This window comes from Myxocyprinus asiaticus, chromosome 39, assembly GCF_019703515.2.
Source record: "Myxocyprinus asiaticus isolate MX2 ecotype Aquarium Trade chromosome 39, UBuf_Myxa_2, whole genome shotgun sequence".
NCBI classification, from domain to species: domain Eukaryota; kingdom Metazoa; phylum Chordata; class Actinopteri; order Cypriniformes; family Catostomidae; genus Myxocyprinus; species Myxocyprinus asiaticus.
The window spans coordinates 4,607,756-4,679,844 of record NC_059382.1 but is presented as its reverse complement, the minus strand read 5'-3'; the positions used below and the strand labels follow the sequence as shown (position 1 = coordinate 4,679,844).

Here is a 72,089-nt window from a genome sequence, read left to right as displayed (position 1 = left end):
TTTAACAATAGTGGCTGGAGTCTCTATTTCCACATTCCTTACAACAGAATCACCAATTATTAGGGCTCTTACAACATGATTCTCAGTGGGTGCATCACTGACTGGGGAGAATCGATTGGAAACCCTAACAGGAATGGGAGCTGAGAGAGTATGCCGCTGAGACATCACACAAACACCCTGCTGCGGGGCTCTTCAGCTGGAACCAAAGTGTGTGTGTTGCTCGCTGTTCTATCCTAAACAGTATCTAGCAGCTTCTCTTTCTCACTGACCTCCACTAGTGTTCAGATGCATGTCTCTAATTCATTAACTTTCTCTGTCAGCCTGACTAATTCATAACGGCATACAATGCAGGAAGAAATAACATGAGCGGATGCCATGACTTACCACAATTGTTTGTTGTTGTTATGGTTGTTCTTGAGCAGCGAGGGTTTGAGATCGATGTGGTTCCTGATCAGTAGATGTTTGAAATTGATGAAATAATCTGTGTAAAACACAGGAGATGAAAGGAATGCACGCAGTCGAGACACGAGATGTAGACAAGCGAAAAAAAAAAAGAGAAAATGGGTGCACCCGGTAAAATAGTTGAAAGAGTAGAAAAGCGGAAAAAACCAAAGCACATGGTAAAATGGCAAAGGGTAAAACGATGAGCATATAAGAATAAGCAATGCTAAGCAGGCTAGCAAGCTACAAACACACGTGCAGTGTTCCAGCAGCAACTGGAATGGGAAGTCAACCTAAGTAAGCCGTATTACGCAGTAAGCATAAAAGGTGAAGCATTGTTGGTGCAATACCTTTGAAAATGATAACAATGCTTGTGATCCGTATGAACCCTGAATAGATTGAACATTGTTTGTGCAATACTGTGAATCCCTGAAAGATAAACAACTTCTCAAGACCAACATAAAAGTTAATTGCATGAAACTTTCTATGACGTTTCAGGCAAAGTAGCATAATCTTGAAATGTCATAGTAGGTTATAACAAGAAGAGGAGAAAAATTATTTAAAATGGTCGGTTTTAAAATTGTGGCATCCTACAAGATATTTTACAGAAAATTTTTGCAAAACATTGGTTTGTTCACAAATGAAGACAAAAATCAAGGTGCAGTGCTGTGGAAAAAGATTTGCCCCCATCCTGATTTCTTCTGTTTTTGTGTATTTTTCATACTAAATTGATTTAGATCTTCAAATGAGATAACATAAAACAAAGGCAACCAGAGTAAACACAAAATTCAGTTTTCAAATATATTTATATTTTTTATTGAACCAAAAAAGTTATCCAGCACCTGTATCACCCATGTGAAAAACTAACTACCCCCTTAAACTTAATAGCTGGTTGTGCCACCTTTAGCAGCAACAACTGCAACCAAACGCTTCCGATATCTGTAGATCAGTCTTTCACAATGCTGTGGTGGAATTTTGGCCCTCTCTTCTTTGCGGAACTGAATTAGTTCAGCCACATTGGAGGGTTTTCAAGCATGAACTGCCCGTTTAAGGTCCTGCCACAGCATCTCAATTGGGTTCAAGTCAGGACTTTGTCTAGGCCACTCCAAAACTTTAATTTGACTTCTTTTGAGCCATTCAGAGGTGGACTTACTCCTATGATTTGGATAATTGTCTCTTTGCTGCATAATCCAGTTACGCTTGAGCTTCAACTCATGGAATGATGACTGGACGTTCTCCTATAGGATTTTCTGGTAGAGAGCAGAATTCATGTTTCCCTCAATTACTGCAAGTCACCCTGGCCCTGAAGCAGAAAAGCATACCCACACCATCACACTACCACCCCCATGCTTGACCGTAGGTATGATGTTCTTTTTGTGGAATTCTGTGTTTGATTTACACCAGATGTAACATGACCCCTGTCTTCCAAACTGTTCCACTTTCAACTCATCAGTCCACAGAACATTCTCCCAAAAGGTTAGAGGATCATCAAGGTGTGTTTTCGAAAAATTCAGACAAGCTTTAATCTTCTTCTGGGTTAGCAGTGGTTTTCGCCTCGCCTCTGATAGTGGCGTCATGAACAGTGACCTTTATTGATGCGAGAGAGGCCTGCAGTTCCTTGGATGTTGTCTTTGGCTTTTTTGTGACTTCCTGGATGAATTGTTGCTGTTCTCCTGGAAAAAGTTTGGAAGGACGGTCACTTCTGGGAAGGTTCACTACTCTGCCAAGTGTTCTCTATTTGGAGATAATGGCTTTCACTGATGTATTTCAATCACTTAATCCTCATCATTTCTGGAATTTCTTTTGACCTTGGAATAATGTGCTACTGGGTGAGACATTTTAGCCAACTTCATGCTGCTGAAAAAGTTCTATTTAGGTGTTGATTTGATTGAACAGGTCTGGCAGTAATCAGGCCTGTGTGTGTCTAGTCCAGCTGAACCCCGTTATGAATGCAGTTTTATAGATTTGGGGATTTAGTAACATAGGGCAAATACTTTTTCACACAGGCACAGTTGGTATTGGATAACTTTTTTGCTTCAATAAATAACATTATCATTTAAAAACTGTATTTTGCAGTTACTCAGATTGCCTTTGCTTTTGCCTTGAATTTTTGAAACAATTTAGTATGAGATATACACAAAAACAGAAGAAATCAGGATGGGGGCAAATACTTTTCCACAGCACTGTAGTTGAGACCAGGGCAAGTTGTCTCAGGGGGAAGTTGTTACCAGGGCTCATTTAGGGCTGTGATTGATGTTCAATAATCTATATTGCCAAATAATGTTGCACACTTTTGTATTGTAGCCTATCTATCATAGTACCGTTTAAAAATAATCATAATTTAGATCACTGCAAATCACTGCTTGTTGATCAAACATCTTCATCATTAAATGTCTAAAACATATTTTGTTTCAGCCAGAAATGTGCCCCTTCAATATCTCCCTTAAACCCATCAAGATTCAACTGCTGTACTTGCTAGACAAAAGTTTTGTTTTCACTGGCCCAAAATGTCTGCAAATTAAATAAATGAATCACAGATATCATCATAGGATATTACCTTTGATCCAGTGGTGGTGATTCATTTTTTAGACGAACTGGCATCTGGATTGATCGGTCACTCTTCATAGACAAAATACTGGGGACAGACGAGTCTGACCTCTCTTGCTGTAAACTATCAACAAAATAAGGGCCATATTCTGACCCTTTAAATACTGAATATAATCCAACATTTTTTATATTAAAATAAGCTTTAAAATTGGGCTCTATTTTCGTGAGCGCGCAAAGCGCAGCGCTACGCGCTACGACAGTGTGCAACATCTTGTCCAATTTTCGTGAGAGCGCTAATTGTAAGTGCAATTTTTGCACCAGCGCAAAGCGCAAATGGGTGTGGGTGGGATTGTTTGCGCTATTGTGGGTGTAGGTGTGCAAACTTTGGGTGTGTTGTATGTAAATGAAGTGGCACAAAGCGCAACTGGCTATTTTCCTGAGAAATAGGCGCTAAGACATTTCAATACCACCTCTTAACTCAGCGCAAAGTTCAAATTCAGTTCCTGCATTTGCGGTTTGGAAATTCCACCAGCAGGTGGTAATAAAGTTCATGTCCAAATTCTGCAAGTACAGAACATCAAATAGTGTAATGTCCCTGACAATTGCATTTTTTCAGGGGTAATCACTTGAGATTTGTATTAAACTTCCAAGAGATCATGGTTTCTTTTTTCCAATTATTTTTTATATTTATTCTTATGTTTATATGGATTATTATTATTGTATATTTACAATTGTATTTATGATATAATTTGTAGCCTACTAGTAATTTTCCACCTGTTGTTGAGATTGATTTTTAAGTCACTGCAAAAGGGGCCGTTGGAAGAAGGAGAGACTAAAATGTTTGGATTGGGTATGATTTTTGTAGGGTACAATGGGGCTAAAGGCTCTGAAGTGTAAAAGTCTCCACTGATTTTCTCTCAAAAATAAATAAAAACGTGTGTACAGATGAGGCGAGAGAGCAGAATATAAGTGCAGCAATCCTTTACTTCACAGTGACAAGAAGGCAAGGATACATAGAAGATGATGACTAAAGGTTACAAATCTAGATAGTCGTTTGGTTAACATAAACTATGTAACAACAAACAACGAAAAAGAACTGACAATGATGGAACTATACTAAAGGGTAGTTATACACAAGAACAGGTGAGAATGATGGGGAACAGATGGCAGTGATGAGGGCAGTGCATTCTGGGAAACGTAGTCTGGGGGAAACAGAAGACAGAGGACGAAAACCACTTCAAAATAAGAGTTCTTGGAAACACGGTGACTGTGACTGTGAGCATGTGGTGTCTAAAGGTAGATTTTGAGGCAATTTGATCTATTTTTTATATATTTTTTTTAAAATGTTGCAAATATATGTAGCTAATGAAAATCCCTGAAATTAACACATTTCTTATTAGAAAAAATACTTATTTATCATTTTCAGTTTTGTTTAAGGTTTAAGCTCACATTTTTCAATAACTGTCTAATAAGTGAAAGGATAACATTTGGGGTAATAAGCCCCTCTGTTGCAGGGGCTAAAGGCCCCTATGAAACACATTGTTTTTTTTTTTAAAGTGGGGAGAATAGATTTGCTATGAAAAATGTTCAAAGTGGGCTCACATTGACTCATCCAATCATAGCAGAGATTAGTTTGTTTATAGAATAGAGATGTTATGTAATGCCAAATGTGTTTGAAATTAACAGGAAATGGTTTACTTTTTCTGAAGTTTGAGTAAGCATCATCTTAATTTGTTACTCAAAAAAGTATCTTGGTGTCTCAAAATTATTTGCATAAGTTGACAAATTGTGCCCTATATCTATTGCCCCAGTATCTACACGATATCACTTTAAAGCCCCTAGGGGACTTTTACTCAAAGTGAGGGAGCTTTTTAAAAGGCTCCCTCACCACCTTTATTAAAAACTGAATTTTAATCTAAACAACCTTCCGTTATTATTTATTTTCTCTCAAATTATGTTGCTCTATCAATATTCAATAAAAATAAAAAACATTTTTTGATCTTGATACATTTTGTGACCAGGAAAAAGCAAAATTTCCTTAAGGGGTGCCTTTAGCCCCATTGTACACTACCACTTTGTTATTTTGATTATATGTTAGTTTTGTTTCAAGTGTAATTTGAATTTAGAAATTTATTTGGCTTACTTTTTCTGTGTTTGAATACATTAATAAAAAAATTTTTTTTTTTAATCAAAATCGACTGGTAGAAGTGACGTGCATGCCGATACAATCACTGTTAATACTAGCCATGATTTGTGTGTCAGTAGATGAAAATGATTAATAATATTTACATTCCCTATCATTTAACTGAGCATACATCCAAATTCAGAAGAGAATCACATTTTCTTTGCATATAAAAGGAGCATACTCGCTCAGCTCCTATACCTGTTAGGGTTTCCAATCGATTCTCCCCACTCAGTGATGCACCCACTGAGAATCATGTTGAAAGAGCCCTATTAATCGGTGATTCTTTTGTAAGGAACGTGGTAATAGAGACTCCAGCCACTATTGTTAAATCCATTTCGGGTGCCAGAGAGTCTGACATCAGATTAGTGCTGGCTAATGCTAAACCTAGATTTTCTAATATTATTATTCATGTCGGCACTAATGATGTCCGGCGTCACCAGTCGGAGATCACTAGAGATAATGTTAAAGACATGTGTGAATTGCAAAAAGGATGTCAGACACTGTAATATGCTCTGGCCCCCTCCCTGCTCATCATGGTTACGAGATTTATAGTAGATTAGTGTAACTGAATGGCTAGATGTCTGAGTGGTGTCTGGAGAATAGCATAGGATTTATAGACAATTGGATGAGTTTTTGGGGTAGACCTGACCTGCTAAAGAGAGAATGACTCCATCCATCCAGGCAAGGTGCCGCTCTCCTCTCTAGTAATTTGGCTCATTTAACTAACTGGGGCCCAGGTCAGGAAGCAGACAAAATGGTAAATCCGAACATCTGCTAGCTTCCTTGAGACATCACACAGATCACTTAAACTACAACACATAGATCTACTCACCTAGATATCACCTAGGTGTCTGTTCCCCGAACTACGAAACACAAAACTTTCACTAAATCATTTAGAATTTTTTTTATTAAGTTCAAATTTGAACTAAGCAAAAAATAAATAAATAAATAAAAATAATAATTTTAAAGATAAACATCATGTGAAGGTAGGGCTACTAAACATTAGATCTCTTTCTACCAAAGCACTAATTGTAAATGAAATTATTACAGTTCATAGTTTGGATGTGCTCTGTTTGACTGAAACCTGGCTTAAACCGGATGAATATATAAGTTTAAATGAATCTACTCCCTCAGGTTATTGTTATAAACATGAGCCTTATCTGAAGGGTCGAGGAGGAGGTGTTGCTACAATTTACAGTGAAGTTTTTGGTGTTACTCAGAGGACAGGATATAAGTTTAAGTCTTTTGAACTAATAATGCTTTATATGACAACTTCAGATATAAATAAAAAACTCTATTGTCTTTTTCCCTTGCTACAGTATATAGATCACCCAGGCCTTATTCTGATTTCCTTGGTGAATTTGCTAATTTTTTATCAGCTCTTGTAGTTACTGTAGGTAGAGCTTTAATTATTGTTGATTTCAACATTCACATAGATTATGAAAATGACACATTGGGATTAGCATTTATCGATATTCTCAACTCTCTTGGAGTCAGACAAAATGTGACAGGACCAACTCATCACCATAATCATACGCTAGATTTAATTCTGTCATATGGAGTTGATGTTGATACTATAGAAATTCTACCGCAGAGCGATGACCTCTCAGATTATTACCTCGTCTTTTGTATGCTACGATCAGTTAATGTTACTCAATCTACACCACACTATCATTCAGGTAGAACTATTCTTTTGACCACCAAAGATAGCTTCACTAATAATCTTCTAGATCTATCTCATACACTCATTAAGCCCCAAAGCCTAGAAGAACTTGATGAAATAACATAAAATATCAATACACTCTCTAGCACTCTTGATAGTGTCGCCCCCCCTTCGATTAAAGAAAATTAAAGAAAAAAGCCCTGCACCATGGCACAATGATCACACTCATGCTCTCAAGAGAGCAGCTTGGAAAATGGAGTGCAAGTGGAAGAATACAAAATTAGAGGTATTTCGCGGTGCATGGAAGGATAGTGTCTGTAGCAACAGACAGGCAATAAAAGCTGCCAGGTCAGCATATTTTAGCAAACTCATAGAAAATAACCACAACAATCCTAGGTGTTTATTCAGTACTGTGGCTAAATTGGTTAGGAATAAAGCCTCAACTGAACCAGATATTCCTTCGCCACACAAGAGTAATGACTTAATGAATTTCTTTACTGATAAAATTTAAATAATCAGAAATAAAATTATGCAATCATCTGTCACAGTACCTCAGAAAACAGTGTCTCATAATTTTCCTCATGTGCAACTTCAATCCTTTACTGTCATAAGTCATGAAGAGCTAACAAAACTTATCAAAAGATCAAAAGCCACAACATGTATGTTAGATCCAATACCATCTAAGCTCTTAAAAGAGGTACTCCCTGTAATCTCAGAAACTTTTCTTAATATTATTAACTCCTTGCTATCCTTAGGACATGTCCCAAGAAACCTTAAAATGGCAGTTATCAAACCGCTTATTAAGAAGCCACAACTTGATCCTGGAGAACTTGCTAATTATAGACCGATTTCAAATCTCCCGTTTATGTCGAAAATACTAGAAAATGTAGTATCCTCCCAATTATGTTCATTTCTACAGAAAAATAGTATTCCTGACGAAATATCACAATTCTCCAAATTAGCAGAGTGTATCAATGAAATAAAAGATTGGATGGCAAGAAATTTCCTTCTACTCAATTCTGACAAAACAGAGGTACTAATTATTGGACCAAAAACCTCTAAAATCAAGCCACTAAAATATAATTTGACTCTCAATGAATGTACTCTTACTTCGTCTTCAGCAGCGAAGAGCTTAGGTGTTATATTTGATACCAATCTGTCCTTTGAAAATCAAATTCCTAATGTTTGTAGAACAGCATTCTTCCACCTTAGAAATATTGCTAAATTACGAGACATGATCTCAGTTGCTGATGCCAATAAACTAATTCATGCACTCATATCCTCAAGACTAGATTATTGTAATGCATTACTTGGAGGATGTCCAGCAAGTTCAATAAATAAACTTCAATTGGTTCAAAATGCAGCAGCCAGAGTGCTGACTAGAACCAAGAAATATGATCATATTAGCCCCATTTTATCGTCGTTACATTGGCTATCTGTTAAATTTCATATTCATTTTAAAATTCTGTTAACTACGTACAAAGCTTTGAAAGGTCTAGCTCCACAGTACTTAAGTGACCTTCTACCATGCTATATTCCATCACGTTAATTACAATCGCAAAATTCTGGCCCGTTAATAGTTCCTAGAATATCAAAATCTACAAAAGGAGGTAGATCCTTGTCATATTTGGCTCCTAAACTATGGAATAGTCTCCCTAACTCTCTTCAAGATGCAGACACACTCACTCAGTTTAAGCCTAGACTAAAGACTCATCTATTTAGCCAGGCAAACACCTAATTTAACCTTCAACTCACATTTAGGTTGCTTTAGTTACATCTGCCGGAACCAGAAATCAGAAAATCTGCAATAAATTGAATGTTATCTATGCTAATATTATTCTATTTGTTTCCCTGTCTCAACCTCGGGACTCCGATCCTGAAGTCACCAGAACCGGCTGGATCCAGCTCCATTCCTGCTTTGTGTTGGACTCCACTGCTGCATGTCTCTGAGTGATGATGACTAATAGCAGCTGGTGCCAGCCAAACATCACTTCAGTCTATTACGTTGGACTTCAGAGGATGAACTGATGACAACTTCAACCATAAGACATGGACATATGCCATTGCCTGAACCTTGGATTTAGGATAGACCTCACCGAAATTACCGGCCGGATGAACTGCGATGCACCTCACAGATCACTGCCAGCATCACCTCAGTCTAATGATGGACTACACTCTTATAATGGAATACATAGACGATCAATTAATTGCCAACAAAAGCCTTCATCAGCCAGCTAACAAGGACAATTGCCTCTATGTGAACTTCTGCAGTTAATCCAGGATGGACTTCAAAGACATTAGTCATTAATCAGTTCATACAAAATCTTTGTTTAAACACTGTCTCTTAACACTTACTTAGTTTGATAATTTTAAACCATGACTTGCAATATACATAAGTAATATTGGCATTATATTCATGATGTTAGCCAGAGGGGAACTGGCCCCCACAGTGAGTCTGGTTTCTCCCAAGTTTATTTTTCTCCATTAACCAACATCTTATGGAGTTTTGTGTTCCTTGCCACAGTCGCCTTCGGCTTTCTCACTGGGTTTCTAAATACAATTATTATTTAATTATTTTTAAATACAATTCACAATCATATTTTATCAAACTACACAGTGATGACTCTAAGACATTATAGATATTACAGTTTCATTTTCTGTTAATGCATAATTTTCTGTAAAGCTGTTTTGAAACGATGTGTGTTGTGAAAGGTGCTATACAAATAAAAATGACTTGACTTTAAGCTCATTTAAAAACAAAACTTCTTTACTAGACATTACTAGAACTCTTAAATCTACTTTAATTGATTGGACATTTTGGCTTTGTACATTTGACATCTGATGCTACTGTATAATCTTACACAAGAATTTCTCATGTTCAGAACATTTGGACTTTCTTTCAATAGGGTGTCATGTTGCAAAATCAAAACAGAGGGCTTTGAATCTCTGGCTTCAGCTCTGAAGTCAAACTTCTCTCACCGGAGAGAGCTGGATCTGAGCAACAACAGGAGGAAGCTGCTCTCTGCTGCTCTTCTTCATCCAAAATGCACACTGAAATCACTGTGGTTAATATATAGAAATCAGCAAATTCTTTTTATTTTTGAAAACACACTGTATGTTATAATGATTTTTCTCTCAGGTTGGACAAATGTGGAATGTCAGAAAAAAGTTGTACTGTTCTAGCCTCAGCTCTTATCTCAAAGACCTCCAGTCTGATTGATCTGGATCTGAGCATTAATTATCTGCAAGTCTCAGGAGTGAAGCTGCTCTGAACTGGACTGAAGAATCTTCTCTGTAAACTAGAGAAGCTTAGGTAAACGTCTTACCTCAGTATTTCTCAGTGCATCAGATCTGAAACCATTCAAATAAGATTTAGACACAATCAGTGACCACAATAGTGCTGCTACTGGAACTAAGATAAACCATTATGTCTACAAATTCCACGGTCCAATGCCTGCTAATGCACTCTTGAAACACACTTTCCTCTCTTCAGGTTGTGAAACTGTAGTGTCACAAAGGAAGGTTTAGCAGCACTAGTTGAAGCTCTGAAATCAAGTCCCTCTCTCCTGATAGAACTCAATCTGCTGGAGAATCATCTGGAAGAGGCAGATATGAAAGTAAAACTCTCTGTAATACTGGACGTGTAATTGAATACAGGAAACAACACTTAAAGAAATGTTTAAGACACAGGCTTGGAGGGCCTGGGTAGCTCAGCGAGTACTGATGCTGACTACCACCCCTGGAGTTGCGAGTTTGAATCCAGGGTGTGCTGAGTGACTCCAGCCAGGTCTCCTAAACAACCAATGTACGTGGATCGCAGAGAGTAGCATGAGCCTCCACATGCGGAGTCTCCCTGGTGTCATGCACAACGAGCCATGTGATAAGATGCGTGGATTGATGGTCTCAGAAGAGGAGGCAACTGAAACTTGTCCTCCATCACCCGGACTGAGGTGAGTAAGTAGTGGGAATTGGGCATTCCAAATTGTGAGAAAAGGGGATAATTTTTTTTTTTAAAAAGACAGGCTTAAACGTTCTCAGCCTAGGGCCCAAATAAGGAATTTTGTGTTTACCTGGGACACTTACAAAACAAGGCAATATGCTGTATTTGCTACTGTATAACCGTTAGCCTAATGTATATGCTTTTTATGACTAATGCAATTTTGATATAAACAGATTCTTTTTGAAATCATTATTATTGTTTCAAAGACTGAATTTAAACATTTGAACATGCAGTAGCTAAAGTATTTTGGCAGACATAATGGTTACTATGGCATATTGTCCCAATACATACTTTTTCAACAGAATGGATCAGATCCATCAGTGTCAATCTGACCATTCATATTCACACTGTTGTACACTATCTACAGTTTGTGGAATATGAAAAAATTAACTGCATCACACACGTAACATACAAAGTGATTCTTTGTAAGCAACTCACTTATTCCACCTTGATTGACAGCACTCACTTTTTATTCACCATTATAATAATTCTTAACTATCTTACTAACTTACTTTTCAACTGTTGAAGGCATGTTCTCTACTTTTTCTCGAGCTGTGGGTTCCGCGCGAGGAAATGTCTTATTTTGTAATTAATAGTCACTCAATACTTTGAACTTGTACACGTAATGCATTCTGGGGACTCCTCTCTCTTTCTGGTATTTTATATAAACCCCAGAAAAACAAATATATCGAACGAGAATGACAAACTGAGTACAGTTCGCCACATGACCAGCACCTGAAAGCGCATCCCTCTGCCGAGCGCGTAATGATATTGTGGTGGATTGATACCGTTTTGCAAACTGCATGAAAGAGTAGACTATTTGCGTATTTGCAATTTCAGTTATTTAAAGAGCATAACTGCACATTTATTAAAACATGGCACAACCCAACATTTATGGACCCATAGTTTAAGAAATGCTGGTTTAAGATAACTCTAGAAAGAAACACTAACAGAAATGTATGGTTAGGACAATACATGGTACAGCACGTGAATGTTGGATAATGGATATGCATTTTTATTCTGGATAAATCTATGGTTTCTTAAGTAATGCACAGAATGTCAAATACAAAAATTTTAAATTTTATTTTATGAACTAGATACAAAAGATCATAAATAAAGGTCATAAGTTAGGTGCACCTAAAAGAATAAATGCTGAAATTATGAAATTAAAAGACTCCTTAAGCTGTTCTGAAATGTGCTGCTGTCTTACAATGTGCTATTATCAAAATGAATACTATGCTCAATTAAATACATTGTCAACATTTTTTTTTTTTTTTTTTTTTTTTTTTCAGATGTAAAGGAATAAAGTATCAAAACTCAAAAGCTGTACAAAGCAATGACTGCTGGTATTATGTACATCATAAAGAAAAACAATTAAAATATGCGTACACAGAATTCAAGATTATGTACAGGGTACTGAAAAAAGATGTAAAAAAAAAATAGATTTGTAACTATGAAAATCTTGCTATGATTAACTTATTTCAGCAGTTGTCTTATGTTTTATGAAATGGCTGACCCATAGTGAACAAATAAACACAAAAGTGACAGCCATTTATATTGATGGAAGACAAATGGAAATCAATTAAATGGAAAGGAGGGAAACAAACAGGATAGGAACAAGGAAGGAAGGAAGGAAGGAAAAGAAAGAAAGAAAGAAAGAAGGAAAGAAAGAAAGAGAAAAAACCACCAGATTAAGTCATTTATTTTGCTACTTTAATCATTAAAAAATTGGATACACCGAACAGGAGTAACTTAAGACTTAAATCTTATCTGGTTTCATCTCCTCTTTCCTAAGATTTTCTGACAAATAATCAAAACAATATTTCCACTCAGCAATGCCTCTGCTCCATCTGGCCTTCATAAAACAAACATGCATAGTCCAAAAGGTCTGCTAGCTTTGTTTGAAAAGGCTCAAACTCTCCTGAGGCTAAAGATTCATTTGAATGTAATGTTCAGATCGGATCCAGAGGGAACAATTCCTTCCTGTCGATGACGAGTGCCCCATCCTGAAAAGAACCTGAGGAGATAAACGCCGATGTCTGTTTGCACTGAAAAACAGTTTACGCATACACAAGGCAGACAATTCCCAAAGTCTTTCTGCTGTCAAAAATATACAGTCCAAAGAGTCCAGAGAGATCGAAGTCATTTTAATTAATGGCAAAAGGCCAGTTAAAAAAATCCCAATGACAAAGAGTTTGAGAAAAAGTGCAGTTTTACTCATTCATTCTCTGATCTTCATACCATCCTTCATTAAAGTGCAAGAGTGATGTGAAATCTTCTGTCCCACTTGTAACTCATGGTAAACAACATGATGCATTGTTTTTTCCTAGATCAGACAGGAACCTTTTTGTCTTGTCTTTGCACTCCAGACAATAAATCGTGGACACTGTTCAGGATCTTTCTCTGATGTACACTGCATGAGATTCCCATTTTAGCCAAATCTCTGAAAAAAAGTAGCATGTAGATTAAGGATCAGATAAAGATAAAGGTTCATTGTGATGTGTTACTGAGTGATAATGTCTGTGAATACTTACTCTTGCCCCATGTGTAAAACGTTATCTAAATTACAGTGTCCTGCTGTGACGAATTTGTCTGTGTATTGCTCTAGTCCAATAATTTTCAGCCATTCATCTACAGAACCCAACGATGGGGCAGAGCCTTCAGAGGGGGCGTGGTGAAGTATGGAGGGGTGGGGCCTGTGGGTGACAACATCAAATAATATACTTTACACCAGCTTAAGAGAAAATTAATTTGCATCGGAATTTTCTTGACTGTAAATGTGGAGCTTTCTGTGTGCTCGTACATACAGTGGACCCAAAAAGTCACACTTAACAATATACGAATGTCATTGCATTAGACAACAAAATATCAAGCAAATTATGTTAGAGCTTTTCTCAGAACTTTTCTTAGCCATTTTTGACTCAAGACTTATAATCAACTGGTGTCGCAGTGATTTTTAGTGGATGTATGAAGTCAGTTCCCATCAAGTTCACACATCTGAGCAAAGTTACCACAGGTGGAGTTAATAGCATTAAAGGAATAGTTCAAATAAAAATTTACATTTACTCATGTCATTCCAAGCTTGTATGACTTTCTTTTGTTGAACACAAAAGGAGATGTTTTTATCAGTTTTTTTTTTTTATTGCAGTTCATCTTCTTAATAAAATGGTAGTGGATAGTGCCTCATTTTAAAGCATAAAAAAGGACCCAAAGGTATCATAATAGTAGTAGTAGTCTTTTAAAGGCATACTATATGGTTTGTTGAAAATAAACTGGAATTTAAGTAATTTTCCAGCAAAAAATCTTGACACAAAATCCACTCATGAACGTGCATTCATGAGCTCTATGAGAGAAGCTTGTTCAAAGAGGAAAAACATTTTTTTTTAGCACTGAACTCTACTAGGTCCACTGTCATTTGACAACAAAGTGTCCAAACACTTTTTGTCTTCATTCTGAAGAATATAAAACCTACTGTAACAAACCTCTTTTGTAAAATGTGTTGTTTGAAATGTGTGCTTGTGCTGTTTTTCTTGCCACTTGGTTTAATACTGTATTTATTATCTAATGAATTGACATTAATATATCTTTAAGTGCGACTTGATTGTCTATATGTAACCGGTCCTGCTCAACCCACTCCGAGTGGGATTTGAACCGGCATCAGCCGGCACGGGAGGCAAGTGTGCTAACGAGGAGGCTAAAGGCTACACCCTCTAACGTCAGTCGCTAGTGCACCTCTTAAGGCCAGGGGAGTGAGGTTTACACATACCGCACAGCTATCATGTACAATACCAGCTGGCTACCGTTACATCTATGTGCAGATATTGCTATCCTTATAGAGACCGCATTTTTAAAAAAATAGTAAAATTTGGTAATAAATATTCATAAAAGAACAAAAAAATGCCTTAATGTGCATATTTCAGGGTTAGTCAACAGCAATTATTGTAAAAGTAGCTTTTATCAAGAACAAAACAAGAGAAAGCTGTATGATCTCTGTAGTGTGCACTATAAGTGTGCATGTGCAACCTGCAAGTGTCTCCCGCTGTCCTCTTGAGTGATGCAGGATTGCGTATGAGTTTGTCCAGCATGTTGACTATCTGGCTAAATTTAGGTCTGTCTGCACGCTCCCTCATCCAGCACTCCAGCATGAGCTGATGTAAAGCCAGTGGGCACTCCATGGGCGGCGGCAATCGGTACCCTTCCTCTATTGCCTTTATTACCTAGGAAACAGAGAGGAAACAAGTGGCTGATCTTGCTAAACTATTGCATTCAATTAGTTTGTTTAAGTTGGCACTGTACACAATAATAGGCTAAAATAAAGTATTATTATTTTGCTTGCATTGTTCAAAACCATACTATGGGAAAAACAGAGCTGAATCTAATTAATTATAGGAATCAGATTTATAGCATGGTGCCACTTACATCCTGGTTGCTCATGTCCCAATATGGTCTTTCACCATATGACATCACTTCCCACATGGCGATGCCATAACTCCACACATCACTTGCTGAGGTGAACTTTCTGTATGCGATGGCTTCTGGAGCCGTCCAGCGAATGGGAATCTTCCCTCCCTGTGATTGACAGGTTCATGTTAGTGCCAATACTTACACTTAACAACAGGAATGATGTACAGTCGTATTAATTATTTCCATTTCGTGTCAGGTTCCTTATTACCATTTCAATATTTTTGAGTTTTATAAAAATAAATATTGTAAGTAGGCACTGAGTCACACAGCTGCATAAATAAAAAATAATATTCGTATATGAATAAATGTAAAATCACTCTTACCCTGGTAGTGTACGCTCCATCTGGTTCATCTTCAAGCACTCTGGACATCCCAAAGTCTGAGACTTTGCACACCAGGTTGCTGTTTACTAGAATGTTCCGAGCTGCCAGGTCCCGATGAACATAACTCATGTCCGATAGGTATTTCATACCAGACGCAATACCTCTCAGGATGCCCACCAGCTGAATTACAGTAAAACGTCCATCATTCTTCTGAAAGAAGAAGGACACATCAACTCTGAATAGTGACATCTTGCCAAAAATCAAACACCAAGTTATGTAATAAATCGGAATTGTTTTTGTAAGTCATTTAAAAAGCACAAGGAAAAAACTTAGTTTCAGTTTCACTTAAGCCTTGTTTATACTTTCAGCTCTCGACTGCATGAGGCATTTATACTTGATGCGTACCGCACTTTTCTCCAAACGATAGACAGCAGTGGAGAGAACATATAATCTAATCCAGCAGGAAACAGCAGCAAAGAAGTATTTTGCTGAACTTAACATTTACCTAGCCACGTATTATAATAATAGTTTTATTTCACACAGTATGAATAAACAAGAGGTGTTCAGTTATATATTAATGAAACCAAACTTTAGTATATTGTTTAGACCAGAGGTTTTCAACTCTGTTCCTGGGGACCCACAACACTGCACATTTTGTAAGTCTCCCTTAGCTGACAAACCCAGTTTAGGTCATGGAGCCTCTGCTAATGAGCTGATGATTTGAATCAGGTGTGTTAAATAAGGGCGACATCCAAAATATGCAGTGCAGTGTGTCCCCAGTAACAGAGCCGAAGACCTCTGGTTTAGACCTTTGTATTCAGTGTACAAAAGGTTGTGGATAAATAGGCTTACTTGTCTTTCTGAACAAGAACAACTGAAGAGCTGCACTAGGTAATTTCACAGTGAAAAAATTGTTTTGATAACATTATTTGCAGTAGTTTTACTCTGCTTCAAAACCACAGGCACATCTGCCCTGCCCCTTTCCTAGAATTCGTCCAATGGGATTGAAGCACTGCACGCCAACCTAGCGAAAAGTTGCAAAAATTGTCATGTGCACGACGTCAAAATAACGTAACGTTGCGCATGAACCCTCATGAACAAGCGACTTCGTCGAGTATAAACCAGGCTTAAATGTGTTCTACTCAGGCACCATGCAAAAATTGTCAGCATTTTAGTAATTAAAAGCATTTTTTTGTCACAGTGAAAGTAAAATGCTGCAAGATGCTCCAATATCACAGCCAATCAGAACAGATTTGGTGTCTAATAGAGCGCAGCATTGCCTGTTCACTTTTCAGCCGTCTTGGTTCTGCAAGTGTTGTTACCATTCATTTTTCCCATAGAGATTTCATAAAATCCTTCATAGAAGAGTTGTAAGCAATTAACCAAACCAACCAGCTCTGAGGTCAGTAACAACATGACAAACTTTAATTTGAAGCAAAAAAGTATTTTTTGAATAGTCTTTCATGACCCTGAAATAGGGCTGTACAACAATGATTAAACTAATAATCATGGTTATTTTGTTTAAAACTGTAATCGCAATTTGTCTGTCATTTGAGAATTTTTTCTATAATACAGAGCTTCACAATTTGGACAGAAAAACTCACTGTTGCCACTGCTTAGATATCTATTCTAAAAAAAATAATAAAAAAAAAAATACATTAAACATCAGCTCTCATGTTGCACAAGGTGTTAAAACTACAAACTAGTAAATAATTGCCCATGCTTTCCTGCCAATAAAGAGTTACTCTTCAGAGTTACTCTGTAGGGTGTTCACACTTGAGTCCTCTTTAAAATATCAATTTTTATATTATTATTATTATTGCAATATACAATAGTAATATATTTCTGTAATAATTTAGCACACAGCATTGCTATATGATCTCAAGCCTTTATTTTGGCAGAAAACTGAAGAAAGTGTGTGTGTGGATGTTTCTGTGTTTAGTTTGGTTGGAGGAGCACAAAGCTGTTGTCAACTTAAACACGGTGAAATACTCTCATCTCCTCCTCGCTTCACACAACTCCGGTGCCATGGGGTTACTTTAGATATGTTTTGACACTTGTAATGGCCAAACATATTTGGAATTACGTAAACGTGCAACTGAAGTAAATCTGGACCAATATGAAGTATTTAAAATAAATGTAACGTTGTTAGCGCACGTTAGCGTTGTGCACGAACCGAACCCAACTCAGAGCACAGCTGTTCTGTATATAAAACACAACCAAAGAACGAGATGGAATTCATGTGTATCGAGCACAGAACTGCTCTGAGACCGCCGGAGCACCGTATCATCAGCAGATGTGTGTTCAGAGATGCAAATATACTCATAAACATTTGTGGCTACGTATTTCAGAGCATGCTCGAAAGTGATTCGAAAGTGGAGAACTTCTGAAGAAAGTGTGATAGGTCAGGTGAGGTGAAAATACTGTAGACTTCAAAAGAGCTTGTAAGTTGGTCTGTCATCCGTAGACACAGTAAAATAGAGGTTACAACTACTATTACTACTACAGTCTATAATGAAAATGAACAACAATTTGCAACTTTACCTGGCTGTAATTTCTGCTTGTTTGCTCACTAATACCATAGACAGTTAAGCTTAATTAACCATAAGAGGCAGAAACCGTAATCACAGTTAAAATACGATTAATTGTGCAGATTAAATGAAGCATTGTGAATGTTGTAATTAAATGAAAAACGATGGAATAAAATATAAAACTGTTGATTCAAAGTTGTTGATCTTAAGTAAAGAAACAATATATTTTAAGTGTATTGCAAAATATTGGGATATATTTAATATATCAGTAGTGTGAGAGTAGAATATAAAATACAATAAAAAATCATTTCCAAATAATAATAATAAAAACAATGTAAACAATGACGCGCTTCCTGACTTCTCCACGTGATGCGTGACCTTACCAATGAGCTTATGTCATCCCTCTCATGAGCGCACGTCACAGAGATGTACAGAAGCGAACATTTGTAGTTAAAAAGTATATAAGTATTGTTTTGTTTCTAAAAATAATCAATCGTTTGGGTTCAGAAGAACTATATTTGTCGACTGGAGTCGTGTGGATTATTTTGATGCACCCTAAATATGCATTTTGGACTGTCAAAAAATGGTACATTCACTTGCATTGTTTAAAGGAGGAGGCCTGAAATGAAATCCTAAAAGTCTTAAATTCTGTTTTGATGAAGAAAGAAACTCAGATACATCTTGGATGGCCTAAGGGTGAGTAAATATTTGGGTGAACTATTCCTTTAAGTCCTTTTTTACTCTAAAGCTCCACTTTAACTTTCACTTTCAAATGTGAAAGTAAAACTAAACAGGCACCACATATGACTTTCAGATTTAAAAATGAAATTGGAGATTTAGAGCAAAAAAAGGACTTACATTTTGATCTGGTTCTCACCACATCTATTATATCACTTCTGAAGATATGGATGTTACCACTGGAGTCTTATGGATTACTTCTATGTTTCCTTTATGGGATTTTTGGAGCTACAAAGGTCTGATCACCATTTGCTTGCATTTTATGGACCTACAGATCTGAGATATTCTTCTACAAATCTTCATTTGTGTTCTGCTGCAGAAAAAAAGTCATACACATCTGGGATGGCATGAGAGTGAGTAAATGATGAGAGAATTTTCATTTTTGGGTGAACTATTCCTTTAAAATTCCATTCACCTATTGACCAAACGAATGGGATTTTTACTTCCAAAACCAAACTGTTGCACTCTACTTATAGCTATGTGGAGCAAGGACACATTTTTAGACCAATTGGATTTCACTGTAAAATATACAATAAAATAGGCTTGTTTGAGCAATTTGCATGAGGAGGATGCTTGATATCATGCCACACCTGGTCAAGTTTGAAATGTATTACACAGAGACTAATACACATATTTAAACATTTAGACAGACACACACAAACAAACACAAACTTACTCTAAGAAACATGTCCAGTGAGCCATTCTCCATGTACTCTGTGATAATCATAACAGGTTTACCTGCAATCAGAGAGAAAAAAACAATTGAACATAATAAGTTATGGTAAATTCCACTGCTCTATAAGAAAAATACAAAAATGCATTAACAAGCACTAAAACTTTGCTACTTGATCAAGTATCGGAATGCTAAAGATGCGCTGAGCGTATGAAACACTGTTATTTGAAACTCAAAGTTACCCAACCAGATGAAAACAACAGACACAGACCATGAATATCTGTTATTCAAAATGAATCAACACACTCACAGTCACAGGCTGACTGATTGACAGTCAGCCAATGGTCCTGTCATATAGAGGAAGTGTAGTAACTAGAGCTCTATGAGACACATTGTCGGCCATCTTTGTTGGTCTGGCCTTTCGGATGACCTTGGGCGAGTTTGACTGACAGCTCCTCCAGAGGGCCTGAGGAGCAGGTGACCTCTGACCCCTCCCCCTCACTATCAGTGGTTCCCAGCCCTGCCCCTTTCCGCCCAACCTATTAGAATGCAAATTAAATGTTCACTGACTGAGTCTAGTTTTGTGCATATGTGCACATAGTCATGTATGTATAAATTTGACAAAGAACTTTGGACAACAAGGGTTATCATCTGTAATCTTTACCAAAACTTACAAAAAAATTCTATTAAATATTACAAAATACACCAATGAAAAATAAAGAGGAAAATTTGTGTAAAATGCATAAATTGGGTATAGTTAGTTGTGAAATATCATGAAGAATGCTGTTGAATTGTTGATGAGAAACACTTAAGAGGCCCAGGTATCCCACACCACCTTATTTACATATTTAGATTCAATTCATACTCATTTACATTATGTAAATGAAGCATTCAACTCCATTAGCTCTGCTGTAACACAATGCAAGAGAATTAAGAAGGCTTTATAGTTTCATGGACACATTTATGAGCTAAAATTAAATTAAACAAAGACAGTGTTGTTCATTTTCTGAGTGCTGGCTGACAGCCACCTGTTAGAAACATCCAGTTCTCTCACCATTTTAATTTATTGAGGAATTATAAATCAACAATGTTTATGATGCTTCACAAAACACGGTGACGTTTCTATCAGCTGAGTGTAATACAAAATACATAACATACTGTATGTAAAATATATTGGGGTTTCATTCGTTAACATTAATTAATGCATTAACTATCATGAACAAACAATGAACAATATAATTTTTACAGCATTTATTAATATTTGTTAACATTAGTTTACAAAAATACAATTGCTCATTGTTAGTTCATGTTAGTTCATAGTGCTTTAACTAATGATAACTAATACAACTTTTGATTTTAAATATGTATTAGTAAATGTTGAAATTAACATTCACTAAGATATAATAAATGCTGTAAAAGTACTGTTCATTGTTAGTCCATGTTAACTAATATACAGTAGTTAACTAATGTTAACAAATGGAACCTTATTGTAAAGTATTACCCATATTTTATATCTTACTTTATACTGTATATTAAGATAAAAAAAAAAAGAAAAAAAAAAGAAGTGATTTTAAATAAATGTGAAATGCTGTTCACAACCCCTTTTTCATCCTGTAATGTGACACATTTCTGAGTGAAACAGAATCTTCAATGAGACAAACTGTAGGATGGGACTTGATTTTATCCATTGGAAATTGATTGGTTCAATTATCCAATAATCTGTGTGGCCTTAGTGACATCAGGAAAAAAATAAAGAAGCGCAAGTTATTATACTTTGATTAAAAATTAAAGAAACAAACAATTTTTTTTCCTTGGAATAATTCAGCAATAAATAATACACAATAAGGAATGTGCAATAAGAATGTAAATACAGTAGAGTTCATTTTGAATTCATGTTGAGTGACTTAAAAAAATATATTATTTATTTTAGACTTGATAAAATACAAGAAATGCTTTTATCACGTTTAAAAAGAATGAGGTATTAGTGATTTTAAATATCGTAAAAATATTTATTTATTCATGAATGCACTCTCTTAGGGATAAACTAGCACCAGTATACTGCTAAAAAATGAAAAATAAGTAAACAGAAAAACAAAAAGGAAAGCAAAATACGCATAGCGCTCAGTTACACATTGAGTCTCACTTTCTTTCTCTCTCTCTCTCTCTCTCTCTCTCTCTCACACACACACACAAGCACACACACACACACAAGTGGTGTTATGTGGCTGTAGGTTAGAGATATAAGGTGACACTCTAACCCCCAAAACACATTTAGGACTGACTATGTGATTAATGACTCTGCGCCTGCTGTGCTTTTTAGCTCACATTAGCCCACCACAGCAGCCCACTCCATCTGGAGACCACAAGAGAGAGAGAGTGTGTGTGTGTGTATCAGAGAGCAACTTTGGAGTCTTTGTCAAGGCACATTTAGCAAGCAAACACACAAATATGCACTGAACATCCACACATAAACACACACTGCTATTTGCATATCAAAAGGAAAAATAAATGCTGTATCACCAGCCTGTTTCTTTAAGCTTCGTTCCATTTAAAGTTGGATGTTGGATATTCCTATTTGTCCTACTACAGTATGTTGCATTCTGTTGTCTGAAGCTCCTAAGACAACATACAAAGAAACAAATTGGCAATGCTATCATTTGTTTAGCAGATGTTCAATTATAAACAGAGAGGATCATTACGATATTTTAAGTCGTCAAGTTTATTTGTATAGCGCTTTTCACAACAGGCATTGTTTCAAAGCAGCTTTACATGAAATTATGCTATAACAGAAAATGAATGAATATAATGTCAATATTAGTTATTATGTTTAGAAATATTAGTGGTTAAAATTAGTAAACTAAGTACGTTTTGTGGGTCAATGATTAAACAATATGATTTTATATGAACTGTAAGTTTTAGTGTTAAAGTCCTTAATGTCATCCCGAATTAACTGAGGAAATACACATAGATGCATTGTCCTTTGATTTTGGCTGATGAAGGCTTTTTTTATTGGTTAATTCATTTTCTATGTAGTTTAAGAGAGTGTTGTCCCTCCTTTGACCAAGTTGATATAGGTATCATTCAGTGAGGAGCATCGCAGTCCGACTGGAAACTTATTGCAGGTAATTTTGGTGAACTCCACCCTGAGCCCATGCTTCAGACAGTGCCTCATGAAGAATCCCATGTCTTTGAGTTTGCATCAGTTCATCCTCTGTGAAGTCTGTCTTAGCAGACTGAACTCAGCGACACATTGGGAATTGGATTTCAGGCAGAACCGGAGCAGGCTCTGGTAACCTCAGGATATAATCCCAGGGTTTAGAAATAGAATAAAATTAACGTAGATGCCATTATATTTAAAGAAGGATTAAAGAATAAGAGAAGTGTTTTCGGTTGAATTGAGGGATAAATTAGGTGTATACCTGGCTGAATAGATAAGACTTTAGTTTTACTGATAGAGTATGTCTGAGTTCCAAACACTGCTAGAAAGAATATTCCATTGTTTAGGAGCCAATTATGAAAATGATCTCCCTCCTTTTGTGGATTTTGATATTCTATTTTGTGATCATAATGAACACGATGTATTATAGCGTGACAGAAGGTCACTTAAGTACTTTGGAGCTTGACCATTCAAAGCTTTGTAAGTAATTAACAGAATTTTAAAATTAATACTAATAGCCAATGTAATGCTGATAAAATGGGGTTGATATGATCATATTTTTTGATCATAAGTTTATTTATTAAACCTGCAGGACATCCATCTGGTAATGCATTACAATAATCTAGTCTTGAGGTCATGAACGCATGAATTAATTTTTTTCGACATCAGAAACAGATAGCATGAGTCTTTACTTGGCAATATTTCTGAGGTGGAAGAATGCAGTTCTACAAATATTGGAAATGTGTATTTCAAAGGTTATAGTGCTATCAAATATAACACCTACATTTTTTGCTGTAGAAGTTGACATTACAGTACATCCATCAAGAGTCAGATTATATTTTAGCGTCTTATTTTTTGAGGTTTTTGTTCCAATAATTCGTACTTCTGTTTTATCAGAATAAAGTAGAAGGACATTTCTAGCCATCCACTCTTTGATATCATTTATAAACTGTTAATTTGGAAAATTGTGAAATTTCGTCAGGTTTTGAAGAAATATAAAGTTGTGTATCGTCGGCATAACACTGAAAACTAATTCCATAGTTCCTGATAATGTCTCCCAGGGGGAGCATACTTAGGGAGAAAAGCAGAGGACATAAAACTGATCCCTGTCGCACTCCATACTTGAATTTGATCTGACAGTTCCTCGTTTACACAGACAAAGTGTTAGCGGTCAGAGAGATAGGATCTAAACCAAGCTAATGCCTGTCCACAAATGCCAACATAATTCTCAAGCTTATCCAAAAGAATGCCTTGATCTACGAAGGCAGCACTAAGATCTTAAAGCACTAGAAGAGAAATGTAGCCACGATCAGATGATAAGAGCAAGTAATTTGTAACTCTGATAAGTGCAGTCTCTATACTATGACAGGGCCTAAATTCTGACTGAAATTCTTCATATATACCATTTATCTGTAAAAGCTGGGAGGACATTACCTTTTCTAGTATTTTCTACATAAATGGGAGATTCAAGATTGGTCTATAATTAGCCAATTCTCCTGGATCAAGCTGTGGTTTCTTGATAAGCGGTTTGATAATTGCCAGTTTAAAGTTTCTTAGGACATGCCCTAAGGATAATGAGGAGTTAATAATATTAAGAAGAGGTTCTAAGATTACAGGAAACACCTCTTTTAGGAGTTTTGCCGGTATTTGGTCTAACATGTATGTTGTTGTTTTTGATGTTTTGATCATTTTTGTTAGCTCTTCCTGACCTATAACAGTGAAGGATTGAAGTTGCTCGTAGGAAATTATTTTAGTCTTCTGGGGTGCTGTGGCAGGCTGATGCGTAATTCCAATTTTCTTTCTGATTATTTCGATTTTATCAGTAAAGAATTTCATGAAGTCATTATTTCTATGCTGCGATGGAATATCTGGTTCAATAAAAGTTTCATTCCCAACCAATTCAGCCACAGTACTGAATAAACACCTAGGATTGTTGTGGTTATTTTCAATGAGTTTGCTCAAATATGCAGACCTGGCAGTTTTTAGAGCCTGTCTGTAGTTAGAGACACTATCCTTACATGCACCGTGAAATACCTCTAATTTTGTATTCTTCCACTTAGACTCCGTTTTCCGAGCTGCTCTCTTGAGAGCATGAGTGTGATCATTGTACCACAGTGCGGTATTTTTCTTTTTAAACTTTCTTTAATCGAAGGGGGGTGACACTATCTAGAGTGCTAGAGAAGACTGTATCCATATTTTCTGTGACAACACCAAGTTCTTCTGAACTTTTTGGCATAATGAGTATTTGAGACAAGTCTGAAAGATTATTAGTGAAGCTATCTTTAGTAGTTGCAAGAATAGTTCTACCTGAATGATAACGTTGCGTAGATTGAGTTACCTTTGCTAAGCGCAGCATACAAGAGAAAAGGTAATGATATGAGATATCATCGCTTTGCTGCAGAAATTCTATATTATCAACATCAATTCCATATGACAAAATTAGATCTAGCATATGATTTTGGAGATGGGTTGGACCTGTCACATTTTGTCTAACCCCAACATAGTTGAGAATATCAATAAATACTAATCCCAGTGTATCATTTTCGTTATCTATATGGATGTTGAAATCACTGATGATTAAAGCTCTATCCACGGCAACCACTAGTTCTAATAGAAAATCAGCAAATTCTCGAAGGAATTCCGAATATGGCCCTGGTGGTCTATATACTGTTGCAAGAACAAAAGACAACAAAGATTTTTTATTTATATCTGACAATGTCACATTAAGCATTATCAGTTCAAAAGATTTAACTTTCAGCCAGACCTTTGAGTAACACTGAAAATATCACTGTAATTTGTAGCAACACCTCCTCCTCAACCTTTCAGATGAGGCTCATGTTTATAACAGTAATCTGAGGGAGTAGACTCATTTAAACTAATATATTCATCTGTTTTAATCCAGGTTTCAGTCAAACAGAGCGAATCCAAATTATGATCTGTAATAATTTCATTTACAATTAGTGATTTGGATGAAAGTGATCTAATGTTTAGTAGTCCTTGCTTTATATGATGTTTATCTTCAGTTTTTTGTTATTTTCAAGTTTGACATCAATCAGATTTTTTCTAAATTAAAGGGTTTTGTGTTTGGTAGTTCGGGGAACAGACGCAGTCTTTATATGATATACAGGTGATTCATTCTCTATGTTTTGTAGTTTATGTGACCTGTGTGATGTCTCAAGGCAGCTAGCAGATGTTCGGATTACCCAGTTTGTCTGCTTCCTGACCTGGGCCCCAGTTAGTCAAATACTATCATTATTAAGTCTATGAGCCATATTACTAGAGAGGAGAGCGGCACCTTCCCTGGAGGAATGGGGTCCATCTCTCTTTAGCAGGTCAGGTCTTCCCCAAAAACTCCTCCAACTGTCTATGAATCCTATGCTATTCTCCAGACAACACTCAGACATCCAGTCATTCACCCACATCCGAAACAGTATCTACCGGCTTCTCTTTCTCACTGACCTCCACCTGCATTCGGATGCGTGTGTCTAACTCATTAACCTTCTCCGTCAGCCTGACTAATTCCTTACATTTATCACATGTATATCCCTCACTGCTGCTGGAAGAAGCTATAGTAAACATGTGGCATGCAATGCATGAATATGAGCAGATGCCATGACTTACCACAATTGTTTGTTGTTGTGGTGGTGGTGTTTTTTTGATCAGCGGGGGTTTAAGATCAATGTTAATCCCTCACGTAATTGTTGTTGTTGAGGTGGTTCCTGATCACCAGTGGTTTGAGATTGATGCAATGATCCATGCAAAAAATGCGTGCGGTAAAGCATGCATTTTAATAGCGATAAAAGTGGAAAGGCGGCTGTGCCCGGTAAAATGCACATAGTTGTATCGTGTTAAAAAGTTTTAAAGCAGAAAAAACAATGCAAATGAAAAAATTGGAAGAGATTAAAGATTAAACACTGAAAACAGAAAGACAAGCAATGCTAAGCAGGCTAGCAGCAGGGTAAAAACACGAGCTCTCGCAGCAACAGGAACAGGAAACAGGAAACAGGAAACAGCGTCACCACAGCGTCACCAACTAGGAGATATGTAAAGCTATCCGTTAAAATTCCCATTCATTTCAATGACAATTACTCAGTCCTAGACTGATTTCTTTTAGTCAATCACCTAAACTGTGTCATGTGACAAAAAAAAAAAGGAAAGGAAATTACGTCACGACAATGCTGAATGGCTGATGGCACCACAAATCAGGGAAAAATATTAAGTGTTTTTCATGCTTTTCAATTTTTACTGAAAAAAATCATGCACAACCAAGTGTTTGCATAAAAGCCTTTTATTTTCATGTAATGCAAGAACTTTGTTTATGCATTTTACTTGCTTAAAAGTTAAATTTTCTATCGTTTACACTGCATAGTATATCCTGTGACGTCATACACCTGTATCTTGGAGTAGTTAGGGTTAAAAATTACCACCCACGTTTCCAAGTTAGAAGTCCAAATTCAAGTGGCATTCTATTACACTCTTCTGAATAGGAAGATTCAGATGTGAATGGATTGCAGCTGGTGCTGGGTATTGCCAACTACCTCATGGTACAATACGTATCGTGAAACATATGTCACGATTTAATATATATTGCAATACATCATGATTGCATAATTGGTCACGATATCATTATTGAAACTGCACCAAATGCATGAGACAGGCTGTGTCCGCGAGAGAAAGACTGAACCATGCAGGTTCAGTTTGAATAGCTGTCAATTCTCATTAGCAGCTCTGATCACACTTATTTAGATGACCTGCTTCTTAATTTTTGAAATACTGGACATGATATAAATACACAAATATATTAACCTGTTGATGTGCATGCTACTACAATATTACTATAGTAAAACCATGGTTACTATATGGCTACTACAGTATTACTGCATAAAACCATGGTTAATTCTATAAAAACCATGATTTCTGCTAAAGAAATCCATGGTGACAACAGTCCTTGTTATTACAGTCATGGTTACTACAATATTACTATAGTAAAACCATGGTTAATTTTCATTAGGGTCCTTAACTAAAAAAACTAACTTTCTCTAATTACTAACTCAATATTTTAACTAAATACCTGCATTATTATGCTACATGCATCGACATAAAGTGCATTTCAAACTCAATTCAACGTATTCAGAATCTGTACATCACTATAGAAGAAATAAACTTGATATTAAAATGAATACGAGAATGGATGTCGGAACACGACTCGAGTATTTTAATCATACACAGAAATCCCACATCATCATCAACGGAGTAAGGGCAACATAACTTTGGATATGAACACTCCAAGCACTTTAGCTGTTGTTTCATGTCTGTCCGAACTAGCACCGAGAGCCTGCTTAAAGACGGAAGGGAGTGTGTCTGTGTGTGTGTCGTTTTGGGCTCACCTGCGGCTCTGTGCGTACCGCACGCTATATATTCCCAGGTGATGTCAGTGTAAATAAATAATCAAACATCGATGTATACGGCACTCACATCGAGCAATGTCTGCAAACAATGCCTGTTTTGTAAACTTTTTTTTACAAAGTGAAACACAGGTGGAGTGTGTCCATCTACAGAGCCATACAGTTGCATTGCATCCTAGGAGATCAGCAATTACAGAAACACTCAAACCAGCCCATCTGGCACCAACAATCATGCCACGGTCCAAATCACTGAGATCACATTTTTTCCCCATTCTGATGGTTGATGTGAACATTAACTGAAGCTCTTGACCTGTATCTGATGATTTTATGCACTGCACTGCTGCCACACGATTGGCTGATTAGATAATCACTTGGATGATTGTTGGTGCCAGATGGGCTGGTTTGAGTATTTCTGTGACTGCTGATCTCCTAGGATATTCACACAACAGTTCGAACTGACAAAGTCTAAGGTAACTCAGATAACCGCTCTGTACAGCTGTGGTGAGAAGAATAGCATCTCAGAATGCTATTCTGACACGCAGGTTGGTGCTGTTTTGGTGGCACGAGGGGAGCCTACACAATATTAGGCAGGTGGTTTTAATGTTGTGGCTGATCTGTGTGTGTGTGTGTGTGTGTGTGTGTGTGTGTGTATATATATATATACAAGGATTTAAAGTATCAATACAATATTGTTGGAAAAAGTTTCACAATATATCGATATATGATTGTATCGGCAAAGCCCTCGCAGCATTCGTACATTTGATATTTAAGACGAGTCAAACCACTTACAGTACATCCAGAATTACATATTTTGCAGAAGACAAATAATAAAAAAAATGTATTAACAGACTTTGTCGTCAACTCTGACTTACATTTGGTAGCCACACCTTCTAGATGAATTATATTGGGATGGTCAAACTGGCCAATGACACTGGCCTCGCTCAGGAAGTCCAGCCTCTGCTGTTCAGTAAACCCCGCCTTCAATGTCTTGATGGCCACACAGATCTCTCGCTTTCCAGGAAGCTTCAGACGACCACTGCACACCTCTCCAAACTCACCTATACACACAGATAGTGACTTTTACACATATATTTTTACACACTAAATGACAAGTAATGTGTAATCGCATTTACAAGGGGTGTTAACGCACCAATGCCGATGACTTTCTCGATCTTGATACAGGAGGTATTTATCTCTTTAGCGAACTCCCTGATGGCCTGGTTTGGGTCTTCGTAGGTGTAGGGGTCCACATATATCCTCACACCTAACAGCACATTAACAGAAGTTTTCACAAGAGAAATCGTTCACCTGTTTGTTGCAGCAGAGGAACAGAGAGGTCATTGAGGTGTTTGCTTACTTTGCTGCAGATGTTTCTCCTCTGCCTGTTTAGTTTTGCTGTATTTGCTCCTCCTGAGATTAAAATAATTTAAGATTTTTCAGTATTTTTTCTTTCATTTGTCTATAAACTGCAGAGCAAAAAAAAAATTTCATGAACAACAATTTTGTCTTGATTTCTAGTAAAAATATATAAACATAAAAACACATTCATGTACTTGATGTAACGCTGCTAGTAGTGACAGGCAGACAAAGATGATGAAGTGTGAAGAACCCAAGTGCAGTTTTATTTACAAATCCTAAACATGAATCCAAACAAATGTGAAAGTACAAAACAAAGAAACATAAACATGGACTTGATCTGACTTGACTTGAACAACATTACACCAAAACAATACTTGACCAAAGACAATGGCAAACATGAGGGCTTAAATAATGAACATGCATGCCAATGACAACCAATCAACAGACAGAACTGTAAACAAGATAAGACTAATAAACTTTAACCAATGAAAAGACAAGACTGCTAACAAGAACTCAAACAATGAACCAATGAAAACAAGACACATGAACAGGGGAAACACATGACATGAACACATGACTATAAAACAGGACTATCAAAATAAACTATCAAAATAAAAGACATGAACTCATAAACTTAAATGTGAAAGAAAAACAGATTTATACGTGACATATCCCCCCCACTAGGGGCGGCTCCTGACGCCCCAGAACAAAATAAGTTCCATCAGGGAGCTGGGTGGGGAGGGGAATCTTGGAAAACACAGGGGACCAGATGGGGCTGGAGACCATGGTGGGACTGGTGGAGGACCTGGAGACCGGCGTGGCTCAGGAAACCAGGGAGGAGCCGGTGGCGGGTCTGGCAAGGCAGGACATGGAACCTGGCCTGGTGAGGCAGGACGTGGAGGCAGAGGCCCAGGGGGTGCAGAGGTGGCGGCAGTGGTGACTTGGCGTGGCAGGGCGGCTGTGGCGACTTGACATGGCAGGGTGGCTGTGGCGACATGGCAAGGCGGGGCTGCTTGACTAGCCATGGCAGGCATATCGGCTTGGCATGGCAGGTGGAGCCATGGAAAGTGGAGCAGTGAGAGGCTCGAGGGGCGGAGCCACGGAAGGTGGAGCCATGAGAGGCTCGAGGGGCGAAACTGGAGAACTTGGAGCCCGGAGAGTAGCCGAAAGCTTGAAGGGTCAGGGTCGAGCCGGAGCCTCGGAGGACCAAGGCAGCGCCGGAGGCTCGGAGAACCAAGGCAGAGCTGGGGGATCGGAAGACTGAGGTGGAGCCGGTGGGGCTGAGGACCAAGGTGGAGCCATAGGGATGGAGGTCCCCGGTGGAGCCAATGGATCGGAGAGCCAAGGCATAGCTGGAGGATCGGAGAGCCAAGGCGGAGCCAGGTGACCGACAGGCCAAGGAGGAGCTGGAGGGATGAGGAACCCCGGTGAAGTAGATAGGCTGGAGGACCACGGTGGAGCCGAGGGAATGTAAAGCTGAGGTGATGTCAAGGGATCAGAGGACCAAGGTGGAGTCCAGGGCTCGGAGGGTCTGGGTGGAGTCGGAGGGTCAGAAGTTCCCCTTGTCGGAGATGTCACAGGGGGTGATGGTCGAGCCGGTGACTTGGGGGGCACTGGCTGGTCAGGAGGAGGAGGAGGAAGAGTACTCAGGGTGGGCACAAGGGCAGGAACCAACTCCAGGTCTAATAGCTCAGTGAGAGCTGGCTCTGGGACGGACGTGGCTTGCAATGCTGTCTCGTTGGCCGTGGCAGGCGTGGGCATTGGCTCGTGGAGCAGAGGCGAGCCTGTGACATAGAATGGAGCAGACTGAAGCTTGGCTGTGACATGGCATGGAATAGACTCAGACGTGGCTGTGACAGCATGGAGCAGACTGAGGCTTGGCTGTGACATGGCATGGAGCAGACTCAGGCATGGCTGTGACATGGTATGGAGCAGACGCAGGTGTGGCTGTAACATGGCATGGACCAGACTGAGGTGTGGCTGTGACATGGCATGGAGCAGACTGAGGTGTGGCTGTGACATGGCATGAAGCAGACTCGGGATCTGGGGCAGAAGGTGGCGCAAGGTCTGCGTGACGTGGCACTCTGGCTCGGTGACCATGACGTGGGACCCTGGCTCAGCGACCATGATGTGGGACCCTGGCTCGGCGACAATTACATGGGACCCTGGCTCGGCGACCATTACGTGGGACCCTGGCTCGGCGACCATGATGTGGGACCCTGGCTCGGTGACCATGATGTGGGACCCTGGCTCGGCGACAATGACCTGGGACCCTCGCTCGGCGACCATGACGTGGGACCCTGGCTCGGCGGCCATGACGTGGGACCCTGGCTCGGCGGCCATGACGTGGGACCCTCCACATATTCCTCCATGGAACAGCTTCCCTGGCGTAACCGCATGAGGCAAACTGCTGGGTTCATGTCGAAGTCTGCTTCAATTCAGAACTCTCCCTTTGATATCTTATGCAATTTTGCTTCTCAAGTAAATGTATCATGTTTTAAGGGTGTTTATAATTTTTTACTGGAAAATAAGACAAAAATACTGGCTTACATTGTTTGTTAGATTGTGTGCAATGTGGACATTTTGTCTTACTTTTTGGTGATGATGAAGGCACTGACGAGGATGAGGAGGAGAACAACAACACAACCAGCCACCAACAGCAACAACACAGCAGAGCTCATCACACCTCCAATAATCGGAGCTGCAACTAAGAGATAGAGTGCAAAACACTGCATTACAGTATGACAAAATCAAACCTTTAATACATCAATTTCACTTTGCAAAAAATAATAATTTTTCTTATGAGTTTTAAAAAGGTTTTAGTGATTTGTTTGCAACGGAAAATATCCAAAATGTCCCGCTCTACATTTCTTTCTAATTGAATATCTTTTTTAAGTAACAAATATGTCTAATATATTTTAGTTCTAGTTCGATCCCAATTTAAAGAAATATTCCAGGTTCAAAACAAGTTAAGCTCAATCAACAGTATTTGAAGCATAACGTTGATCACCAGAGAAAATATATTCAACTCATCCCTTGTTTATTTAAAAATGGTGGTTACACTGAGGAACTTGCAATGGAAGTAAATGGGGCTAGCCCATAAACTCTAAAATATTCACTGTTTCAAAAGTACAGCAACAAGAAATTAACTATAAATGTTAACATGATTTTAGTAGGAAAAAAATTCTGTTCTACAAGATTTTAGTATGATGAAATCACTTATAGGCTATACCTGTGTTGCGTCATCATGGCAACGTAGTTGTAATATTGGATATAACTTTACACTGATAAGGTTAGGAAGCAATTTTTCTCATTACAAACATGTTTAAAGACATAAAAAGTTTACATCTTGTGGCTATATCTTTGAAACAGTGTATAATTGAATGTTTATGCACCGGCCCCATTCACTTCCATTGTAAGTGCCTTACTGCAACCACGATTTCTGCTTTTTTTTTTTTTTTTTTTTTTTAAAGCAAGAGACAAGTTAAAGTTACTTTTTGTAGTAATCAACATTATGCCACAAATGCTGTCGATTGACTTAACTTGTATTGAATCCGGAATAATATTCCTTTAACACATATTCCTGAAGATGAACTACCGTATACACCCACCTGTATTGGTGCTGAACTCAAAGGGGTCGCTGAACTCTCCGTAGCCTGCAGCGGTGCGAGCACGCACGTGAAACACATATGAGGTCAGCGGGATCAGATCTTTAATATCAGCATTACGAGATGTCGTCTTTATGATGCGATAACTCCTCTCATTCTGATCCTGAGATTTATAAATAAAGACAAAGAGACAGAATGGAAGAGGAAGGTAAGAGTTCAAAAGGGGATGCCAAAGGATGTCAGGGGGCTATTTTAACTCTAATAAAAACCTCACTTCCTGTTTATCCAGGGAAAGCGGCTGTCCACAGGGGATTGTTGTACTGTATACACTTATGTACGCATGTGGTTAATAGTTTTTAACAATAGCATCTTAATGAGAAACTGTACTTAAAGGGATAGTTATCTAACATTCATCATTTACTTGGACAAAAAAGGTACATTTTTTAAGAATATATATATATATATATATATACAGGTGCATCTCAATAAATTAGAATGTCGTGGAAAAGTTCATTTATTTCAGTAATTCAACTCAAATTGTGAAACTCGTGTATTAAATAAATTTAGTGCACACAGACTGAAGTAGTTTAAGTCTTTGGTTCTTTTAATTGTGATGATTTTGGCTCACATTTAACAAAAACCCACCAATAGATAGTGAATTGGTGGGTTTTTGTTAAATGTGAGCCAAAATCATCACAATTAAAAGAACCAAAGACTTAAACTACTTCAGTCTGTGTGCACTGAATTTATTTAATACACGAGTTTCACAATTTGAGTTGAATTACTGAAATAAATGAACTTTTCCACGACATTCTAATTTATTGAGATGCACCTGTATATATATATATATATATATATATATTTTTTTTTCAATATAACACACAGAATAGAGACTGGATCTATTAGCTCCAAAAAAAGGCTATATAAAAGTATTGCAAAGTATAATTTTGTGTTCCACAGATGAAAGAAATTCATAAGAGTAACGAAGGTAAGGTAAATAAGAGGGTGAGTAAATGATATAAGTTTATAATAAGAAAAACTAATGCCTTCCATCATTTACCTTCTCGTAATATTTGACCTCATACTCCAGGATGACACCGTTGGGTTTCTCTGGTTCCTGCCAGAACAGAGAGAGAGTGTGACGGGTGATATCCTTACTCTCAACTAACATGACTGTGGAGGGAGCTGAGGAGAAAGAGAAAGCAAGAGTTAGTTAATATTTATAAAAGGTTTATGCTTACTAAATGTTTCTTTTGTCAAGTTCGTCGTTAGGTTACAAAATGGTAATTACAAGGGTATTATGCTATAAATGTGGTTTATGAGGACATTTCTAGTGTCCCCATAATTCAGATCACTTAAAAAACATATTAAACAATGTTTTATTGAAAATGTAAAAATGCAGAAAGTTTTTTGTGAGGGTTAGGTTTAGGAGTAGGGTTAGAGTTAGGGGATATAATCTATAGTTCATACAGTATAAAAATCATTATGTCTATGGAGAGTCCTCATAATGATAGCTGCACTAACATGTGTGTGTGTGTGCGCGTGAGTGAGCTTGTCTCAAGTATTATGACTCTGTTAAACAATTTGATCCCATGCCAGCTGTAGCAGCAGCAGCTCGCCAGCGGTCATCTCTCCTTTTACAGATCCGTCTTCCTCTGCCAGACCCGACAGACTAAACATGATTTAAGGGCGTCCCTCAGGGGGCTTCTGAGACAACCCCCTCCGGTCGAAATCGCAGGGGTCACTGCCCCCCATCACCTTCCATACACACTCATCTCTAACATACATCCATCATGCCGTCTGCTCTGACAGATATGGGGCCGTAATGGAGCTGTGGGTGTGTGTGTGTCTGGGTGAGATAATGTAAAAGGAAAGATGAGAATCTTTGCTTGTTCATCGTAAACACTCAAGTGCAGAAAGATGTGGAGTAAAACTCATTTAGACGCATCGCTCAATGGGGTTCATTTATCAAAGTGTTAAGTGCATGCATTTTGTGGTTTTGGGCATGTGTGTGCATGAATGCATGCATTTGTGTGATGTTTGTATGTGTCTATTTTGTGCCTGTGGATCGAGACCAATTTTCTTTACAATCTTCCAAATGTAGCATGTCTCTACACAATATGCAGCACCAAATGTTGAATGGGAATATTCGAGAGCCATTTATTAACAGTTTAGCACAGTGGTTCTCGTCCCCCTTTTAAAACAAGAACCCCCCCCCCCCCCCCACCCACCCACATAATCTGATCGAAAAATGACAAAAATGGTTTTATTAAAAAAAACACACACTAAAAAACATATTTAAAAAAGAAATACACTAAATGAACTTGTCAGTCATTAAGCTCATATTGTTTTATTTTCTGTATACTCTATGACTAAAATACATTAAAAAAAATATTATAAGCTTTATGAAATAGTCAAAAATAGAATTAATAAAAAGTAATACTGCTTTGTAGGAGCAATGTAAAAGGATTTTGTCAATAATTACTCAATAAACTCCTACTATTCCAACTAAACTTAATAAAGTATTAATAAAACAATATATCAATATTTTTTAAATGACTGAATCAACCTGAAAACATAAGGTTACACTAACAAAAATTGGCTAATAAAAAAAAATACTCCTTAAAGTAAGAAATGCATGTTACCACTTTTTATTAAAAAGTGTATGTTACAGTAATCGTTCTAACTAAACACACACAACAATATAGTCCATCGCACAAACCCATGCATACATACATGCACAAATGCTTTCCTTTCAGTAAGAACTAGATTTTTACATTTTCTGAAGAAAGTATGAGTGGAAAACTCATGCCAGGGTGTTGTGGGAGGTTGCCAGTGTGTTGCTTTGCAGGTGCTAGGGTGTGCTGAGTGTTTTTGCTGCATTGCTACTGTACGATAAGGTGTTCAGGGTTGTTTCTAGGGTGTTGCTAGGTGGTTACTAATTGACCCTAACAACAAGTCAAAAGAGCCCACCCCCATGTCTATATCATATTCTGGCCCTTTTATATGGCTTGGGTCGCTCATTCAATGTAAGTCTATGGGCTGTTTTTATCATTCGCCACGCAAAAATCCTAAGTCTGATAGCTTAGAAAAGTAATAACACACCTCTTCTAAACAAGACACACGATTTGAGGTATCATTCGTGCTTTTTACTAGCAAAACGAGTCACACTGAAAGGTTTATTACTTATTTTTAGGGATTTGTTCAAATTTTGTTCAAATCCCTAAACCAGAGTATGAGCAAAAGAGTGCGACAGCGCTCAACAACCTTTTCCAATTAATTTTTTCATAGGTATTTTATAAAATCCTTTATAAAAACGTTCTAAACCCTGAACCAAATCAACCAGCTCCAAGGTGAATCACAACATTAAGGGTGTGTTCACACTTGTAGTTCAGTTCTCTTGGTTCTCTTGGTTCTCTTGGTCCGGACCAAAAAAGAAAATGATACATTTAGTCCTGGTTCGCTTAGTGTTCACACTGGCATTTTTAACACCGAACCTAAAATACAAAACAAAAGGCATCAGGAAAAAGTCACAACCTGATTGGACAGTTTTATGACATATATTTTGCGACGGAACTTGCCGAACATCCAAAACAATGCTGGCTGCTGGGCGAAACTGCAAAAATGTATATATGGTGGTATGTTTACCAGCTGAGAACAAACGAAGAGCATAAAATGTGTAAAGGAGTCAAAACAGCGCCAGGAATTCCTCCGTTGCACACACAAATGAAGATATGCTGCAAGGACGGCTAACGGCGGTTCTGACGCCTGTACCGAACTGTAATGGGCAACATTGCTCCTATGATGAGAAGAACCAGGTATGCTTGAGATCAGTATTAAAGGCAAATTACTTCCTGTTATTGGTCCATTTAGATGTCTTTGGTCTATGCTGTATTCATATATCAGTCGAACTGCACCAGAGTCCGTTTGGAAGCGGGACGAGACCCCCCTGTTCAGGGGGTCTCGGACCACTTGTTTGGTGTGCACCAAGGTCCGGATGGCAGCGTTCACACTTGTTCAAATGAACCACACTAACAGAGCAATCGCACTAGAGTTCATTTAAATCGAACCAAACCTGCCAAGTGTGAACACACCCTAAAAGACTGTGTACTTACTGTCTTTCATATCGGCATGAAATGTACAAAACAGAAGAAAAAGAAGAGAAAAAAAATGTACACTATGCCATGGAAATGAAATTTTGATATATTTTGTAAACAAATGTATTGTAATTGTGTTCTATGTGCAATCTGGATTGTTGGAATAAAGGGGATTATATTGTATAACCTGCTTTATTATTATTATTTTTGACTTTGGATAGTTATTGTTTTCATGAATTTGTTGTTTCCTGATGTCTATTTGATATGGTATCTTCAGAGGTTATGTCTGTTTGGAATGTCCAGTAGGAGGTGTATTCCTCTCTGTTGTCTTTCTAATGGGAAAAAAAGGGATAGGTTGTTCGGACACACACACAAACACACATGCTTGGGGTCTGTTTACAGTGAGACTTGTTATCTGACATAGGTCTGAGTTGATCTACTGTACACACACACACACACACACACAAACTTACCAAGATATCTAAATGCTGCCTGAACATTCCATATACTTCTATTGTTTGTACATAAAGCTTATAATAATTGCATTATTTATGAATAATTTTTACTTTTGAGGATGTGCATGGATGGCTCAAAAATAAGTTTTTCCAGATTTAGCTCACTTCTAGGAACAATGCAAATGTATACTGTAGCTACATAAGTAAACCCACAAATCCACTGACATACAAACTCACCGGCCTGGTTGGTGGTGAGCGTAACAGACACCGCCTGCTCTGGGCTGGGGTTGTGTTTGGACACACCGTTGACGGCCCAGATCTGGAAAGTATAGTTGGTGTGCGCCTGCAGCTGGTGTACAGACACACGAGTAGAGCGCAAACTGAGTCTCTGCGGAGAGTACCGCACGTCGTCCCCACAAGGCGTGCATTTTTGCATGTCCCGTATACACTGCTTACACACCACGTTGTAGATGAGGTCCTGTCGACCTCCGGAGGAGAGGGGCGGACTCCACTCTAACAGCACTGATGTCTCATTCACATTAGATATCAGATTGTGAGGAGCTGACGGGGGACCTGAGAGACACAAACACAAAAAGAGAGAAGTCTGAGTGGGATATATCAAGATAGTATTATGACAATAAACCCGGAAATGTGAAAAAGGTCTATTAGATTCACAATGTTAAATGTAAGAACTAAAAAAAGCCTACTTTTTCACTAAATTAACACAAGGAGAAATTATATGTAACTATTTTCATTTACATGCAGCAATATATCGATATTATATTGTGTGTGCGTGTGTGTGTGTGTGCGTAAGTCTACTGTTATTTTTGCTTAAATCCTTTCATCCACATTGAATTGGAGGATGACAGAGAGAGAGAGAGAGAGAGAGAGAGAGAGAGAGAGAAACAACAGAAGGGGAAGACAAACAGTGTCTGTTCTACAGAGACATGGAGGAGAGAGACAGAAAGAGAGAGAGAGGACAGACAGACAGCTGGCAGAGTGAGACTGATACAGTCTCATTTATATTCATTTATTTGATGTGAGGAACATCTGCTGCATATAAACAGATGTAAACAGAAATATTCACATGCCCATGCATTACAAACTGTTCGATTTTTATTTCTGATTACATTTTAATTTTACTTTAGCTTCAATTTGAAAATATTTGTTAGTTAACTTCATTAAATTTAAGGTATTTTTTTTTTATGATGTAAAAAGATTTTAGTTTTTGTTCAGTTTATGGGAAAGATGTTATGACGTTTTTTTCAATGTGTACAAATCAAAGGGTAATGCATTTGTTGTAAAGAGAGCCTGTGAAACTTTAACAAAATTTTTTCATAGCAAAACCATTTAACAGACAGATTCCAAAGGCTCCCTTAACACACACACACACACACACACACACACACACCTGTCTCTCTTTGCATTCTGCAGCCTGGTTATGGCGTGGGAAAGCACACATTCTCAGCTGATATATGAAACCACAGATAAGCCAACCAAACTGTCATACATCACTGGTTAATATAAAGACACACTTTTACTTCATAAAAACACAGTTTACTTCATAAAAACACATTCCTTTTTAATTCAGTAATACTCAAAAAGCAGGCATTCAAAACAGATAAAAAATCTCTTAGCGAACTATGGAAAATGTAACTATTACACATTAAATGATCTAATGTCTATCCTCTTATTCTCCCTCTTTTATCTTTTACAGGAGCAAATTCTTGATGACCATCATTTATCACAAATTATTAATAATTAGACATGCACTCCTTCAATTCATCATTAGACTCATGAGGCTGATCTCAGATCAGATCAGAATAGAATAGAATAGAATAGAATAGAATAAGACATGACAGGGCAGGACAAGACAGGAAAGGAAAGGACAGAATAGAATAGAATAGAATAGAATAGAATAGAATAGAATAGAATAGAATAGAATAGAAGCATGGCATGGCATGGCATGGCATGGCAGGACAGGACAGGACAGGACAGGACAGGACAAGACAAGACAAGACAGAACAGAACAGAACAGAACAGAACAGAACAGAATAGAAGAGAATAGAATAGAATAATGCAGGACAAGATAGAATAGAATAGGGAAGGACAGAACATGACAGGACAGGACAGAATAGAATAGAATAGAATAAAAGCATGGCATGGCAGGACAGGACAGGACAGGACAAGACAGAACAGAACAGAACAGAACAGAACAGAATAGAATAGAATAGAATAGAATAGAATAGAATAGAATAGAATAATGCAGGACAGAACAGAACAGGACAGAATAGAATGGAATAGAATAAGGAAGGACAGGACAGAATAGGACGGACAGGACAGGTCAGAATAGAATAGAATAGAATAGAATAGAATAGAATAGAATAGAAGCATGGCATAGCAGGACAGGACATGACATGACATGACATGACATGGCATGACAGGACAGGACAGGACAAGACAGAACAGGACAGGACAGGACAGGACAGGACAGAACAGAACAGAACAGAAGAGAACAGAATAGAACAGAACAGAACAGAATAGAATAGAATAGAATAGAATAATGCAGGACAGAACAGGACAGGACAGAACAGAACAGAACAGAACAGAACAGAACAGAACAGAAAAGAATAGAATAGAATAAAATAGAATAGAATGGAATAGAATAGAATAAGGAAGGACAGGACAGAATAGGAGAGGTAGGACAGGTCAGAATAGAATAGAATAGAATAGAATAGAATAGAATACAATAGGACATAACAGAATAGGACAGAGGACATGACAGGAAAGGACAAAATAGAATAGAATAGAATAGAATAGAATAGAATAGAATAGAATAGAATAGAGCAGGACAGGACAGGGCAGGACAGGAAAGGACAGAATAGAATAGAATAGAATAGAATAGAATAGAATAGAATAGAATAGGACATAATAGAACAGGACAGAGGACATGACAGGAAAGGACAAAATAGAACAGAATAGAATAGAATAGAAGCAGGCCAGGACAGGACAGGACAGGACATGACATGACAGGACAAGACAGAAAAGAATAGAATAGAACAGAATAGAATAGAATAGAATAATGCAGGACAGAATAGAATAGAATAGAATAGAATAGAATAGAATAGAATAGAATAGAATAGAATAGGGAAGGACAGAACATGACAGGACAGGACAGAATAGAATAGAACAGAATGGAATAGAATAAGGAAGGACAGGACAGAATAAGACAGGACAAGACAGGACAGGGCAGAATAGAATAGAATATGATAGGATAGAATAGAATAGAATATAACAGAATAGGACAGAGGACATAACAGAATAGGACAGGACAGGGCAGAATAGAATAGAATAGAATAGAATAGAATAGGATATAACAGAATAGGACAGAGGACATAACAGAATAGGACAGGACAGGACAGGGCAGAATAGAATAGAATACAATAGAATAGGATATAACAGAATAGGACAGAGGACATAACAGAATAGGACAGAACAGGACAGGGCAGAATAGAATAGAATAGATTAGGACATGACAGAATAGGACAGAGGACATGACAGGAAAGGACAGAATAATTTAACTCACGTGTGCAAGGCATGGCCGCCGGGTCGGTCTCTGATCTGTAATATCCTTTGTCACAATCACAAGAAGTGGCTCCTTCCTTTATGGAAAAACTGTGCATAGGACATTTACGACAGCTGCCATCTGAAGACAGAGATCTGTAGTAGCCAACCTTACAGACTATGAGAGAAAAGACAGAAAGGAGGATGTTAATTCAGTTTTCAACAATACCTCAAGGATGAAGTGTGTAATTACTGTGCCACAAGTGTCACCAAACAGAATTGCAAAAACAATCACTGTAATCAAACAATTCCTGCAATCCAGGAAATCCTCCCCGTCCTTTACTGGTTGTACAAACAGTTAGTCCCGCTCAAAACTCACACCATTATTTGAACTAATGTTGCTGTGTCTGGCTGGTTGGGAAGCTCAAACCAGCTAAAAATCAACCTACAAAAAATGGCTTGATTCTAGTTCGCTCTGGATATTAAGCTGAGATACAAGACTTTAACATGGAAACAACTGAACACATTACATACATTAAATCGTTTAAATCCAAGTACCTCTGAAACCAGGCGTATGAATCAAACTATTAGATTATTATACAATTATACATTTCAATTATGAAATGATTAGGCTATAAACTACAGTATATGAGTAAGCAAAGATGGAACATGAAAATCTGCCAGTTTTCCATGTATAAAAAAACAATGTATATGAATTTATGATGGAGAGAAAAGGGAGGAGGAGAAAAATGTGCGAGGTGAGAGCAACTGGAGGAGGAGAGGATGATGAATGAGGAATTCTGGGGATTTTCTCAGCATGCAGCGGGTAAAACGCAAAGCACCAGTTGGCCCTTTAATTCTTACGTCCAAAAGTCTTGAGAATCTTTCTCACACATCTGAGTAAAATTTGTTTTGACAGCATAAATCAAAGAGTACGTGATGTTTAAATAATCTAGCGTGACATGTCCTCCTACTCCTTCTGCCTAAAAACATAACTCTGGTTTTCATCTTCATTTACGTTCAAACACATGGTGTGCATGCAAACCCCATCTCTTTCTACACACTCTAAGTATTTCACTGGTGATAAAGAAGCACATCCTTGTAAGATGACAATACAAGCATTTGCTTTATGTATACTCTGAAAATCCATTTACTATTTTTAAGACACAGTGATTTACATCTATCAGTACTGTATCATATGGATAGTGTGCAAATTGGGATGCAGCTTCAGTTAAGACACTACATTATTATACAGGTATGCTGTCTGTCTGAGTGTGTAAATACACAGAAACACACAACCATTCACATACACGCATACAACGTATTTACAAGTGCAAAATCACCCAGCCAAAGGCTCAGACATCTAAGGCTTTAGAAATAAAAAAATAAAAAAAACAGTGGCTGGAAGAATTATAAACTGTGTATCCAACTAGATGCACACACACACACACACACACACACACACATACGCACACACACACACACACACAATGTTGCGCTAGGGTATTAGAGGTTCCTCTGCTAATCCAAAAAGAAGAAGCACCAAACCTTCTGACAAATTATCACCAACAGTCTCTGTTTAAGATTGATCCAGATGTGCAAAATCAAGAAAGAGAGAAAGATAGCACACAGAAAGAGTAAAGCTTCTTTCTTTCTCTCTTTCTACTGGATTTAATCTTCTCAGAACTATCCCCCTTGTATGAAAAAGATATCTAAATGCACGCACAATGACGACGCCTTCTGAGAAAATATACAAAGAAAGTCTCTTGACACATTCTTGGGTGTTGCATCAACTTCAGGCACTTTTAGCTCTGTGGACTTTTGAAAGTGTTGTTAAAACATTTTCACACTCTCACTAGTATAATTTGTATACTTACAGTCATTACGTTTACATGGACATCAGAAAGCTGTTTATTGCGAGAAAGCTGCTTAAGGCTCGAAATCGGTGTATGCGTTTACATGAGTAATTTACCCGTGATGCCTGAGTAAATAACAAACATGGCATCCAAGGAAGACTTTGCTTTCTTCGCTTTATTTCCAAATATTCAAGAGTTTTTGCTGTTTTTGTTTCCTTCACTTTCTATCGCTACCAACAGTGGAATTGCGCTGCAATAGTGGGGTTTCCCTCTTATGTCAAACTCTGGGATTCCCCCATTGTACAAATGCATATACACGGACGTGAGGGACAGTCGATATTTATATTGGTGTGTGTATAAATGGGTATTGTGTATGTGATTTTCCCACAGTACTCCCAGTAATGTTGAATTCTTTCCGCTGTGTTGACTTGTTGTTGGGCTCCATCTGATGCATTTGTTATCCGGTCTGTTCACGCACATGCGCACTCTTCAAAAACTGGTTAGAACGCCGCTGTGTTTTCTTAAATGTATGTAAAAATGTTCAATGTCCAACAGTGTATGTACAAGCATCACAGGAGATTTATGTCATTTCTGATTCTGTATTATGTTTAATAGAATTTTGTGGTGGAAAGACAAAGATGGAAATTACATTTTTAAAGTTTTTTAAAAAAAATTATAATAATCACTTTCACACAATAAATATTGAAATGGTTTATCTTTACTTCACTCTTTGTTAAGATTATAATGTACATTCACAGTTTAATATTGAAAGTCTGGATCTAGGACAAGGCTACAACAGTACAATTTGTACATAAAAAGGCATTTGGAAAGTACCAAAAACAAATGATGAAGGCCTGGTAAAGAGCTTCTGAGTCAGTTTTAATGTGGACCTTTTAAAACCAAAATATAATTGAAATCTGTTCGCTTTACTGTAATAAAAATCAACGCCTGTGGCATAAAAGTTCTCAATGTTGAAAAAAACGCCCCTCAACATTCCATAATATCTAGCAGATAAAAAGCTCTGTATATCTGTCATATTTCTGACCTCTGAAATACAGACCTCAAATTAATGTCTTTCCATTAGTGAGATGCTGAGAGACAGACTACATTAGTGGGTGGCCTGGTCAAAAGTTTCTCTTCAGAATCTACTCACACACACACATAAACACACACGCACACACACAAGATCATCTTGTATGTTCAAAGTGTGTAATTTACGATTATTTCATATTACGTCATATATTCAAGTCTAGTTGTCATTTCCAAAACACTGCAGTGTGCACATGGACTATTTCTCCTCTTTCTCATTCTTTCTCTCATTACCAAAAAACATGATTCTGTGAAACGTGTTAGCTAAATGCTAAATAAAAAAATAAAAAATCCTTTTGGAGACATTTTCAAAACATTAAATGATTTAAAAACACACTAAATAATATTTATATTCACCTCTAAAATCACCTCTAAAAGTTACATTTTGGGGTTAAGGTTTGATTACAACAGAGTACAATTAGTTTATAAGAATGTTTGGGGTTCAGTACATAAAATCATTTAAACTTCTCCCTCGATTATTAGATGAAAAAAAAAAGAGCAGAACTCACGGTTTAAAGGTGCTGTAAGCCATTTTAGTGTTCTAAAGCTTTTACATGACTGAGCCGCTGAATTAGCCACGCCCCCTCATTCCAAACCCCACCCTCCAAAGATAACTTTGAGACCAAAACCGAGCAAAAGTGCAGCTTTGTTTGTTCCTTTGGCTGTCAAATTTAACAGTGGCACAATAGCATCCTCAGTTGACAAACATTATGAATCATAGCATCAATGATCCGCTTCAAATGAGAATGAGCAAAATGATTGACAGGTGAAAAGCGTCAATGTCAGTGGTTCGCGGATGCATTTTTGTTTGTTGTTTACAGAGTCTACAGCTGTCACAGAGACCGGTGAGATATCTCAGGACACTTATTTCATTAATATCTTTAAGGGAGTAGGAAATTTGTTTGCATACTTTTCCATGAAAAAATCACTTACAGCACCTGTAAGGCACTTGCAATGGAAGTGAATGGAACCAGACCATAAACATTAAAAAACACTCAACACTGTTTAAAATATATAGCCACAAGATGTTAACATTATACAGTACGTTAACATGATTTTAGGGTGTAGAAATCTCTGTTTTGCATGATTTTAGTGTGATCAGATTTATTACAGAGTTTACAGTGTTATGTCTTCATGGCAACAAAGCTGTAATATTGGATATAACTTTACACCGATAAGGACAGCAAGTGAATTTATCACACTTAAATCATGTTAACATGAACAATGTTTACATCTTGTGGCTATAATTTTGAAACAGTTTGTATTTTAACTTTATGGACTGGCCCTATTCACTTCCATTGTAAATGATGTATGCTTTGTTTTTAAATAAATGGGGGAAGAGTTTAAATATATTTTTGTGGTAAAAAACATGCCACAAATTCTGTCAATTGAACGTAACTTGTATTGAACCTAAACTGCATCACTTTTACACACAATGAAACTGAATGGTGACTGTGATTAAACATTCTGCCTAACATCTGCTTTTATGTTCCACAGAAGAAAGAAAGTTATCCAGGTTTGGAACAACATGAGGATGAGTAAATGATGACAAAATTGTTATTTTTGGTTGAACTGTCTCTTTAAGAAAAATAAATGGGAAGTCTCCATTTAGATAAACGTGTGTGTGTGTGTGTGTGTGTGTGTGTGTGTGTGTGCAGGTTTAAGTGGTTTACGAGGACATTGTTTTAGGTTACAAACTGGTAATTACAAGGGTATTATGCTATAAATGTGGTTTATGAGGACATTTCTAGTGTCCCCATAATTCAAATCGCTTAAACATACTAAATGATGTTTTTTTGAAAATGTAAAAATGCAGAAAGTTTTTTGTGAGGGTTAGGTTTAGGGTAGGGTTAGGGTTAGGGGATAGAATCTATAGTTCGTACAGTATAAAAATCATTATGTCTATGGAGAGTCCTCATCAGGATAGCCGCACCAACATGAGAGTGTGTGTGTGTGTTACTGACAGTTTGCAGAGCGCCAGGATTTTTTCAGACAAAAACATTAAGATCAGTTTCCTCTCCTCAGGGCCAGGAAGATGTGACACACACAACATCAATTGACTTCTTGTCTCATGGTCTGGCATCTGTTGTTACAAGGCTCAGTCACTAATTAACAATTACCTCTGACCCCCTCATACACACACACACACACACACACACACACACAGACAGTGGACCCATCAGAGTGATTGATGACAAACATGCTGAGAGCGAGCAGATCATGTTGATTGATGACTCACTCACCCCACATGTTGTTCTTGACCCCACATTGAGGGCTACAACATTCACTGATTCATAGAAGCCCAACTTCACCTTAACAAATTATATTCTGATTCCCACAGGAAGCCATCCATCTCCTAAAGACTGGTCGAGAAGATCTGAAGAGCTCTAGTAATATTATTAATCTGAACCAAAAACATTGAATCACTTTGAACTCTTAAGTGTGTGTAGATACCTTCTGAAAAGACTAACACGACTGGTCACCAGCATATGCTTTGGTTTGCATACTGGTGTCCCAATCACGCTTCTTAACTACCTGCAGGAAAGAAAAATCTCAATTGTGATCTTCTTAATATCTCTATTGTTTCTCCTAAGCCCTATTCAGATGGTAGTTATTTTTAATTAATTATAAAACGATGTACAATTGCTACAATATAGCGAATATCTGCTCCTTCATGACAAGGCAGGCTCCCTCAAGATAGCGCGCTTGACAATGGATGTAAACGTGCAATGATCCGCATTTTCTTTAGTTGAATTTTTTGAATGCGCACAAAATTGGAAATCATTCAGATAGAAACACAGCTATTGTGACCAACTGTATCTATTAGTTTGTAAAGGTGTGAACCAAAAGGTCAAAGGAGAAATATTTGCTGGGTTCTCCTCAGGAGGGGAGATCCTGACAGAACTGCATCTCCTGTTTGTGCCACATTTGTCTTCAGCTGTAAAGGTCTGTCACACAGATGGTTCTTTTGGGTTAAGGATCTACAAGGGTGAGACACAAAACATTTAAGATGGGCCCAGTACAAGCACTTTGGTCCAGCTTACTTTTCTTTATGTATTAGAAGAAATCACATGCATTGGTGAGCCAAACACCAAACACATTGAACTCCACCGAATCTGCCAAGTTATGAAAGAGCAACCTCTGAGCAATCCAAATTTCCTCTGGTTTCCTCTGATTAGCTTAACCAGCAAGACTTCTTTGGTCGTCCACCTTCACCAGCAAAGTTCTGGCAATTCCAGCATGGCAAAAAGCATGGAACCAGCACTAAACTATCATCAACCAGCATCGAATAACATGGATCCATGACAAACATCTAATGAAAGTCTAACTAAACTTCTCACATATTGAAGTTTCACTCCAGACCCAAATTTGAAAGAAATAGTGAAAAAAGAAAATTCTTATGTGAAAATTTTACCCTCTGCTGTAACTCTCAAATCTCATTCGTGCTTGCGCATATTCAAACTTGACTTGTGAAGTCATGTAGCACAAGGTGAAGAGAACGTCACGTATCCTGTAACTGATCACAGAGCGTCAAGTTTGAATATGTGAGTTTGAATATGAGGGCAAGATTTTCAGTGAATAACGACTTAAATCTCGATCTGCTTCTCGCACAAAGCCACAGCATGGAATGACGTAAGAAGACTTACTATACGAAGGAGCTGTATACATTATTTTTTTGCCGCTTTTAGTTCTTTATGGAGCTTGACAGGTCCTAAATGCTCTTAAAACATCTCCTTTTTAATTCCACAGAAGAAAGAAAGTCATACTGGTTTAGAACGACATGAGGGTGAGTAAATGATGACAGTGTTATTATTTTCAGCGTACTATCCCTTTAAGCCACCTGAACTTGACCTCTCCTCAACAAAACAAATTCAACTCAACGTGAAAACATAATTCGCTTCACTGAAGCTAAGGTGTGGGTGAATTATTTATTAATAAACATTATTAATTAACAATGTCATTGTTGGTACTGTGTCATAGAATGTTTTTTTTTATTTTTTTATATATATATATATATATATAACAGATTTTGCCGGGATTTGAAGGTATTGATGCAACACTTCCTGCAATGAATTGAACTACATGCTCACCAAACCACGTACACCAACTTCCTCCATTCAAAGAAAGGAATTTCCCAAAATTTACCATCAGTTTATCTGTAGTTCAATCTCGTACACCCTGTAGGCCTTTAATCCGTAAGCAATTAATAAAGCCTCTGGGTTTTGATCGGAACTGTCAGGAAAATAAAAGAATGGAGAGATTACAGAGAGCGAGAGAGAGAGAGTGAGAATGGAGTGGGTGTCTGGCAAGGTTTGCAGTTATTGTTAAATTTAAAGAGTAGAGGCCCTATTTTCTAATACAGGAAGTACTGGCAGAAAAGGATATGCAAATGAGTTCCATACACTATTTTTCCATGGTAGATTTGTTAAGTTTGTACTGACACACATCACACAAACACACACCACACACAGGGTTTACATCAAACTAGGTAAACCTATAAATAGCACCACAACTCTTCATAAACAACCACTTCCAACATAAACACATATTACAGAGCATGTGTCATGTGCTACACACATGCAGGTATATAAATATGTAAAATAATTTACAAAAAGTTTAGGATGCAAGTTTAGTTTTTTCTGATTTAATCTCTCTCCAACACTCTGTTATACACACACATTTACATACAGTACAAGACCATACTATAGATTTAATTTGTGTCTACATCAAGCAAAATATCATGACTACAGCCTACATGTATATCTAACAGCAAAATATAAAACCAACTGAAAAACAGTGCAACTGTTCGCGGCCCCTAACCACACCCCTAAAGGAAAACATTTTGCATTCTAAATTCTAAAATAAATATATATATAAAAATAACAATAATATAAATATAAATCATAGAAATATAATAATATTTATATAATAATAAAAATAACAACAACAACAATAATAACAATAATAATTGTATAAAAATATTAATAAATAAAAATGTAATAGATTTTAAATAAATCATTTAAAAAACAATTATTTTATTTATGGACAGCTAAGTATGCATACACACATATAAACAGGAGCTTACAAACAAAACACTTCTGACAGTGTGGCCGAGAGTATTTCCAAATAATATACATGACATGAGTTGTGTTTGTTGATTTGATGCTGTGTTTGTGTGTGTGTGAATTTTTTTTTTTTTTTTTGTATTTTTTGTTTGTATTTTGGAAATGCTCGGATGACAGTCTGTCTGGAGCTGCAACACCTACCATTGTTTATGTGTGTGTAAGTGTGTGTGAGTGTGTGTCTTTATGGGAACTTGGTGAACAGGAGAACCATTAACTGCAGGTTTCAATTGGATTGTTGGGTAAAACAAATACATACACACCTTAAAACATGTACACATCACATTGCTGTTGCAGTGGTCCACACTAACATAACCAACTCTCTTTTTTTGTTTTGACCTTTGACCTGCTACTTTCTCTCAGTCTTTAGGAACTGAGTTCACAGTGGTCACATGGTCAGTTAACTGTGTGTGTGTGTGTGTGTGTGTGTGTGTGAACATTAAAACAATTTAAAACATCTTTAATAGAAAAATTAAAGATGGCACTACTCTAAATAAGGTCCATTTAATTTCTGAAACATTTTTGCATTCAGTCCAATAAGTTTTGCATACTTGTACCACAAATTAAACATGGTGTTACAATAGTAAAACTGTGGTAAATATGTTTAGTTTTTGGCAGAATGATTATGATTTTTATTACCATAGTATTACCATAGTGATTACTATGATTTGAACTATACCATAGTTCAACTATGGCTACTGTAGTAAAATCATGGTTATTTTTTATAAGGGATGGATAAAGATATAACGAGGTAACCCAAAGTATTGCAGGGAACACAAAACATATTGTGATTGAATTTTGTGAGAACACAAACTATTGCAAGGGAATGCACATCTTTTTTGTGAGAGAACACAAACTATTATGAGCAAAAGCGAAACCTATTGCGAGTGAATGCAAACGTTTTTGGTAGAGGATGCAAACTAATACGAGGGAACACAAAACTTATTGTGAGTGAACGCAAATGTTTTTGGGAGAGAATGGAAACTATTGCGAGAGAACTCAAAACTTATTGAGAGGAAGCACAGACTATTGCGAGGGAACACACACCTTTTGTGAGTGAACGCAAACTAATGCAAAAGAACACAAAACTTATTGCGAGGGAACTAAAATCTTATTGTGAGGAAGAGCAAAAGTTTTTGTGAGAATGCAAACTACTGCAAGGGAACACAGTAATTGTTTGTGGGAGAACGCAAACTATTGCAAAGAAATGCAAAACATATTGCGTGGGAATGAAAATCTAATTGCGAGGAATGCAATTTTTTGGTGTAAATGCAAACTGATGCAAAGGAACGCAAAACGTATTGCGAGGGAATGGAAATCTTATTGTGAGGAAGAGCAAATAATTTGGTAAGAACACAAACTATTGTGAGGGAATGCAAAATTTATTGCAAGGGAACGGAAATCTTATTGCAAGCAAACGCAAAAAATTTGGTGAGAACGCAAACTATTGCGAGGGAACACAGACATTGTAAGAGAATGCAAACTATTACAAAGGAAAGCAAAACATACTGCAAGAGAAAGCAAAACTTTTTGTGAGAATGCAAACTATTGCAAAAGAAGGCAAAACTTATTGTGGAGGAATGCAAACTATTTAGAGGTAATACAAACTATTGTGAGAGAATGCAAAACTTATTGCAAGGGAACACAAAACTTTTTGTGAGTAAACACAAAACTATTGCAAGGTAACACAAAGCCATTTCAGAAAATAAATTCCCTCCTTGTCCTTTACGGGGCTTTGTATAAAAGTGGCTAAAATGAATAAAATAAATGCAAAACAATGCAAACAAACAAACAAAAAACAAAGCTTTTTTAAAGGCTAGGGTTAGATTTTGGGTTAGGGTTAGTCTGTAGTAATTATAATTGTCCATAACTATAAACAATACAAGTCCAGAGTATGTTACCATTTAACTAGGTTAACATATGTGTGCAACTGCAGTAATGTGCTCAGTTTATGCTGATATTAATTATTGGCTAATGAGAATCGGCACACACACACACATAAACACACACACACACACGCATCCACAGAATGATATTGAATACCTTTTTGCCTGAAGCATCTCTGGGTTAGTTGCTATAACTTGCACCACACTGATGCCTGTTTGTGTTACAAAATAATGGCCTACCTACGATTTAATGCATCGTAGACATAAAAACAACCATGTGCTTCATTATATTCCAGTGTGTATCTGTCGCTGTAAGAACAGAATTCTTTTTTTAAACCTCTTTAAGTCCATCATACTGTACCATCACAGAGAGGAGTAAAACCGAGAAAAGACCACCTACACACCTCCTACAGTTTGACGAGCTTAAATTTACAAGTGAAAACCTCACAATCACAGTCTATTGTTACAAGAGAGTGACAGATAGAGAAAGAGAGAGACAGTCTCTGTCATCACATCAAAGGGAGTTTTAAAGAAATGTCAAGTGAATGAGGAGTTAAAGAAATCAAAGACAAGCTAAAACGTTCTCTTACTCCAGACATCACCTCCTTTTCATTATCTCTTTTCCTCTTCGAGAGCAGGGCGATGACCTTCCTTGTGTGGTGACAAATCTGTTTTTCTCTCTGATCACCTCTTTTATTCTTGCCGTCTTACTATCTTTTGTTGTTCACTCGTCTTCTTACTGCATGTCTCTCTCTCTCTCTGTGTCTCCCTTCTCCCCTCTCTACTGAATAGAATATAAAATACAGGTTCAACGGCAGAAGAAAAAGGACAGCGAGAGAGAAAACAATACAGAATTTCCAGTAAGAAATCAAAACCGACCATTGATGGCTAAAACACTCAAACTAATTCTAACGGCAAACCTAATATAGTAGGAAATGACTACAGCAGTGAAATTGGTTAATCTTCATACCACTAAAGCATTACTGAACTGAGCTGAATTTTAAGGGATTGTAGTGAAACTTTGCAATAACTTGAAAATATTTTACAGTATTTATTAATCTTGGTAAATGTTAATTTCGAAACAAACTAATTCATATCAGACTTTAAAAGTTATATACTTTTAAGACAAATAAATACGTTCGATTAATAAACTAATTTATTTCTCATATGGCCCAGACAGAATCTGCAGACATTTTCATATTTTCTGTGCTGATTTTGTAGGAAAATCGAAAGAATTCTGATTTAAAGGAATATTTTGAGTTCAAAACAAGTTCAATCGACAGAATTTTTTCCATAATGTTGATTACCACAAAAAATAATTTTGACTTGTCTGAGTTTACGGTACAACCCTTACAATGGAAGTGAATGTGACCAATTTTTGGAGGGTTTAAAGGCTGAAATGTGAATCTTTTATTTTTAATAAAATTCGTTGTTTTTATGGTCATTTAAGGATTTTAAGTTTAACAGCGTTACATGGTCATGGCAACAAAATTTTAAAACTGGATATAACTTTACACAGAAAAGGTTTATAAGCAATTTTATTGCATTTAAATCCTGTTAACACACATATTACATCTTGTAGCTATACTTTTGAAAATTGGGTCCATTCTCTTCCATTGTAAATGTCTCACTGTAACCATTTTTTTAATGTTTTTGATTTATTTTTTTAGAAATGGAGAGACAGTTCGAAATAATTTGAATTAATTTATAATTATACATTTGATAATTTGTCAAATCTGTACTCTTAGCTCAGTTCAACACAAGTTATATATTAAATATGTTTATGTAACTCATAATTAGCATTTTTCAAGGAATATTCTGGGTTCAATACAAGTTAAGCTCAATTGACACCATTTGTGGCATAATGTTAATTAGCACAAAAATTCATTTTGATTCGTCCCTCCATTTCGTAAAAAAAAAAAAAAAAAAAAACTTTGAGCCACATGGCTTTTCCTACCACTGCTACGCAGATGATACGCAGCTCTACCTGTCGTTCCAGCCTGATGACCCTGCTGTCTTAGCTCATATCTCTAACTGCCTCTCTGACATTTCGACCTGGATGAAGGAATGACACCTTCAGCTCAACCTTGCCAAGACAGAACTCCTCGTGATCCCAGCCAACCCATCTGTTGACCACAACCTCACTATTCATCTTGGTTCAACAACACGAACGCCAACTAGAACAGCCCAGAACCTGGGAGTGTTGGTAGATGACCAGCTTAATTTCACTGCACACATCTCATCAACCGCATCAAAATGCTCTGTTGGCTGGCCTTCCAGCTAACACCATTAAGCCACTGCAGATGGTCCAGAATGCAGCAGTGTGTCTGGTCTTCAATCAGCCAAAAAGGGCTCATGTCACCCCACTCTTGATTTCACTCCACTGGCTACCTGTAGCTGCCCGCATAAAATTCAATTCTTTGACTTTGGCTTTCAGTACAGCCAGTGGAACTGCAATTCACTTCTTCAGGTCTATGCTCCAACTCTGTGACTCTTAGACTCTGTGGTCTATGAACGAGCAATGCTTGGTGGGCCCATCACAAAGAGGCTCAAAGTCTATTTCACGATCGCTCACTTTCTCTGCTCCTTTGTGGTGGAATGAACTTCCAACCTCCACACAATCTGCTGTTACCTTCTCTACATTCAAGGACCAGCTGAAAACACATTTGTTCCACGAGCACTTAACCAACCCACACTAATTGCACTTAACACACAACCCACACTTACTACTGCACTTAACCTACATTTAATTATTTTGTGCTAGCATCTTTACTACACCAGTCACTGAGAATTTGGCAGTCCTATACTGCAGATGTTGTTAAACTTTGTATGGCAAATTGTTTGCTATGTGTCTCATTTGTAAGTTGCTTTGGATAAAAGCATCTGCTAAATGACTAAATGTAAATGTAAATGTAAGGGAAATTCGGGTTAGTTGAGGCCACACGTCTCCTGTCATTGTCTTGTAAGACTTCCAGAGAGTCCATTAAAGTCTGGTTAATATTAGGTACTGTCAGTGAGCTGCAACATTATATCAATGTTACTGCGGCCCTGTACCTCGCGTTTCTGTCAAGCTCCTTTTAGAATGGGGAGCGCTGGTGTTGAGAGAGACAGTCAGAGATAAAGAACTCTGGGAACAGAACACCATCCAGACCAGAAACAGCTCTCAGCGCCTCAGTAATGATGTTACAATCACACACACACACACACACACACACACACACACACACACACACACACACACACACACACACATACTATGTTTTTATATCATTCTGGGGACTCTCCATAATCTTCCAAACATTTTTTGGATTTTATACAGATCTAACGATAATTTCTATCCCCTAACCCTAACCCTAAACCTAACCCTTACAGAAACCTTTTTGCATTTTTACATTTTCAAAAAAGCATCATTTAGTATGTTTAATAAGCCATTTCCCTTGTGGGGACCGCTGACTGGTCCCCACAATGTAGTATAAACATGTACACACACACACACACACACACACACACACAAGACTCCCTCTATCTCTGTTTCTGCTGGTTTCTTTGGCATGTTGTAAGCAGAACTAGGATGGGATGTATGGAGTTTTCAGGAAGAGGTAAATTCTGTCCTGTTCGTATTACCCTGGTGTGTGTGTGTGTAAACCATTCAGGTGTGTCAGAGTAAAGAGGCAAAAAAAAAAGCTGGAACTTGGAGCATATTTATACATCAGCTCAGAAAAATGGCACAAGAAAAAAACAAACTGAAAAATTGTGAAGGTGAGAGAGATTGATTCCTTCCTCTCCTGTCCTTTCCTTCATTAAACAGAGGAAATTTTACAGCTCAGTGATTGCTCTTTTTATAGTTCTTAGTCTTAGACTATAGCTCTTAGACTAGTCACCCTCATATTGTTCCAAACCCTGTTTGAGGAACATTGGAACTTTCAACCTCCAATAAGTACCATAAAACGCTCATAAAAGAAGTCCATATACCTTGAGCTCTATATTTCAAGTTTACTTAAGCCGTGCAATAGCTCTAGGTGAGAAAAAGACTAATTCTCAGCAAAATAACGACTGAAATTTCAGTCTATTGCTCACCCAAAGTTATCATGTATGGTTTAAGGAGATTGGAATATGGTGCACGAGTCATATGGACCTATTCATTGTCATTACAAAAGAGCAACCAGGACGTGGTAGTCCTTGAAAATTTTCCTTCCTTGTGTGTCCTACGGAAGAAAGAAACGTTGTACAGTTTTTTTGTTAAAATCTTAACGTCTGTTGCATGTTCATGAGCGCTTTAAGAGAAGCTTGTTTACTGTGGCTTGTGTGTTCACTTGAGAACTTGCGTTGTTAAGCAATAAAAACAACATGAACACGTGCCACTGTAAACGAACTTTACTTTTAGCGCTCAAGAAATGCGCAGCGAAAGTCAAGATTTCAACTGAAAAAAGTTGGAAAACCTTTCTAATGCCTCTCAGAAGTCTTGAAATATAATGCAGGAGTCGTATGGACAACTTTTATGATAATGTTGGGTAATTTTTTAAGCTTTAAATTGAGTCACTGAGATTTTATAGTGATCACATTAGTGATGTTTCTCATGCAACTGGCTGCATGAACCACACCAGAGAAGACTTTTCACCGCGGAGCTCCCATCAGAGAGGCGTCTCTCCAGCCTTCCTCCATACGGCCCATATAGACAACAGCAGAAATAATGGAGAGCAGGCAAGATAACAGCTCGTCTCCATGGCATCCTGTGGAACCCCAGCTGTCAAGAGTTTTGATGTCTTAATAAATTTCTCCACTCCAGCTGTCAACCGAGAGTCAGAGAAGGATGAAAGAGTCAGTGACCTCTGACCTGCCCCAGACCCCTCCCCCAATTCCCTCCGGAGAACCCCCAAAACTCTCACAGAACCCCAAGACTCTTTGCAGCTGAAGAATCCTTTCAAGAAGCTTAACAATAGCATCTACCACGTCAAAGGAAGAGTGTTGCATGACCTGCCAGTGCTGCAACCAGTGATGGAGATAATGCCTTGCAAATGATGCATGTTATGTAGTCAGACCTCATTATGGAAGTAGCATTAAGGAATATGCAAGTTTTTCTTGAAAAGATCCCTTTTCAGCTACAGTTTTAAATTTTCTGAAGAAAATGCATGTGGTGCTTGGATGTCCAAATGTCCTGGGTGGTTGCCAGTGCACTGCGATGCTGCAATTGTGTTCAGTGTGTTTATAAGCAAATTGCTATGCTGTTGCTAGGGTGTTCTAGATGGTTGCTAGGGCACTGCTAAATAATTACTAACCCCAAGTAAGAGGACTGGTAATAGGAAATTAAGTAACCTGCATTCATTTTATGGTTGGGGACTGAGAACCAGTACTTATTCGGGAGCCAGTTTGATTTTTAACAAATACCGTGACCCTAATGATTGTCATGACTTTCGGTTCCATTAAAAATGATTGAACATGTATCTAAAATACTCTTGACAGTATTTCCTGCTACACTATTTAGCAGAAGCACTGGCTCTTCACTGAAGCTACAGAGCAAAACACACAGTGCAACCAGTGTAGAACGATTCCTGAATAAATGACTCCTATGAACCAGTTCTTTTGAATCTACAGCACGAAACAGTGTGACCAGTGTTGACCGATTCCTGAATAAATTATGCCAGTGAGTCGGTTCTTTTGAATCTACTGCACGAAACACAGTGCGACCAGTGTAATCCGATTCCTGAATAAATGACTCCTATGAACCGGTTCTTTTGAATCTACAGTGTGAAACAGTGCGACCAGTGTTGACCGATTCCTGAATAAATTACTCCAATGAGTCGGTTCTTTTGAATCTACAGCGCGAAACACAGTGCGACCAGTGTAGTCCGATTCCTGAATAAATGACTCCTATGAACCGGTTCTTTTGAATCTACAGTGTGAAACAGTGCGACCAGTGTTGACTGATTCCTGAATAAATTACTCCAATGAGTCGGTTCTTTTGAATCTACAGCGCGAAACACAGTGCGACCAGTGTAGTCCGATTCCTGAATAAATGACTCCTATGAACCGGTTCTTTTGAATCTACAGTGTGAAACAGTGCGACCAGTGTTGACTGATTCCTGAATAAATTACTCCAATGAGTCGGTTCTTTTGAATCTACAGCGCGAAACACAGTGCGACCAGTGTAGTCCGATTCCTGAATAAATGACTCCTATGAACCGGTTCTTTTGAATCTACAGTGTGAAACAGTGCGACCAGTGTTGACCGATTCCTGAATAATTGACTCCAATGAGCCAGTTCTTTTGAGTCTACAGCACGAAACACAGTGCGACCAGTGTAGTCCAATTCCTGAATAAATGACTCCTATGAACCGGTTCTTTTGAATCTACAGTGTGAAACAGTGCGACCAGTGTTGACTGATTCCTGAATAAATTACTCCAATGAGTCGGTTCTTTTGAATCTACAGCGCGAAACACAGTGCGACCAGTGTAGTCCGATTCCTGAATAAATGACTCCTATGAACCGGTTCTTTTGAATCTACAGTGTGAAACAGTGCGACCAGTGTTGACCGATTCCTGAATAATTGACTCCAATGAGCCAGTTCTTTTGAGTCTACAGCGCGAAACACAGTGCGACCAGTGTAGTCCAATTCCTGAATAAATGACTCCTATGAACCGGTTCTTTTGAATCTACAGCACGTAACAGTGGGACCAGTATTATGGCCGATTCCTGAATAATTTACTCCAATGAGTTGATTCTTTTGAATCTACAGCACGAAACACAGTGCGACCAGTGTAATCCAATTCCTGAATAAATGACTCCTATGAACCAGTTCTTTTGAATCTACAGTGCAAAACAGTGCGACCAGTGTTGACCGATTCCTGAATAAATGACTCCAATGAGCCAGTTCTTTTGAGTCTACAGCGCGAAATACAGTGCGACCAGTGTAGTCCGATTCCTGAATAAATGACTCCTATGAACCGGTTCTTTTGAATCTACAGCGCAAAACACAGTGCGACCAGTGTAGTTAGATTTGTGAACAAAAGACACTCATGGGCAGGTTCTTTTGAATCAACAAATCGAAAAACAAACAGTGCAAACAGTTCAGTTCATTTTGTGAATAAATGACTATAATGAGTCAGTTCTTTTGAATCAATAAAGCGAAAAGCAAACAGCACGGACAATTCAGTTCAATTTGTGAACAAATGACTCTAATGAGCTGGTTCTTTTGAATCGTAAAATCAAAAAACGCACAGCATGAACAACTCAAATCAATTTGTGAACAAATGACTCTAATGAGCCGGTTCTTTTGAATCGACAAAGCGAAAAAAGCACAGCGCGAACAGTTCAGTTAGATTTGTGATGAAATTATTCTAATGAGCTGGTTCTTTTGAATCAACAACCCGAAACACACAGCACGACCAGTGTTGTTCGATTTGTGATCAAATGACTCTTATGAACTGGTATTTTTGAATCTACAGTGCGAAACGCACAGCGCAATCACTGTATTCCCGAATGAGTGACTCTTAAAAGCTGATTCTTCTAAGCAAAACGAACATCCGTCATGTCCAGCTCGAAATAAACTTTTACCTTGTTAATTAATGCTGTTTTGCCTTTTACAGAATTGTGTTAGAATTATCTTAGATTTTTTTACATGTGCTTGATTAAAATCTGAAATAATCTCATCATTTGGAAACAATAAAAATGGAATTTCTTATTTCCAAATATTTCTTCCTCACAAGTACAAATTGTTAATTGAACCGTTAAGGAATCGTAATTGGAATCAGAACTGGAATCTTTATATTCGTTATGATTCCCATCCCTATTTAATTTTCAATTTAATTTCTTTACAGACACATACAATTGTAAACCACCAGGACAAGTATAGTGCTTCTGTTTTGGAAGCGAGTAAGCCTCAGCAAACAGACGGCGAGAAAAGGTAACCCAAAAGTAACTCAATATTGTCCATAGCAATACGTTATTAGTTACTTTTATTAGGAGTAACACAATAATGTACCACATTACTTTTAAAAGATACATTTCCCAACATTGGCTTTAACAAACAAGGATTTTCAGATTTTTTCTAGCTATGTCTAGAGAAGGTCTTTATGCAAACTCAAAACGTGAAAATATATAACAATGCGTCACTATTCATAAGTTCCATTTTTCAGAATTATTAATGTGAATTTCAATGTGATCAACATTCAAAAAGGCTCAACTAATAATCTTCCTATAACATATTTCAGTTCCAGAACTTCACTGAAAATTAAACTTATCATGGACTTGACTCACACTCACACACACTCTCCAGGAAACGTTAAACAGTTCAAGATGCCTGCACTTGAGGACAGAGCGAGAACATAAACTTTGATCTGTGACCTCTTAGAGCATAGGTCAAGGGTGGTCCCATTTTCCCTCATCATCACTATGGAAACCATGCAAACTGTTTGCAGTGGTCTTTGCAGCAAACATCTACAAATAGTACCACATGCCTACAATCCATCAACCTTAAAAGAAGTTCTACTTTGTCTTCTCTCTGTCAACACTTCTGTATCATGTGTGTATTTATTATTGTCATGGTCTCTTATTAGGCTTGATCTATGGCAGAATGAAATGTCACTTTTAGTGATAATTACGTTTTTTTCTCCTCCACAGATCTATTCATCACACTCACGGCCCTCTTCCATTTTTAGCTCCATTTTTAGATTCTTGATGACATGTCTCAACTCATTCCATCTTTCTCAGACTCTCTCAGGCTCTTTCAGTCTCTCACAAACGTACACACACTCTCTCTTCTTAGACACTGAAACACATCCTATTCTGTGGCATGAAGTTACCAAGAAATCAGTTAATTACAAAGTCCAGAGCCTAACTAGATTATAATGAACTTGTCCACACTCCAGTATTTGCCTCCTTTCCTATCATCTCTCCTCTATATACAGCTATACAAGCGGTGCTAATTACCACCTGATGACAGACTCTTGTTTGAGAGGAAATTAACAAAGATTAAAACATAGATGTAGAGTAGCATGAGCCTCCACATGCGGAGTCTTCGCAGTGTCATGCACAACGAGCCATGTGATAAGACGCGTGGATTGACTGTCTCAGAAGCGGAGGCGATTGAGACTTGTCCTCCGCCACCTGGATTGAGGTGAGTAACCGTGCCACCACGAGGACCTACTAAGTAGTGGGAACTGTGCTTCCAAATTGGGAGAAAAGGGGATAATAAATAAATAAATGAATAAATAAAAAATTACTGTGTATAATAAAAGATTATTCCAAACTATTTGTCAAAATGTCTTTTACCAAGGCTTTTAATGAGACTTTTTTTTAAAAAATTTTTTTTATTACTGTCTCTGGATGAGTAATTGTTTTGTGTGAATTGAATTTTTAAAATATTTTAGAACAACATAATAGATCTGGACAATATTAAATCATTGACCAATGCAGCCGAAGGAACAAACTGATAGTTGGATGGATAAAGACGGAGGATGAAATCAATATTTGTGGATTAAAACTGTTGCAGAGAGTAACATATAGGCAGCATTTGATTATTTAATCTTGTTTCAATATTAACAGCAAAAGGGTCTTACCCTGGCATTGCTCATTCCGTTCCTCATATCCAGGGTTACACAGGCAATTCCCGATGGGCACCAACCACTCTCCATCTGCACCGCAGTACATCTTTGGAACCTCCTGCTCTTCCGAATGATTCACACAGGAGCCGCGCACCTCCACCAGGGACGACGTGTCCGCCCCTGTTACTGTATCAGGAAACTGCGCGAGGTTCCTCACAGCTATAGGACACTTATTATAAAACACACGGACGGAAACCAACGCGATGCAGGCTCCTACGTCCTGAAAGGCCAAATAGAAACCTTTCCGGCTGACCACCCCAACATCCCGAACTTCAGTGTTTAACTTCATGATCCGATCTCCGATATCCACCTGCGTGAAGCTCTCGTCCGCTGCCACCGTGTCGATCTTGGTAAAACGGCTCTCGTGAGCGTAACGCTCGTTGTCGAAGTCGGACTCGAGATAGTAAAGGTTGAACGTCTCTTTGCAGGTGCCGATGACACCAGGCAGGCTGTTGCAGTCACGAAGGGTGAATTTAATCTCGATGTAGATACGTTGGGCCGGGCCACGCTGTATCCAGTGAGTCCGAAGCCAGTTGTTCTGACTGGCCTCCATTACGTTACACACCTGGTACGTTCTGATGGGGATGTTCTTCTCGTCCATGATGCTCACCTCTTCCCACTGCATGTGAAGACAATATAAGATGAATGTTAGAAATCGAACGCCCCTCTCCTACAACTTTTGTGCAACTATAAAAAAATAGAAATGCACCGATGATCTAACTCATGAAACATGATATTATCCAGCACTGGGTAGAGTCAGGAATGAACCTTGGAAACAATTGAGTAAATGTAGACCAAAAACATAACATCTGTTTCTCTCTTACAGGCTTCAGTAAGTTTGCCTGAGTTAACCTCAGAAAAGAACTATTATCTTTCTTCTACTGGCCTCAAGATACAATAACAACTCTAGACAGTCATAAATGTTTTATATGCCTTACTAACACACATTTTCAGTTCTGCTAAATCAGTATTACAGCCAGTGATTCACTGAAAGTCACTGCATCAGTAATGGTATTTATTTCAGCAGATGAAAAACATGCTAACACTTGCAAATTGTTTTAGTACATCTGAAACTTAAAGTCAACGTGAGTTTTATCTAAGTTTAATTGGCCGATTGTTTAAAGACTATAAACATGAAAAAAAATATATCTATCTATCTATCTATCTATATAAATATATATATATATATATATATATATATATATATATATATATATATATATATATATATATATATATATATATATATATATATATATATATATATATTTTATTACCACTGTACAATACGTTCTATTCATTACCATTAATCAATACATTCTTATATTTACTGTGCATTTTCACATCAATGGGTTCATCCAAAAGCTGAAAAATTTTGCATACAGAGGCCTTACATGGAGTTAAGATAAAAAATAAGGTGCATTTCGAACTGTTCTGAGACCAGTGCAGACAGACAGCACACAGGAGGTTAAGTCATTCACTAAATAGGGAGCATATTATAGCTTTCTGTGCAGCTGAGTGCATTCACTCCTAAAATCCAACCAAAAGTTCAGTTTCAGGCTGCAGACTATGTTTGCCCCACTCAACATGTTTGGCAGTTATGGGAAAATGATAATCAGTACATAGATTCAGAATTTATAATGCTAAATTTTATTTTAACATGGTTGTCCGTGATTTGATGATGCTGGCCATTACTTTGAATATGAATAATTTTTCAGCTTTACTGAAAATCAGCTGTAATGTCGGTAACATCTCTAAAACGTGAAAAACCAACACTCCTGGAAACATAATAAACAACTGAATGAAAAAAATCGGACTTTCTATAGCTTGGTATTATTTAAAATGTCACAACTTAGTCCTGCTGTCCACATAAGTGGACATCAATTTTTAGGAAAACTATTTGCGCTTTTTTTTTTCTTTGCTTGTTTATTAGGTGCAACTAGTTACAAATCGAAAGGGAAATGTAAAATGCACACAGCAGTCTCAGGAGGTAAAAGATAGTATTCCACAGCAAGGAATATGACGAGTTTGTTGAAGCTAAAGCGGAGTGTGCTTCAGCTCCATCATTAAAAATTCAGTTAAAAAAAACTGAAATCTTACCAATTTAATCTGAGCCTGACAAAAGGCTATTCAGAATCCAGTTAATGCGAGTTAAGAATGTTAATGCTAGTTAACAATGTGCTTTTTTTCCTCTGTGTTTTGTTTATAACCAGACCAGTTACTCTGAAACATTGAAGACATGTTGAGACATAGAGACTAAAGTTATTAGTCAACTTCTTTTGAAGCTGTGTAATTAATAATCAATGATTTGAAACAAGAAAGCATAAAAAAGCAGAACCACCAAACCATCAGTATCGGTATCCACAGATGTTGTTCTAAATAATCGGACATTGGTATTGGCACTAATTTGTATCGGTGCATCTCTAATTTTTTTCCATTATGAATATGAATCATGAAAGGTGGTCTCTAAATGACAGGTGACACAGCAAGGGCTGACAATTAAGAGGGCAGAGCTAAACATTACATTTTGATGAAGGATTATAAAGACAAACATTTTTTATTTGGAATAAGGTATACTGACGAACCATGCACCATAACAGAAGTAATTAAGGTCAATTTTCACATCATGAGGACTTTAACTGGTGAGTACCCCATGAGTCTGGAGTAGAAGCCTGTAAAACCACTTCTGTCGGTTGAGAACTGCCAAAGTACTTTAAACAATCATATATGCGGTACATTTCAGTTTACGACTTCAGTGAGTCACTTTTTACTTTTGGCTTGGATGTAAATGTAGCATTCCCTCATTAATATGACTGGGCTACATTTAAAAACATTTTCCAAGTCAATATATCTCATCTCTTCTGTGCTGGTGTGATATCAGAATTCACAGTCGCACACACATCAGCCTGACAGCCCGTAATAATCTCCTGGAATTTTTCGCCATATGCTAAAACTAATTGATAATTTGTGAGATAATAAGAGTGACAGCAATATGGAGTCAGTCAGGGTCCGTGATTGTCTGCGATCGGCTCGTCCCTTCATCTTTGAAACTACGTAGGCCCTGAGGAGCAGCGCAGAGATAAGGGCCCGGAGCTGCAGATAGCAGGACGAGAGGAGAAAAGAGCTAATTGGCCATATAAATGTCTGAATACCCGCCCACCGTCTGTGCCAAAGGCCTGTCCATCATGCTCGAGGATCACAGAGGGAGAGGAACTAAATATCTGAAAGAGTTGGATCAATGCGAAAGGATACAGAGCTGTAACGCTTCCGTAATGAAAGGGAATTCCGTATGTTAATGAGATATTTAGATGCACCTGATCTGAAGATGTTTAATGGTTAATTGCTTGAAAAAGTGGAGCCCAAAAGCATACATTATCAGACAGAACTCACTGACCCCCTCAATCTAAAATCTCTCTCACACACACACACACACACATACTCAAACAGACCTTTTTCACGGTCGCTGCATTGCCAAGTCTCCCCCCTGCCTCTTTTGAGAAAAAGGGGATAAAGTTTCCTAACAAAGGGCATTTCTGTCTCCCTTCGCTATTTAGGAAATTTGACGCCCGTCGCAGTAACCTAGCTTCCCAAATTTACATCAGAGAGGAGAGGGAGCAGGGTGATCTCATTTGTATTTGGAATCGGGGTTGTTCATACGTAAAGTGTACACGTACATTTTTGTATGCTTGGATAGACACTTAAATGTGTAATATCGACTTACTGATAGCATCTCAAACGTAAACTCTCTAGAGATGCACACATTTTTACAAATCCTTTTGCCAGATCCTTTGCAAGGGTCCCACCGCAGGTGACCAAATTCAAAAATTCCATAGCGGGACTTCCATTTATCAGTAAATGATAGCGATTTTACATCCAGATGGGACTAATAAAGTGAAGTCATATTAACTCTTTGTTTGACTGAATTTAATCATCATCGAACCTCAATAAGTGTTCAAAATAAGTGACACACTGTTAATGTTACAGTCAACATTATTTACTTAGAAGTCACACCAAACAGACTGAAACAGTTACAATATCAAATTATTAGGTAACTGCATAAACTGCATCCTAATGAATCTCATTATGAGAAAACAACCAATAAAATCCATGAATTCAATACTTTATCAACTTCAAAGGATTAGTGAAGCGTGTTGGGTGTAATCTAATTACAAAGTAACCAGTTAATGTAATCTAATTACAGTTTAGTCAAAAGTAGCGTAACACAGTACCTTTCAAATTCTTGTAATCAGATTACAGTTACTGACTTTCAATTACGTTAATTATTTTTAAGTACGTTACTTGGGTTAGAGAATTTCTAAAATAATATTATTTATGTACAATTCATTTAAAACATGATTTATGTTCATAAGTTTGTCCGTTTGAGTTTCAGTGACAGCTGAAGGTGTCCACGCCCTCTAGCAAAGGGCATTTCTGTCTCCCTTCGCTATTTAGGAAATTTGACGCCCGTCGCAGTAACCTAGCTTGGGTTAGAGACAGCTGAAGGTGTCCACGCCCTCTAGCGAGTCAATGCGACAATGAACAAGAAGCGGAAAAAACGACAACTTTTCTTAAGTGTTCTCGAGAGTAACATAAAAGTAAAGTAATTAGTAATGTGATTACTAATTACTTTAGTAATTAAAGTAATTTGATTACAACTTCAGAGAAGTATTTGGTCATTTATACTGGATTATCTATTTGTAATACCTTACCCAACACTGTATGTCTCTTCTGTAGTTGTTGTACAGTTCTTCATTCGTAAAATGGTTTATATTTTAGAAGCTTTTAATACGTTGATATTGTACGTTTCAGTGTCTATCTAGAACCACACTTTACAAACAAACACCTATGAATACCAATGAGATTACATTTAAGAGAGAGATGATCTTGACTCACCCCTCCTTCGGTTGGGCTGGCGACCCATGCCAGATCTCCCTGCACTGATCTGGAATCCAGCAGCGTGACTGAAGGAGAAAAAGACAGAGGACTTGAGAATACCTTCTGGTTCATACCCTGAGTGGATAAAAATGATGTAAGATTTGAAGTTTGACAGTATAAATCTCAGATAGATTAAGACAACAGTCGCAGAACATGAATTGAAGGATCGGAATCGAGTGCGCAAGGTGCAGATTGCACTTTAAGCACTGAATTTAGTGGACAATTATGGTTAATTGTTAATTAAATGTATAAAATATAGGTTACAATACACACCGTTTTAAATCATTCTACTTTCTTTACAAGCAACATATCAAATTTAAACGAGGAGATATCAAAATGCAGCGAGAAATGTGTCCTTTTCTTGGAAATAAGGTATTCAGGTTATTAATCTTTGGTTGGACAAAAAGGGGGTCCAGACTACACAAAAAAAACATGTTTTTAAGAGTCATCTTCAAGTTGAAAATACAGCCTTTCTTAAGATGTATTATATTTCCAGAAATAATTTTCAAGTTAAAACAAAGGTCTTGCTTGAGGTGTATGGCATTATGAATACAAACTATATGTAATGATAAAGGAAATAGTGAGGAATTAAATGTCTAAAATGTCTTGAATATTAAGTATATAAAAAAAAAATAATCTCCTGCATAACTCTATGCAAGCATGCATGAATAGTGTATATATATATATATATATATATATACATTTAAGCTGTTAGAGTAGAAAATTTTGATTTCTTTGATCTGGTGTGTTAACATTGAATAGTTTTTGAAAAAAGGTGGATCCAGAAAGCAGTTTTGATCAAAGAGAGGTAAAGAAAAGAAAAAAAAAACAAGTCTGTTTAAATGGTTCTTTGCAGCACCCTATACAAAGAACCCTCTTCTTATCAAATAGCATTTGGCTTTATAAGGTTATTAAGTTGAACTATATGATTCTTTGGAGATTAGAAACTAAAACAATATTTAGGTTTAATAATCTTAATGTTTCGTTTTATGTTCTTCAGATCAGTGTATTGGTTTCTGTTTTTTTTTTTTTCTTTTTTTTTTTTTTTTAAAGCACCAGTACAAAGATAGTTTTCAAAAGAGCAAGATAATAAAAGGTTTAAAAAAGCTGTGGTTCTAGAGCAAATGTGGAGAAATTTTATTTGGGTGAATAACAACTCCCCCTGACCCCATCAGTGCCCAACAAAATGCTCTGATATTCAGTGATGTTGATATTTATTTATAATTACATAGATATTATGTATTTATATTTACATATTTATCCATTATATATAGCTTATTTCAAGACATCAAATCCTTGCCAATTCAAGTGTTATAGTATTATAGTTGTTTTAAGTGTCTTTAACTTTTCCACTTGACTTGTCCAGAAACCTCTTACCTTCGTTTGCAGGATAATTCCTTGGAGCGGATAGTCCTGCACAAATCCCCAGGAAAAGCGACGTGAGCCCGTAATTAATCCCGGCCATGAGTGCCATTCGTCCTGTAACTTTCACTCCGTTATTCCTGCGTAATTCCTCGTGCTGCTCCGCGCGACTGATCTAGAGGCGCACGAGACGCGCTCTCACCGAACTCTGCTGGAGGAGGCGTGTCATTCTGCAGTGACGTACCTGTCAATCAAACAAGAAAGAGCTTGTCAGTATGAATAATAATAATAATAATAACAACAGTAATAATAATTTATTATGCCTAAAATAAATGACAATGGCAATAAATAAAAAAATAATAATTATTATAAATATTTAAGAAAAATAATATAATTGTTTTAATGTTATAGTAAATGCATTATTTTATATATTAATTAAATAATCCATTATAATATAAATTAGTATAAATGTAAGTGTTGTATCATTGTAAATATTAATATTTTAAATATTAATATAGTTAAAATAGTTTATTATCTACTTATATATTACGTTCTTCTTCTTCTTCTTCTTCTTCTTCTTCTTCTTCTTCTTCTTACTATTATTATTATTATTATTATTATTATTATTATTACATTGGGGAAAAGAAAACATCATTAGCTCAGTATAAAAACAATAGAAGTCAATGGAAATTCCCAACTTGAACCACACACATAATCAAACACCCCCAAAAATCTTTATTAAGTCAAGCAGTAAGCAGGCATTAGTTTACTATAACAAAGCTGTCATCACATAATGTCACAATTTACAGTATATATTTTATATATTTCATTATTTTGTAATATTTTACTCCTCAAAAGGAACAAAAAGAAAATTGCATCATGTTACTATTTGTCCTATAGAATGAATTTGAGTGTTATATCATTGTATACATATATTTAACATTTAATTTAAATATTAGATAACCTTCAGATTATTTTAGACTACACGTTACATTTTTATTATTATTATTATTATTATTATTAGGTTATTATTATTATTATTATTATTATTATTATTATTATTATTAGGTTATTATTATTATTATTATTATTATTATTATTATTATTATTATTATTATTATTATTATGACTACCATTGTTTGTACTGTCGGAATAATAAAAAAATAAATAAATAAATAAAATAAAAAAAAAAAAAACATTGTGGCATGGTAGCGATGCAAATTCTCCGTACATATAAACTGTGCTTATTTCGCCATCTAGTGAACAATTCTCTTCACAACATCATTAGCGGATGTCTTTGCCCACGCAAACGCAGTTGCACGCCTCCGGCACAGATGCGGCTTATTCTTTCATTTCTTTTGAGTGGATGTTGTGCCACATTCAAGTGGAAAATAACACAAGCCCTAAGAATCGATTACGCTCCAGAATATATCATTTATGTCATGAAAAGACAATCTTCTGAGAGGGCATCTGCTTGGACTCGAGGGGATATTGTGATGCCTGTCGCGCGGTTATACAGTAACACCAATTACACCTGAAGCACGCAGGACCCTCACCATCTTATTATTCAGCTCTTCTTCTTTCGATTTAACGCTGTGAGGTGAATGTTCATATTGATTGAATTCCACCTGACACCTGGTTACTCTCTTAAATCCAGATGGTCTTGCCCACGTACAGTCTCTCTCTCTCTCTCTCTCTCTCTCTCTCTCTCTCTCTCTCTCTCTCTCTCTCTCTCTCTCTCTCCTCTATATACCCCTGGGTAATGTGCTATAGGCAGATTTTTCATCTCCAACTGACCGAATCAAATAGTTTCCATTTAAACCCAGAGTGGAATCCTGACCTCCATTGAGAGAGGAGTCAGACAATATGCTGTTTGCTGGCCTGTGGGTGTGAGTGAGACCATCTGTACCTGATTGGCAGGCACATCCTGAATTAAATGTGTTTTACAGCACCAGGCTGGGAGACAGTTCCACCTCAGCAGATCCAAGGGTACATTTATAGGCCTACATTTGCTGAATTTAAAAGGATTTGACTCCAACTGATGCTTTAAATAAATTACTATAATTATTATAATGGATTAGTTTCCAATAATAGAGCATCCTTGAACACACATCTACTGTTTTTACAGTCAAAATGACACAAAGACAAAGAGAGCCAATGTAGAAACAATGCCTTTTGCACTAGGTTTGGTATGTGTGCATGATTAGGCAATTCTTTACCATTTGTTACAGCAGTATGAGGCCACTGCAAGTATTCAATAACATTTCTGTTGCATTTCATATTTATGTTAAAGGATAGTTCACCCAAAAATGAAAATTCTCTTATCATTACCTACCCTCATGCCATCCTAGATGTGTACGACTTTCTTTCTTCTGCAGAACACACATGAAGATTTTTAGAAGAATATCTCAGATCTGTAGGTCCATACAATGCAAGTGAATGGTGACCAAAATGCTACATAAAGCACATAAAGGCAGCATAAAAGTAATCCATACAAATCCAGTGGTTTAATCTATGTCTTCTGAAGCGATCCAATCGGTTTTTGGTGAGAACAGACCAAAATATAATGTTTTTTTTCATGTGAATCTTGATATCAACAGTCTCTTTGGAGATCATGATTTCAAGCTCGATTACACTTCTTAGCGCCATCAAGTGCTCTGTGCATGCTTCAAGCACTAGGAAGTGTAATCAAGCTTGAAATCATGATCATCCCTAGAGACTGCAACATGTACAGTGAAAAAGGAGTTATATTTTGGTCTGTTCTCACCCAAAACCCTTAACCGAATAGTTTTTATTTTATTTTATTTTTTTACTATTCCTTAAAATCATAAGATAATTTAAGGGAAAATATTAGGGGAATATTATGGGGGAAAAGAGAAACAGAGATAAAGAACTTAAGTGTCTTTGTTACTCTGAATTGCTTTGTCAAGAATTCTTTTTTTTTTTTTTTTTAGGCAAGGCAAGTCACAGTTTATTTATATAGCACATCTCATACACAATGACAATTTAAAGTGCTTTACATAAAAAGGATAAAGAAAATGCAAGATATATAAAAAATACATAACCAGTTAAGAACAAGAAATAAGAATAAAAAGAAATAAAATAAAGTTAAAAAAGTGAAAATGATTAAAAATGAATAAAACAGAAAAAGAATGAGAAATAAAATTATGCAGTGTAATCAGTGAGTGCAGCACAGTGCTTCGTGATGAAATGCACAGCTGAACAGATGTGTTTTCAGTCTTGATTTGAATGTGGCTTCTGTTGGAGCACCCCTGACCTCTTCTGGAAGCTGGTACCAGCTGCAGGTGTCTAATGATTTTTTGGGAAGCCCGGTGACAAGTCTGTTGCAGTAGTCCACCCTACTGGTGATGAACGCATGAACAAGTTTCTCTAAGTCTTGACTGGATAGAAATCATCTAATTCTGATTATATTTTTTATATGATAGTTGGCTGTTTTAGTTATTGCTTTGATGTGACTCCAAAATGACACCAATATTCCTAACTTGATTTTTTGTCTTTAGACCCCTGGAGTCAAGGTATGTGTTCACATCTGGAATTTCACCTTTGTTGCCAAATACAATGACCTCTGTCTTGTCTTTGTTTAACTGAAGGAAATTTCAGCATATCCAATTGTTTATTTCATCAGTGCACTGGCACAGAGTGTCTATGTGTCGATTTGGCAATAGGGCTAAGTAGATCTGGGTTTCATCTGCATAGCTATGGTACGCAGTTTGATTCTTTTTCAAAACTTGGCTTAGTGGGAGCGTTAAACTGGAGCGGAGCAAGAATTGAGCCTTGTGGGACTCCACATGTCATGGATGTCTACTCAGATTCATAGTTACCTATGTTCACATAGAACTATTTTTACTGTTTATTTAAGACATTTTAAAACATAAGGGAATAGAAAACATCATTAGCTCAGTACAAAATCAATAGAAGTCACTGGAAAGAAAGTCCCACTGGATCCTCAAATAATGCTCATTAAAATACATCTTATTTAGTCAAGCAGAAAGCAGGCATTAGTTTACTATAGCAAGGTTGTCAGCTATGCAAACATAATGTCACAATTTACAGTATATATTTGACAGATTTCAGATTTTATTTTACTGTTTGCAATTGTTTTACTCCTTTTACTCAAAGGGACTAAATATAGAAATGTACTTTATGCAAAGAAAGCTGCGTTATGTTACTATTTGCCCTACAGTATATCACATTTTGTGTTTTCCTCACACTGATAAAATGGCAAATCAGGTGCTATTTCCTTAAGTCTGTCAATCATTTTCTTGTTATTATCATGTTCCCAGATCATTTTGAAGACAAAGGCTTTAATTCCATTATAATTTTGTAACAATTCCAGACTCTCTTTAACACTGTATGGGCCATTTTGGGCTAGGCATGTGTTCAGACAGGGTGAATTTACAGTGAAGAAAACCACACATTCATCTTGTCCATTCAAGATGTTTTTCAGGTAATTCTTCAAACGAAACTCTGAATGTTCTGGTGATCAAGGTTTTGCAGCAATGAGGTTACTGCTCACATAAACCTCACCATCCTGAATTGTATTTTTCACTTCTTTAGTTGTTAAGTCCTGACCTGAATAGGACCCTGCAAGTCATTTCTTCTTCTTAACTCTGAAAGCTACAGCGTATTGCCCTATTCCACCCAACCTGGAAAACATATACATTTCATAATTTACATTTAGTAAAGACATTTAGTGACTTAAATGCTTTTATCCAAAATGAGGAACATAAATGCAATTTGTCCTACAAAGCCCAACAACATCTATGGTATGGCAGTACCAAGCATGAAGTAGTGAACTACATTTTTCTTCTTGAATTTGTGAAATCAGCAAATATTAATAGATGATGAACCTTTTATATACATAAGCTATATATCACAGAATCTAAAATGTTAAAATTGCTAAAGAAATTTTCCAGGTTCAGTACAAGTTAAGTTCCATTATCAACATTTGTGGCATAATATTGATTATCACAAAAAGTCATTTTGACTCATCCCTCCTTTTCTTTAA

At 37.2% G+C, this 72,089-nt stretch overlaps 1 protein-coding gene and 1 long non-coding RNA gene across 8 annotated transcripts in view; one reads left to right on the top strand and one right to left on the bottom strand.

Annotated features, from left to right (window-relative positions):
- The window catches only part of LOC127429915 (uncharacterized), a 17,046-nt gene extending 7,569 nt beyond the window's left edge, over positions 1–9,477 (top strand). Inside the window, exon 4 of the long non-coding RNA XR_007895372.1 lies at positions 8,719–9,477. This is a non-coding gene — a long non-coding RNA (uncharacterized LOC127429915). The remainder of the gene's footprint in view (positions 1–8,718) is intronic.
- Positions 9,478–11,663: 2,186 nt separating this feature from the next.
- LOC127429882 (ephrin type-A receptor 4-like) lies at positions 11,664–67,244 on the bottom strand. 7 transcript variants are annotated; one of them, XM_051679210.1, is made up of 17 exons: positions 67,076–67,244; positions 65,657–65,724; positions 60,719–61,382; positions 41,233–41,388; positions 37,884–38,219; positions 34,155–34,279; positions 33,098–33,257; positions 32,079–32,193; positions 29,485–29,537; positions 29,278–29,391; positions 29,000–29,185; positions 19,569–19,630; positions 15,624–15,833; positions 15,256–15,405; positions 14,860–15,053; positions 13,371–13,532; positions 11,664–13,279 (listed from the first exon to the last, which is right to left on the bottom strand). In XM_051679210.1, the coding sequence occupies exons 1-17, from the start codon at positions 67,170–67,172 to the stop codon at positions 13,168–13,170; spliced, it is 2,964 nt and encodes a 987-aa protein (XP_051535170.1). In that variant the 5' UTR covers positions 67,173–67,244; the 3' UTR covers positions 11,664–13,167. The 7 variants fall into 7 exon arrangements, 5 of the variants coding, with proteins under 5 accessions (XP_051535170.1, XP_051535171.1, XP_051535172.1 ...); XR_007895368.1 differs by lacking the exons at positions 11,664–13,279; positions 13,371–13,532; positions 14,860–15,053; positions 15,256–15,405 and adding an exon at positions 26,344–26,755 and having other exon boundaries at positions 15,801–15,833; XR_007895369.1 differs by lacking the exons at positions 11,664–13,279; positions 13,371–13,532; positions 14,860–15,053; positions 15,256–15,405; positions 15,624–15,833 and adding an exon at positions 22,086–22,181 and having other exon boundaries at positions 19,613–19,630.
- Between the last annotated feature and the right edge of the window lie 4,845 nt (positions 67,245–72,089).

Excerpts from the sequence above, each read along its gene's own strand:
- LOC127429882 (XM_051679210.1), bottom strand. The coding sequence starts at position 67,172 with ATGGCACTCATGGCCGGGATTAATTACGGGCTCACGTCGCTTTTCCTG. Across the intron at positions 34,280-37,883 it reads GCTCACCACCAACCAGGCCG|CTCCCTCCACAGTCATGTTA; the intron begins GTGAGTTTGTAT and ends CTTTCTCCTCAG. Across the intron at positions 33,258-34,154 it reads AGGTCAAATATTACGAGAAG|GATCAGAATGAGAGGAGTTA; the intron begins GTAAATGATGGA and ends TATAAATCTCAG.